Source organism: Dasypus novemcinctus, chromosome 1 (genome assembly GCF_030445035.2).
Source record: "Dasypus novemcinctus isolate mDasNov1 chromosome 1, mDasNov1.1.hap2, whole genome shotgun sequence".
Classification (NCBI taxonomy): Eukaryota; Metazoa; Chordata; class Mammalia; order Cingulata; family Dasypodidae; genus Dasypus; species Dasypus novemcinctus.
In genome coordinates, this window is record NC_080673.1 from 143,352,693 (window position 1) to 143,424,781 (window position 72,089).

The window sequence follows — 72,089 nt, forward strand, 5'->3', positions numbered from 1 at the left end:
GAGAATACCTTTAACCTTTAATCTGTCTTCTGAATTTTCCTAAAGCATCTTTCATTGGTAAAATCACAATTGTAATTTTGCTCAGAAAATTCTTCACATGTGTGATTCCTAGGTCTTACTCTTTCTCTAAAGGGGAGAAAATAAAAATAAAAATTCCTTAGTTGATAAAAAATATTATGATATAGTATATCCTTTTATTGGCATCCATGAACTCCCTTCTACTCATATTTAACTTCTAATCTATGGCAATAAACCAAAGTATATGCCTATCGAATTTTAACTAACCTTCCTATACAAAAGAACATATGGCCACCATTTTCCCAAAAAGGTGAGATTAAAAGCCCTAGTGATCACTCTGTGTATCATGAGTGATACACCAATTCTAGTCCAAATACAATCTCTTTTGAGTCTATATTTTAAATGCTAATTATAAGCTTGACAACCTCCAATACCTCTTACTTCTTATCTAAAATAGCAATTAGAAAGATTAATGTGAGAAAAAATTAATACAAAGAAATATATATATATGTGTATATACATATATATATGTGTGTGTGTAAAGAAGCAAGGAGGAAAGGAAAAGGAAAGGCATAGTTTATACAGTTAATTTTTCTGAAACTACACATACAACCATATGTGGTATTTATACTTTGCTATCTTTACCACCTATTTCATGTTCCTTTTGTACTCTGTCACCAACTCTGTACCATATTTATTTAAATTTTTGTGATGACCCAAGGCTACATTTCTAAAATTTCTTTGCTATTAGAAGTGATATCTTCACCGATTAATATAGTCTTCATTTTAATGTTACAAGTGGACATAAAAATAATAAGAAGCATCCTATATAGCCCCACTAGACATATTCTTCCCTGTCCTGATTTTGTATAAACACAGCATTTCTCCTTAATAATCAGGATCAGTCAAAAACCTGTTTAGCTATCTTATTTCCATGACCACAGCTGCCTGCAACATAAAATGTGTGGTTCTTAAGAACTGTCTGGAAGTTACCACAACTTTGTGTGAGCTAAGTGCCCACACTTTTACATACAGAAGAATAATGGCTTCTCTTCCTCCTCTGTATTATAAGTCTTGCATAAGTGACTCTCATTATCTGAATCAGTCTGCATAAGAGCAAGGAAAATGTAGTTCTCAGCTTTTTCTGGAAATACAACCAAAATTGTAGAAAAATGGCTGAAGTTTTAGTTTTGATAACAGACTCATCAAGCACAGGTTGAAAACAACACTAGCAAAATGGTCCAGACTTTACTCAGTTTTGATAACTACTCCAAGAAAAGAATTTCCCTTCTAATTTAATGCCATTAATTTACACCAATTTTGTGGGTAATTGCTATTAAAACAGAGTAAGAAACTGTGGTGGTTTGAGTGTGTAGATAACATCAGAAAAATGTGTTTTTTAAAAAATTTAATCCATTCTTGTGGGTTTGAACCCATTGCATATAGTACTTTTAGATGAGGTTACTTCAGTTAAGATGTGCATGACCCAGCCCAATCAGGATGGCTATTAAGCCTATTACTGTAATATTTTATAAATGGAATGAATTCATGCAGAGAGGAAGCCACAGAGGAAATAGCCAGAATTTGTTTATCCATTTGTGTATTGGAAGTTGATAAATTGTTTCATAAGGTTCAGAGGTCTGTAGGAGATGGGGCTTTGCCCCAAGGCAAACTGTATTTCTATAAATTGATTGTGATATGATTTAATATTTGCATTGTAACTGATTTAAGGCTTATTTTTTGAATATTGTAATGTCTTTTTGGAATTCACAGGGTGGAGTGTAACAGTTTGATATTATTGAAGAATTCCAAAAAGAAATATTGGATTGTGTTTGTAAAATGATCTTTTCCTCTGGGAATATTAGATTACACTGGACTCATAGGTTTGCTTGATTAATTATGTAAACCTCTTGTGCCAGTAGGGCATTGAGTCCCCACCCTTTGGTGGGTGGGGATTCACAGATAAAAGACAAGTCAAAGAACAGAGTTGGGGGTTTTTGATGCTGGAGTTTTGATGTTGGAGTTTGATGCTGAAGCCTTAAGCTCGATCCCCAGGAAGTAAGCTCACAAAGGAAAGAGAAGCAAGCCCTGGGAAGGAAGGAACCCAGGAAGCATGAACCCTCACAGATGTTGAAAGCCATCTTGCTTCAACACATGAAAATAGACTTTGGTGAGGGAATTAACTTATGCTTTATGGCCTCACCAAAGCTCCTATCCCAAATAAATACCCTTTATAAAAACCAACCAATTTCTGGTATTTTGAAATCAGCACCCCTTTGGCTGACTAATACACCTGCCAATTTTGCATTCTTTACATTGTCAAATTAATACCATATTTATTTGTTGATATCAACATAAAAGCTTGAACCATATTTGTTTAAGGTAACCACAAGGATGTAAGTTCTAGCAGAGGATCAATTCTGTTTACCTATACTTTCAGAATTTCTCATGTAGGCCAGGCCAGTGATAACCACTCAGAAACATTTATATCATCCAAGTCATGTTCTATTTTGATGATATGTCCTTTTTCTATTTTACTTTTTAAATTTAATTGCTTTTTTAAAGACACATAGATCACAAAAATGTTACATTAAGAAATATTTTTTAATTTGTTTATTTAATTGCATTTTTAATTTTTTTAATTTTTTAATTTTTTATTTCCCTCTTGTGGCTTTTGCATGCTGTCTACTCTCTCTGTGTCCATTCATTGTGCATTCTTCTGTGTCTGTATTTATTTATTTTTCCCCTCTCCTCTTGCAGCTTGCTTGCTGTCTGCCCTCTGTGTCCATTTGCTGCATGCTTCTGTGTTTTTGTTTGTCTCCCTTTTTGTTGTTGTTATTGTATCACCTTTGCTGAGTGGGTGCTCTCTGGAGTCTGTAGGCTGGGTGGTGCCCTGCAGTGGCTGCTTGCAGGCTGGATGGCTCTCCACAGCATGTGGGCAAGCCTGCCTTCATAAGGAGGCCCTGGGACATGAACCTAGGACCTCCCCTATGGTAGACAGGAGCCCAACTAACTAAGCCACAGCCACTTCACTAATTGCCTTTTCTAAAAAAGATACATAGATCACAAAAAACATCACATTAAGAAATATAAGAGGTTCCCATATACCCCACACCCCACCCTACCTCACTCTTCCCACATCAACAACCTCTTTCATCATTGTGGCAATTTAATTGCATTTGGTGAATACATTTTGGAGCTCTGCTGCACTGCGTGGATTATAGTTTACATTGTAGTTTACCTTATCCCTCAGTACATTCAGTGTGGTTATGAAAGGATATATAATGTCCAGCATCTGTCCCTGCAATATCATTTAGAACAACTCCAAGTCTCGAAAATGCCTCCATATCACATCTCTTCTTCCTTCTCCCATGCCTTCAGCAACTACCATGGCCACTTTCTCCACATCAAGGCTACAACTTTTTCCATTGTTAGTCACAGTTGTTCTATCATAGAATGCCCGTAAGTCCACTCTAATCTAAATTTTATTCCTCTATCCTGTGGACCCTCGAATGGTGATATCCACTCCACCTCTAAATCGAGAGGGAGCTTAGATCCCACATGGTTCTTTTAATTTCACATATATTCAAGTCCCAATCCCTGGGGATGCAATGAAAGACAAAGATGATTGTCCTCCTTGAAACTCACAGTCCATTGGAAGACATAGCCATACACGAATAATCACACAAATGATTATATCACTAGAAATTCTAACTACTATGAAGGGGAAAAATAAGTATAATATTAACATATGTAAAGAGAACTAATTTAGGTAAGTGCCAAATAAGCCTTCCCTGAGGGAGCATTATTATTGAATCCTTAAGAGTGAGCAGTATTTAGTGAAGGGTAAAATTCAGGAGAAAAGAGATTTGTTCTAGGCTGAAAAAAGAATAAGAATGAATATTTTCACGTAGGAAAGTGCTTGACATATTTCATGAATTTAGTGCAGCTATTTGCCTGGTGCATGGAAGAGAGAGGTGATAGTAAAACAAATCAGACTGAAGTGGTTGGCAATAGCCAGCACTCACATTGTGCAGTCCACTTTCCTCCATCTTAGGGAGTTTGGATTTCATGTCTTACAATTTTGTATGGAAAGTAATTGAAAGATGTTATACAGGGAAATGGCATAAGATCTATATTTTTAAAATATTGGTCTGCTAGTAATATGAGTTATGAAATAGCAGGAGGCTTGTATTATACTTATTGGAATAACCTCATACCTTACTCATTGCTTCACAAGTGATTCACATAATATTTGTTATGGGGAACCCCTGTTCCATAACCACATTTGTAAGTAAATTCCAGCAAAGTGAAATCAGCATGAGGAATACTTAAAAATCTTTCAGAATCACAGTTTATATTATGTTTTACATTTTGGACCATATATACTCTTTTATAAATTTTTATGAAATTTAACATGACTTGTATCCATCATTGCAAGTACATGTAGAATGGAAGAGCTTTTAACATTGGTGTTGAGGCAGTGGCCACTGGAGGTTCTAAGGGGAGGGAGATTGTAATATGAGGGCATGTTTGGGACATTGGAATTATCCTGAATGACATTGCAGTAACAGATATAGGTCATTATGTATCTTGTTGTAACTTACAAAATTGTGTGGGAGAGAGTATAAACTATAATGTAAACTATAATCCACACTTAGTGGCAGTGTTCCAATATATGCTCATCAATTATAACAAATGTACTACACCAATGAAGGATGTTGTTAATGTGGGCAAGTGTGGGAGGGATAGGGAGTGGGGCATATGGGAATCCCCTACATTTTTTATGTAACATTTATGTAATCTAAGTATCTTTCAAAAAAATAAAAAAGTACATTAAACAAAGAAATCTCTTTAGAAAAAAGTAGTCACTTTACAGAATATGACTTTAAGAGAAGATTATCATAGTATTTCTTCTAGTGACTGACTTTTTAAAAACTATGTATTCTATTACATTCTTTTGAACATTTTTGCAGACCCTAAAGGAAACATTTTAAATGGCAATTTCAAACATCTAAATTCAAAATACTTGTAAGCTCTTGTTAGTCTAGGCTGTCTGAGGTAATTCTAAAAAAGTTTATAGCCCTTATAATTTAACTTAAGAGAGCATTATATGCTGTATAGCTAACACATAATTTCACTTGCACTATTAATTTACCTTCCAACTATGCTCTCATTAAAGAGAGTCAAACTTTCAACAAAAATCAAACCTTTTTGAGTTTAAGTTCAGTATTAGACATTTATTATTAATATCCTCTTAATATTGTCTCACTGCCTTTCTAGAGAAGCAATGAAAAAGCTAACCATTTACCACCTCCTTTTAGAAGTAGAAAATAATTAGAAGTATATGTTAATATAGTACAATTTTGAGGCCATAAAGTCTTCACAGGATTCTCATGAAAAAAAAATCAGTGTCAAATGATAAACAAGCAATTTTATTTATTTAGTGATATATATTACCAGAATAGAGCCAATTACAGTACACCAATGTAAAATAAGACTGGAATATCACAGTAATTAATGAGTAAAAATGTTTAGATTGACTTTACCAGGAAAATAATAATGTATTTTACAAGTTTTAGGTTTCAGTGTATCCCTGAAAAATACTTTTTAAAAATACTAGATTTGTTTCAGGGGAATTTTAGATTTACAGAAAAATTACACAAAATGCACAAAGAGTTCCCATTTACTCCCTCTACCTCAGCTTCCATAGATATTTTTAATTGTTTTCCCAGTGATTAGTTTCAGGAATTTATTTGAGTAGATATCATGATTTTAAATAAATTATTTTAAATTCATTATTTAAATTGTGTATAGTTATTAGTGTATATTCAAGAATAATGAGTATGAAGTTATAAGTGTATTTCTTTTGAGACACTGAAATAACTAATTTGCCCCTGAATGTGAAGAAGACAGGAAGGTTTTATATACTTACAAACTAAATTATGTAAATATTATTGGTTGTAAAGGTGTGATTGAAATATGTCAATGGGATTTTATTTAAGACCCAAATATAGCTGTTTTTTCCTTAAACAGTGACATATCATTGAATGCCATAGAGACCTTTAAAATAAAAGAGGGAAATAAAAAACAAACTCTTGATCCCCTAGTAAAGCTGAATTTTATTTTCCAGGCTTGTGTTCTGACAATATACTCGTATTTTTGAAGTTCAGCCTTTGAGTATCATACTCTCTTAATCCGTGTCTAAAGATTATAAGGCGGCCAGCATCTGAATCCTTCATTCCCTTAGAAAGGCTAAAATTTGTGATGTTATTCTGTGCTATGCTGAAAGTCTGCACAACACTTTTATGAGTTTAGAACTAAGGGTTACTGGGTACCAAAAGCAAGAGTATGGACTTCTTATTATAAATTGCAAAATTAGCACATGCTTCATTTCCTTTTTCTTTTGAATCTCACTTGAAATAATGAAGAGAAAAGAGGGACACAGTAACTAGTAGGAGACATCAACACATTTTTAGAAGGTTGAAATTAGAAAGTAGAATACCTAGAAGAGTAGAAAATACTGAATCCTATCACACATACTAGCCACAGGTATGCACTGAAATCATGATAATTCTCTGAGAAGAACTCCAAACAGTTTCAGGAATTAGAGAATTGAGGTACCTATGCAGTAGGGTGAAGTCTGGAGCTGAAATAAGTAATTCTGCATAAAAGTAAACTAAAATTAAAAGTTTCCCTAATGAAGCAGCATACCCAGCACAAGGTAGTTACTAGGCCACTGAAGGAAACTTAAATATCTTTTCACTGGATTTGGGGATATTGAACATATAAGCATAAAATAAGACCACCATAATTTGCTAAACAAAAATTCCAAAAGAAAGAGTAGGCTATTCAGTTCATGGATCCCTTAAACTCATTTATCAGTCATGCAAGTTGCATATTAATTTATAAAATTATTTTGTATTCCTGAGATTTTCAAAAATAATTTTCTCTTTCTCTTGCCTTGTCCTTTTAGAAGAAAGGACAATTTAACCTAAGAGTAAAATAGAATAGCACCCCAAGTTTAAGTATTTTTCATACAAATTCATGAGGGAGAGTCAGGGAATAAAATGTCTTTTGTTTTTTATTTGAGATAATAGAAATATGATTTATTTGAGATATATGAAAACTGAATTATATAAAGTAAAACTTTTTTTACTCAATATGGTATCTTTTAAAAGTTTTCATCCAAATGACAGTTTTATAAAATGGCTTTAAAAATAACACATTAAGACAGCAAAACTCCCAAAACATCAGAGTCTGTCAAATTAAAAGAAACTGTGCCATTCAGTAGAATGACAGATCATAAGCATACACACCCAGAACAGCAAAAGTTGAACAGTTTGGCTCATCAGGTCCATATTCCCGTTCTTCCCGCAACAGATGCTACCAATAGTCACTCAGGTAAACACAAAACACAACTGACAAAAAATAGTATTGATGATGATTTGAATGACAAAAGTACATACATGTGCAAAATGTATTAATATATTTCACTTTCATTTAAGGTGAGGTGACAGGACATTCTGGGGAAGAAATATATGGTTTCATTTTCACATGCAAATATTCTAGAAGCAACATGAGTATTCCCTTCTTCAATTTTGCTTCCACAGAGGACTTTTTTCTCCTCTCTACTGATTTTTTTTAAAGTTTAATCTTATATTTGAATAATTCTTCCATCAAGGGTATTACAATTCTGCCAGTCTGACTCAAGTTTATAATTTTGTACTAAAATCTATATTTGCATTGCATATTCTTACATGGTGTATTAGTCAGTTAAAGGAGTGCTGATGCAAAATACCAGATATTGGTTGGTTTTTATAAAGGGTATTTACTTGGGTAAGAGCTTACAGATACCAGGCCATAAAGCATAAGTTACTTCCCTCATCAAAGTCTATTTTCATGTGTTGGAGTGAGATGACTGCCAACATCTGTGAGGGTTCAGGCTTCCTGGGTTCCTCCCTTCCAAGGTCTTGCTTCTCTCTGAGCTTAGCATTCCTTTCTTCCTGCGACTTGCTTCTCTTTCCATGTGAGCTTACTTCCCAGGGCTCCAACTTAAGGCTTCAGCATCAAACTCCAGCATCAAAACTCTACATTGAACCCCTCCTACTCTGACCTTTGCCATGCCTTTTATCTGTGAGTCCCCACCCACCAAGGAGTGGGGACTTAACACTCTAATGACATGGCCCAATAGAAGCCCTAATCAATACTTAATCATGCCCAGGTTCAGACCAATTTATAAACATAATCCAATATCTAGTTCAGGAATTCATAACCATATCAAACTGCTACACATGGTATCTATAATCTTTCTGTGTTATTAACTAAACCATTTGGAGAAATCTTTGTTGTAGAATAATTTATTTAGTTTGGGCTTTTTACATAAAAAATGAGTTTCTGAAAAAGTAATATGAACTATTTGAAATGCATTGAGGCAGATGCATTATTAATGGCTATATTACTAACATCAAAGAATTTATGATTTCATTCATTACTGTATCTAATGAAATAGAAAATTACAGAGCTGGTTCAAATGAGGAGTGTTTGCATAGATAATGGTTTAAAGGATATTATATTGGAATTTTTAATTATAGGTGGGAAATAGTTAACAAATTAAAATAAATAATTTAGCCAAAAAGAGCTGCTTAGTTAAAATCATTTGTAACTTTTTATTAGCTTCATATAGCTAAAACATAATGATAATTATTTCTTAAGTTTTACATTGCCATAAAGTGGAAATTTGGAGCCATGTAATTCATGGTTCCACCACTTATTTGCTTTGTGAGCTTGGGTAAATTATTTAACTGTTTGTTCCTCAATTTCCTCCTCTGAATAACAGGGATAACTCTATCTGACATGATTTTTTAAGATTAATAAAGATTTTGAAAGTATATAGCAAGTTATAAATACATAGACGTGCCTGTTCTTCTTGTTACTGTGGCTTATGACTAAATAATAAGAAAGAAAAATTATCTTTTGCTAGTCTTATATGTCCTCAGTCCTCAAATTTTTATCATAGCACTATAATATGGATTTGAAACACATTTCTATTTTCTGTTATGGTTTTTAAACTGCTGTACTAATTACCTGAATTCTCTAGAAAAGGTCAAACATTTTCCAAAGTAGTGGCAATATTTTATAGTTCCACTAAGGATGATTACATTTTGGTTCTTTCAAATCCTTGAAAATGACTGATATTCTCAGATTTTTAAAGTTAAATCTAAGAGAGTTAAAGGAAAATATTATTAGTTATTTGATTTTTTCATTTGGCTAATTTCTAATGATGATAAGCCTCTTTTCATATGTCTATTAACCATTCAAGCTTCCTCTTGGATACATTATTGATCTAGGATTCTTTCTTAGTTTCTTTAAATAAGGGTTGTTAGCTTTTTCTTATTTTTTTTGTAAGACATCCTAATTATTTTATGGAAAATATTCCTTTTTTAATTGTATGTTTCCCAGTTTTAGGTTGTCTTTTTCTTCCATTCCAAGACTTCTGTTTGGAGGAGGAAATATGTTAGATTTTAATGTACTCTATGAGTAATATTTTTTGTGATAATTCAGAGTGAATTTAAAGGTGGACTGTGATAATTTTATCTGTCTATGAGTATGCCTGAATAACTTGCTTTGACTCTTTGCTAAGATAAAGGTCTCAGGGCATTATGATAGGCATTTTTAAAAGAAGATTTATTTTATTTATTTATCCCCCTCCCCTCATTGTTTACGCTTGCTGTCTGCTCTCTGTGTCTGTTCACTGGGTGTTCCTCTTCTTTTTATGAGGCTCTGGGAACCGAACATGAGACCTGGCACCATGGAATCTTAAGAGGAGAGGAAGATTGAATCCTCACAGAACCAGGCAGCCCTCTTACTCCAACACTTGGCAACGGGCTTTGGTGAAGGAAGTGACTTACTCTTTATGGCCTTGTGACTCTAAGCTTCCCCCCAAATAAATATCCTTTATAAAACCCAATAGATTGCTGGTACTTTGCATAAGCATGTCTTTGGCCGACTAATACAGGAGGCATTGTATTAGGACATCACAGAATGAGTTTTCTTTTCTTTTACATTTTTTTTGTTTGTTTGGAGCAATGTAAATGTCATAGAATGAGTGTTTATTTTATGATGAATAAAGAGAAAAGACACCTCTTTAAGTGGAATATTATGAGAGCAGCCATGGACTCACACTTGCTCTGAAATGCAGTGATTATTCTGTTTGGGGCTGCCACATAGGGTATATAACATTGAAATGACAAAAATGGCTAAATTTGGAAAAGGCTTCTGGGATAAAAATACAAAGTTCATCCACTAGGACATTAGAGAATAGTGATGAGAAGTGGCTACATGAAATTGTTTCTGGTGGCACATTGAGGATGTTTTATATAAGAAAGAGACAATTGGAGAGTAAGTAAAGAATGGTGACAATGATATTGATGACAGTATGAATAATAAAAATAATAATGTTAAGTACTACTAAACAATGAAAAAAGATGAGGACTGAAAAATGACATTTGTGTTTGCAATTAGGAGGTTATTGGTAACCCTGACAAAAGTAATTTGTGGAGTCATGAGGATGAAATTCTGATCATATTAATTGGAGACAAAATGGGTGGTAAGAAAGTAGGAACAGGGAATTTAATTATCCGAATTTTAATTTATGATATTGAAAGACTGGACTTGAACATCTCATCCAAATAAGACTAGCAGCAAAAGTGCATTAGTTGCTACCAATATTTCTCTTACATTTATTTTAAATGAACAATTGTCTCCTGCCCCATATTAATTTCTGTCCTAAAACTGCATTTATAAAGTCCACTTCAGGTAACACTAATTTAGAAGGTTGTGGATGCATAGAGAAAAAAGAGAACCAGTAAACTGATAGAAATTTACTGATTTATTTAAAAATGCAGTATGCCATTATTTGGGCATTTTGCTGGAAGGCATGGAAATAAGAAATGTCACAAAACTTTTGTAAATTATAGGCTCTATAAATATGATCTATTCAGCAAGTGTATTTTTTTTATTCTCAGCTTTTGCTTTGACTTTTGAGAAGAGTTATTTTCAGATATTTCATGTTGTATTGCAGCCTGTTAAGTAATAAGCCACTCATGCTGCATTACAAAAGCAGTTAGTTTTTCTTAAAGCTGGAATTATAATGCATTGTTATTTTAGGACATGATGTAGCAACAAAATCTTTACAGGACTTTTTTTAATTGTTGCTATTGTTAGTGACTTATGAGAGGCTTTCTCCTCTGCCACTGCATTCGCATGTGGAAAAGAACGAAAACTGGTTTGTGGTGAAAAATAGCAAAAAGAAAGCTTTAAGACATCATATTGATTGAAGTAAAAGGACACAAAAGGTCAAATATAGTAGGATCCCACTGATACAAAATAATTAGAATAAGCAAATTTGTAAAGTCTGAAACTAGAGTACAGGCTACAAGGGGCCAGGGTGGGCATAGGGAATGGGGAGTTTATTTTATGCAAATAAAGAAGTATAGTGCTTCTTTTTGGGGTGATAGAATAGATTTGATAATGGATGGTGATGATGGTAGCAAACGATTTTAAATGTAATTAAGAGAGGTGAATTAAATATTTGAAGGTGATTAAAAGGGGAAATTTTAGGTTGTATATATGTTACTAGAATATTTTAAAAATAGGACTGTGCAACACAAAGAACAAACTCTAAATCATGGGCTGTAGTTTAGAGTATAATTATAATGATATTCATTTATAATGTATTAATATAGGGAACATGGTGTGAGAGGGAATATATGGGAAATTTGTATTTTCTGCATGATTTTTCTGTAAGCCTACAATTTCTCTAATAAAAAAAAATTAAGTGTCTGGGAGTCAGAAATTCCTTGCTATTGAAAATATGTAAAATATTAAATTCTGGCTTCATCTTCATTTGTCAAGAATTTATAGGGCATTTAAGATTAAAAAAAAGAATGAAAATAGATACATTTCTTCTTTTTTCTTTTTCTGACATAAAACTTGAATTTGTCATTTCAGGTATTAGGAAAAAAATCTCTGGGCCAAGAAAACTTGATGGTGTATGTATGAAGTCCTTGCCCGGAGAAATCATGCTGAAGCTTAAAGTACTAAGTACTTAAGCTTAACTATCTTTGGGCGGATCAATAATTTTTAAAAAGTTGAGGAAAGCTGTTCACTGAACCTGTCATTTCTAACTCATGGTATTATTAAAACCTTGTATTAATAATATGTATCAATTTTATGTACTATTCAAAAGAATGAGATATTTTTACATGCATCACTGCAGAAATCCCACAGTACATCATGCTACAAGGAAAAAGAAGTGGCAAACCAGGATGAACAACCAGATTCCTTTCTGTGAATATATTTTAATAGCAAATATTTTTACTACCTTTTTATTAAAGATACATAGACTGAACAAAATGTTACATTAAAAAATATAAGAGGTTCCCATATACCCCACTCCCCATTCTCCAGTAAAAATATTTTAATAATAAATGTATGCTTTTTAATTTTTGCCTGTAGGCAAAAGTTAGGAAAATATATAGTGATATTTTGTAAATCAGGGATTTAAATATGCTTTGATGTTCTATTATACATATATTCATATATACATACTTAGGAATATAAATGTTTAAATAATAATTGTAATAAAAACAATGTAAGAAATATCACAATATGATACCTAAAATTTTTAGGGTATATTTAAATTTTGTTATTATATCCTTCTTTTTCCCTTTTTATTTATCAAAATGTTAAATTTCTGACCTTATGGATACACAGTCTATTTTGAGAGAAATTTTGGGAAATTTCTCAGAATTTTTGGCAATGCAACAATAAGGTATGTGACAGTCTTTCTATGAATTCTCAAAACTGAATGATTATTTTTGAACTAATCCATTCCTGTGGATATGGGATCATTTTGTTTGGACTACTCAGTGAGGCAAGACTCAGGTTGTGTTCACTCTCTTGCTGGGTCTGATAACAACGGAGATACAGAGAGAGACACACACAGGAAAAAGGAGCTCTGCATATTTGACTTTGCAATGTGAAAGGAAGGTTCAAGGATTGTGAGCAGCCAAAGCTTAAGCACAAGGTTCCCAAGAGGCTGAGCCCATAGACAAGCTCATGGTGGAAGAGACTAGCCCAGAATAAAGCATGTGCCATATGCCGGATACCTCACAGCTGAACTTGTGGAGAAAATAGAGCTTCCAAGACTGAGAGAGGAGGCCTGTAAGAGACAAGTTCTTTGTCTAGTTGTCCACACCTGAAAGATGGTAGATTCTGGAGCAGATGGCAGAGATCTGCAGTCATCTTTGCCACATGACAGAACCCCAGAATCAAAAGTATCTAACTTAGGTGAGAAAACATCTCTGATGATGCCCTGATTTGGACATTTCATGATCTCAGTACTATAAGCTTTTACCTTAATAAATATCCCATTATAAAAGCTAACCCATTCCTGGTATTTTGCATCAGCACCCCTGTGATATACTAAGACTATGTATTATTCATTGGATTTATATTTCAGGTTACATTAAGATGAACTCACGTAAAATAATGATTACACAGGCAAGCCATACTTGAAAGGAAACTTCACTGATTTACACCTAAAATTGCAAAGCAGAAGTCATTTAAATTCATTGTTACATCATTAGGAAAAGATTCATTTGATATGTTTTTAAGCATATTTGTTTGCTTCACCTGAGAATCTATTTCTTTTTCCTATAATGACCATTTCCAAGCAGTCAAAACATCTACAATGCAACACTGAGGGCTTTACCTATGATAGCTTATTTAATTATTCCATCTACCTGAGAAGGTCAGGACTACTACCTGAAATTTGCAGGTGAGTATAGAGAGATCAATTAAGAGGTGCACCAAGAGTCAAGTGCAGCTCTGTCATTTCTAACCCTTTTTAAACTTATCATCTCTACTGCTTTGAGTTTTGTATTGTTATCAAAAGTGATAAATGAACATAAGTTAGACCAAGCTAGATTTAAATGAATTATTATATCTGTGTCTGAATAAATGAAATATTTTTAAAATATTTCAACATTTAAAAATGTAAATTGTTGTTTCTTTGATACAATAAAAATAAATTCCATGTATTTTTAGTTTAAAATTATTATTGAACCCAATTATTTCCTGACAAGCATTCTTGCTGCAGGCTTCTCTATAAAAGTGTGACTGCAGCTTCTTTAACTAAAGTGGAATTTGAATGTATCTAAAGGAATTTTTTGGAATATATCCCAAGATTGAGCTTGAAAGATACAGAGATGTAGCATAACCAGAGATATTGTGTTTACCAAAGTTGTCTTTTTTGTGTGTTTTATATACTTTAAGAAAAACAACTACAAAAACAATTAGTTTCATCTGTTAATTTTTCATACTTAGTGATATCACCCATCTTATAATAGGAAAATTAAAGTTCTATGAGATAATATGTATTTATAACAATGTCTAGCATATTGAATGTCCAATTAATGTAAGGATTATTATTACTGATGTTGATATATCTCTCAGAAAGTGTTGGTCAGGAGAGTAGTAAAATGTTTTTTTCTTTTTGCAGAGATTAACACAGAAATTGAATCAGGACTTTTTTTTATAAGTCAGAGAACTTTAAAAGTTAATTGGCAACTGTTTCAATTAAAAGAGTTAAATTTTAGGAGGCAGTTTCTTAAAATAAATATGTTTACTTTTTCAAAATTAAGATTTTTTTTTTTCAATCAGAGTTTTGCATAGATCAGGGGTTCTTAACTTTTTGTTCCATGGACCGCTTTGCCAGTATGTTGAAATGAATACTACTGTAATTTATTTATTGCATACATTCATAAGTGAAAGAAATGCTACATTTCACTTAATAGTCAGAGAAAATAAAGACAATAAGTAGATTTTTTTTTCAATTCAACCTCACAGATCTCCTGAAATCTTTTCACAGACCGCTTAGCCGTCCATGGACCCCTGGTTAAGAACCCCTGGTATAGAGAGATCTCACTACCTGCCCATTTGCCATTTATATTCTTGGAAGAGATATGGGTTTATTTTAACATTTGTAATTCCAAGTGGCATCTAAACTACATAATACAAATTCCAGATGTTAATTTCATTTCAGATATATATATATATATATATATATATATATATATATATATAATGTAATTTCAAAAGTAATTTTTAAGTTTAAAATACTTTTATGTACAATGGAAGAATTAGATTTAAAAGATTAATTATAAACACATTGTACAAAAAAATGCCATCTTGGATCTCTTAACTCATTTCAGTGATACTACCTTCATATCATGCTTTATTATCTTTTGGAATTAATAATTAATTTATCTATAATCTATACTGTCCCAATTTGTAGCAACTCGCCCCTCAGGCAGGTTGAATCAGATATGCTGTAAATGCAAAATACTGTTTAAATTTGCTAATTGCAGACATGGTAATATACCAGAAATGGGCTGGCTTTTACATGGGGCTGTATTAAGTTGCAAGCTTACAGTTCTGAGGCTGTGAGAGTGTCTAAATCAAGGCATCATCAGGCAATGTCTTTTTCCTGAAGACTGGCACATGGTGATGTCTGCCTTCCCCTCTGGTATCACCGTTTCACTTCTTGCTTCCTCTTTTCCTGGTCTCATTGGTTTCTGCTTGCTCTTCAGCATCCTCTCACCTCATGTGGATTTTCCTCTGTCTCTACAGCTTTTATTCTTTGTATAGTCATTTCATTCATAAATGATTCAAGTAAGAGAATTAAGACCGATTCTGAGCTAAATTTACTGAAGTAATATAGTCAAATGACCCTTAACTGAAGTATTCTGATCAAACAGACCCACTCACAATATTTTCATACTTACAAGAATGGATTAATTTAAGAACATAATTTTCTGGGATCCAAAAAAGACTCAAACTACCACAAATACATAGAATATTTTGAGGATGTAGTACAAAGAGAAATAAAAATATACATTAATAATATTTAATTGAATACATGCTAGAACAGTAATATTTTTGGATAGATTAGTTTTCAAAAATAATTGTTTGAAATAGTGCTTGGAGAACTGGATATCCCTATCCAAAAGAATGAGAGAGTAACACCTTTACACACCTTATACAAAATTCAAATCGATGGATCAAAGATCTAAATGTAAGCCCAAGACCATAAAAACCTTGAAAGATAATGTAGGGAAGCACCTGAAGGACTTTGTTATAGAAAGTGGCTTCATGAATTTCACACCCAAAGCACCAGCAGTGAAAGAAAAACACAGATAAATGATACCTCCTCAAGATTAAAACCTTTTGCACCTCAAATGAATGTGTCAAGAAAGTGAAAAGAGAGCCTACCCAATGGGAGAAAACATTTGGTAACCATATACCTGATAGGAGTCTAATATCTAGCATATATAATGAAATCCTATATCTTGAAAATAAAGACAAAGAACACATTTAAAATATGGGCAACTAATTTGAGTAGACACTTCTCCAAAGAAGAAATAAAATGGCTAATAAACTCATGAAAGGATGCTCAGTATCACTAGCTTTTAGGGAAATGCAAGTCAAAATTACAATGAGATACTACCATACAACCCATTAGATTCTTGTCCATTTAAAAAACAGAGGATTACAGGTGTTGGAGAGGATGTGGAGAAATGGGAAACCTCATCCACTGCTGATGGGAATATAGAATTGCCTAGCCATTGTGGAGGACAGTTGGGCGGTTCTTCAAAAAGGCATTGATGGACAAATAGTACCTGATATTTTGATTTAAGCAAATTGAGCAGAATCAGAGAGTGAAAGTTTGGAAGATAGGTTTACAGGAAATAGAAAGGGAGGAGAAGGTAGTGAGCCATTGCCCATGATGGTGAAATCTAAGTTAAGGTGGAAGTGGATAGTTAGGCAGTGAAGGTATATTACTGGAGTGTAGTGATGCTGTTGGGTGGTGCAGGTGGTACGGGGGGGGGGGGGGGTAGAGTGGGGAGTGTGGTTTGGGCAGTCCATGGAACTGGAAAAGGTTGGAGGAGGGAACAGATGAACACTGGGGATTGGCAGGTATGTGGTTGAAACTACAATGTTGAGAAAGCTCCTTTGGCAATATGACAAGGAAGGGTTACTGGTTTATGGGGTTGGATGGAGGGCATTCGGGACAAGGCACTCCTAGGGCAGTCTTCTAGAGAATGTGCGAGTGATCATTTTGGCACAGTGGGTTGTATTAGCCGGGGGAGACCCATATAATGAGCAGGAAGGAATTGGACTCCCATTCTGGGGAGATCTGATATGTTTGAAGCAGAAGGGAGGGTTTCTCTCAAGAGCATGGGTGGTTCCTTATAGGGGAGGACAGATTAGTGTGTCAGGTCCACAGTATCATTGCAAGTATCTATGAATCTTGCCATTCAAGGAATGAAGCCTGGTGGTCACTGTGGGCCCTGAGAGTGGAGAGGAACAGATAGATGGAAGAGGGAATATTTAGTGAGCAATAGAAGTGTTCTGCATGATTTTGCAATAATGGATACAGACCATGTTAAATTTCATCAAAAATTTATAAAAGTGTATGGTCTAAAATATAAACCATAATGTAAACCATTGACCATGGTTAGCTCTGTATCAAAATTTGTACATCAGTTGTAACAAATGTGCCATCCACATGTAAAAAGGCTACTAATATAGGAAGGGGGAAAAGGGGGAAGTTGTTGGGTAAAGGGAGTCCCCTATATTCTGTAATCTAAAACTTCTTTAAAAACAAACGGAAAAAAGGAAGACACTGGGAAAGAAATGCAAGAAAATGTCACTGTACATAAAGGACGCTAGATATTACATTGATGAAAGACAAAAAAAATTAAAATTTTCATTTTTAATGTCCCAATTCTATTTTATTTAGTTTTTGCTTTTCTAAATTATTATGTATCTTATTTCTTATATTTAAACCTATCATTACTACCTCATTTTCCTATTAATTGCATTTGTAAATATTGTTGACTTCAGTTTTGAAGAAGTTTTGGGTCACAGAAGGGTTACAATTATGGCAAGGGAGGATCATTGGTGTGGGGTGTCAGTGATGGGGAATACATGAGAGGAGATCACCTGAGTATACGTATAAGGTATAAAAACATGTTCAAATGTTCATAGAGCATTGCCACAATGGGGAGAGATTCACACAACAACTGAAAGAATGTTGAGTTCCTATCCTGGATTGCTCTGTCACATTCTCAAATGGAACAGCAATAATCCCCCAAGTACAGGGGCAAAGACTAATGAAGAAAGATGGTTCACTGATGGGCCCTTGGTATTGATGACTAGGCTTATGAACATTTGCTTTTGAAATTGCAACTAAGGCTAGTGTTGTAAGGTGCTTAAGAGTTACTGCCTGAGAATCTCCATACTGCTTAAATGTGGTCTCTTGCTAAGCCAAACTCAGCATATAAATGCATTACCTTCCCCCCAGCATGGGATATGATTCCCAGGAATGAGCCTCCCTGGCACCAATGGATTATTACAAAGCACTGGTTGATGATGCAACTGGAAAAAGACCTTGAATAAAAGTAGGAAAAGGTAATGAGAAATGAGTTTATATGGCTAAGAGTCTACAAAGTGAGTAAGGAATTCATTAGAGAGGTAACACTTATGCTCATCTCACTAGGATCTCATAGACTGCCAAGGAAGATACTACCCCAATTAGTTCCTGGAGGCTCTGGAGGCACCCAGGTCCTATGGTCATGATAGATAGCTCCAAAGCTTGGTGCCTTGCCAGTGGGACCTACTTTGGAGTTTGTGCTCCTGTGACAGAGTTGGGCTCATTTGTGATATTTCTGTACATGCTTCTTCTGTCCCTTTTATATGATCTTATAGTTGGTGCTGGAGTTGGTAGGTCTACATCAAAGAGACTTGAATTCTGTGCTGTCCATTTGCCAGTTGTGCCATGAGCCTCAGCACAGTTGCAATGCCTACTCTCCAGTTGGTTGGACTCACCCAGGACAACTAACAAGGAGGTGAGGATGGACAACCACCATACCAAGGAACTGAGAGAGTCCAAAACATCAAGCAAGAGAGTCCCATCCAACAGCAATATAGGTTCAAAGTTGCCTCTCACTTAAAGGTGGATTGGGCATCATTATCCCAGAATCCTCAGGATTGGAGGATACAATATGGACTAGAGTGGACTTACTGGTATTCTACTATAGACTTATTGTGATTCTAGCAATGGAAGAAATTATATCATTGATGTGGTGAGAGTAGCCACTGGAAGTTGAAGTCAGGGGAAGGGTAGAAAAGGTGTAATATGGCGGCATATTCAGGACTTGGAATTGTCCTGAATGACATTTCAATGGTGTATACAGGCCACTATAAATCCTTCCATAATCTTCATAATTGAGTGGGAGAGAGTGTAAACTCAATGTAATTTATAATCTATGATTATTGGCAGTGCTCCAAAATGTGTTCATCAATTGCAATGAATGTACCACATAATGAAAGAAGTTATTAATGTGGGGAAAATTAGAAGGTGTTGGGAGTGTGGCATGTGGAAATCCCTTATATATTTTAAGAAATTTTTTATGTAAACTATAAAAAAAGTAAAAATATAATAAAGAATTATGTGGGGGAACTTCCAGGAAGATGGTTTTGAAGTAGTTAAGCATAGCTCAACTCTCTCTCTACAGACACACACACACACAAAGGACAAAGAGCAAAAATCTACCTGAGGGCACTGCTTTGGGGATCTATAGAATAGGAAAGTACCACACATCATCCAGAAGGAAGAAAGACAGGTAAAGAAGTCAAAGGAAAACTATGAGTTACTTGCCATTATGGCTGGAAATGGCACAAATACCCCATTCTCAAGGCAAATAGCTCAGTAAAACCCCTGGCTCACTGATGGCAACTGAGTGGGAGGGAGTGTTCCCTGGGAGGAAGAGGGTCTGTCAGAAAGCTCCCTGGGAGGAAGAGATGTTTAGTAGAGGGTGGAGAGTGGTTTCTTTTCAGTGAGTTTGACCAGCTGAGCCATCTTTGAGTTTCAGAAAATACCCCAACCCCTACTGAAGGGCAGCCAGGGAGAGAGGAAGGGTTATCTGATCAGGTAGGTTGTCATACCCAGGCACCCTGAGAGAGAGATGAACTAGGTCAATGAGGGGACAGGGACAGGCACCTAACCAGCCCTACTCCTGCAAACTGTTAGAAGCCCAACTCACCTGAGGGAATGAGGGTGGCTAGAAGTAGATAAGTTTTCAGAAGTCTATTTAACTTCTGCTACTGGTGTAGCTTATTAGAGGAATTCTTGCCTTGCATATGTAATGTCCGTGGTTCAATTCATGGCCCCTCCTAATAGAAGGGATTCAGAAAGTGGCCCACTGGCTTATCATGCACCTAGCTGGTACCTTATGACAGGGAACTTTTAGACAGACTTTTTTTTTCTGTTTTAGGTGTTAATGGAGCTGTTATTTTTTTTTAATTGGTTCCTCCCCCCCGCCCTTTATTTTATTCACTAAAACCAGGTACATTGCCTGTGGAGGACAGGCTGCAGGGTGGTTGATGAGTACCAGCAGCCTGAGAAGCTCCTTACAGGCCTGAGGGAAGGCTATTTTTCCTGGGGTGTTTTTGTTGTTCTTATTGTTGTTTAGTTTCTTATTTGTTGTCTTTTCCCTTTTTTGTTTCCTTTTTTCTTTTACTTATTTTTTCTACCTATTTTAATTTTTTCCCTTCATTTTTCTATATTCTGTCTTCTGCTATTTTTCTTCCATTTCACCTTTTCTTTTTGGCCTCTAATTTTTCCCCTCCCTTTTCTTTTTCTTTCTTTCTTTTCTTCTTTTCTTCTCTTCTCATCTTTAAGACCTCTTAATTCATTCTAGTTTTTCCTCTATTTTGTTTCTTGTTTCATTTTTTCCATTCCACCATTTTATTCTTACTCATTTGTATTTTATGAGTTTTTACTCAATTACTTATTTATTTTCCTAATTCATATGTGTTTTTTCTCTTTTTATCTCTTTCCTTTTATCTTTATTTTTTCAAGAGAACATAGACAACTGCAAGGATAGAATAAGAGAAACCAAGTGTCAAAAATGAACCTTACCAGTCACACAAAAACAACAAAGTAAAACTCTAGAGTAGAAAGAGAAGCTAATCAACTGACTAATCCCATCAAGTTAAACAGATGTTTAGACACCAGCAAAACTTACAAGCCATACTAAGAAACAGAAAAACATTGTTCAGTCTAGTGAACAAACTATAAAATCAGAGGATTTGTAAAACATGGAACAGCTGATCAAGAATGTCCAAACAAATATTATGAATCAACTAATGAATTGAAGGAAGAGATAAAGAACATTAACAAGACACTGGGGGAACATACTGAAGAAATTGTAAAAATATATTAAAAGATAATAGAGCTGATGGTGATGAATGGCACAATACAAGAAATAAAAAAAAAAAAAACAAGAGTACATAACAACAGATTTGAACAGGCAGACAAAGAATCAGTGATGTCAAAGATAGTACATCTGAAAGCAGGCAGATAGTAGATAAAAAGATAGAAAAAATCAAACAGGGACTTAGAGATTTTAATGACAATAAGAAACACACAAACATACACATTATAAGCATGCCAGAGAGAGAAGAGAAGGGAAAGTGGGCAGAAAGTGAGTTGGAAGAAATAATGATTATAAATTTCCCAACACTTTTGAGGGACCTGGATGTACATGTCCAGGAAGCACAGCAAACCCCAAACAGTATAACTACTAATAGGCCTATCCAAATTGTCCAATTCTTAGGACAAACAGAGAATACTGAAAGCAGCAAGAAGAAGAAGAAGAAAAAAAGAGATCAGTCACATACTAGGGAAGCTTGATAAGACTAAGTGCTGATTTCTTATCTAAAACTATGGAGAGAAGACAGCAGTATGACATAGTTAAGGTGCTAAAGAAAAAAACCTGACAGCCAAGAATTCTGTGCCAGCAAAACTGACATTCAAAAATGAGGGAGAGTTCAGTATATTCATAGATAAAGAGAAATTAAGAGAGTTTGTCAACAAGAAACCTGCTCTTCAAGAAATATTAAAGTGAGTTCTGCAGGTTGAAAGGAAGAAAACAAGAGAGAGAGGGTTGGAGGAAAGTGTAGGAAGGAAGATTATTGATAAGAACAACTAAAAAGATAAAAAGATAAATTTAAACAAATATATGACATATGTACACCTAAAGAAAATATGGCTAATGTAAGTAATGCCTTCACAGTAATAATACTGAATATTAATGGATTGAACTTTCCAATCAAGAAACACAGATTCACAGAATAGATAAGGAAATATGATCACCTGTATGCTGACTACAAGAAACTCATCTTAAGCCCAGGGACATAAGCAGGTTGAAAGTGAAGGGATGGAAAACAATTTTACATACAAACAATAACCATAAAAGGGCAGGAGTATCTATACTAATATCCGACAAAATAGACTTTAAATGCAAAGCCATTAAAAAAGACAAAGAAAAACACTATATATTAATAAAAGGGGTAAATTATCAAGAAGAAAGAACAATCATAAACATTTTTGCACCTAGCCATATGTTAGAGGATCTAGACATAATAGATATATATGGAATATTACACCCAAATACAGCAGGATATACATTCTTCTCTAGCACACATGGATCATTCTCCATCATAAGCCACATTCTAGGCCACAGAACTCTCAACAAATTTAGAAAGATTGAAATTATGCAAAGTAATTTTCCTGACTACAACAGAATGAAGCTTGAAATCAGTAAGGTCCAGAGATCCAGACTAGGCACAAAGATTTGGAATATATATAACACACTTTTCAACAATCAGTGGGTCAAGGAGGAAATTGCAAAAGAAATCAGTAACTACCTTGAAATGAATGGAAATGACAACACAGCATATCAAAATCTATGGGGTGCAGCAAAAGCAATGGTGAGTGGGAAATTTATAGCCATAAATGCCATATTTAAAAAGAAGAAAGAGCTAAAATAAAAGACCTATCTACACCTAGTAGAATTAGAAACTGCAAACTAATACCAAAGCAAATTGAAAGATGGAAATTACATAGATTATAGCAGAGGTAAATGAAATTGAAAATATAAAAGAACTAGAATAAATGAACAAAACCCAAAGGTGGTTCTTTGAGATTAATAAAATTGACAAACCCTTAGGTAAACTAACAAAGAAAAAAAAGAAAGAAGAGTCAAATACATAAAATAAGAAATGAGAAAGGGATATCACCACTGAAACCACATATATTTCATAAAGGGATACTTTGAAAAAAATGTATGTTGACAAGAATTATAAATTAGATGAAATAGACAAATTTCAAGAAACACATAAGCAGCCTACATTGATGAAAGAAGAAATTAATGAACTCAGTAGACCAATCACGAGCAATGAGATTTAATTATTCATTTAAAACCTCCCAACTAAGACAAGCCCAGGACCAGATCGCTTCACAGGTGAATTCTACCTATCATTCCAGAAAGAAGTAACACCAATTCTGCTTAAACTCTTCCAAAAAATAAAAGTGGAGGGAGGAATGTTGTCTATCTCATTCTATGTTGCCAATATTACCCTATTACCAGAGGAACACAGATGCCACTGGAAGTGAAAACCAATCTCTCTAACAAGGCTAGCTGCTAAAATCCTCAACAAAATATTTGCCAATCACATTCATCAACACATCAAATTATGACTTATGATCAAGTGGGTTTCATGCCTGGCATGCAAGGATGGTTCAACATAAGAAAATCAATCAATATAGTACACCACATTTACAGATATTTAAAGTAATCACATTATCATCTCTATTGATGCAAATAAAGCATTTGACAAAATACAACATCTTTCCTAATAAAAAACACTTCAAAAGATAAGAATAGAAGGTGAAGCAGTTAATATGGTTTGTGAATTCCAAAAATAGATATTGGGTTATATTTGTAAAGTGGCCTGGACCTGGGCTTGATTAAATTAGATTAGGGCTTTGACTGAGTCACATCAGTAGGACTTGGAGGGCAGGGACTCACAGGTAAAACTATGTGAAAAAGCAGAGGCATTAGTTGGAGTTTTGGTGCTGGAGTTTTGACCTAGATCCCAGGAAGTGAACACTCAGGAGAGAAACACAGAGGAATAGAGTTGGCCCCATAGACATGGCAGAAGCCCTGGGGAGAGCGACAGAACCATTTGCCTGATAGTCTACAGCTGGCCTTGTGGAGAGAACAAAGCAGCTAAGCCTGGAGAAAAACAGAAACCCAGGATGAAAGAAACCCAAGAAGCCTGACTTCTTGGCATACATAAGCAACCTTTTTGTCAAAACATGTGGCAATAGACTTTGGCGAAGAAAGTAACTTATGCTTTATGGCCTGATCACTAAGCTTCTATATCAGATAAATACCCTTTCTAAAAGCCATCAGATTTCAGGGATTTTGCATCAGCATCCCTTTGGCTGACTAATACAGAACTTGGTTCCAGAGAATAAGGAAGTGCTTTTGCAACTACCAAAATTTTGGAATCATTTTCTAAATAGGTCAGGGGTATTTTTTAGGAGGAATTTTGAAACACTTGATAAAAAAGTCCTAGTTTGCTTTGAGAAGACTGATGTTAGTAATATGGATGCTGAAGAGACTTTTTAGATTGTCTTAGAAGTAAATGATGAAACTATTATTGGAAACTGGAGGAAAGGCAATCCATGTTTGAAAGTTGCAGAGAAGTTAGCAAGATTAACTCCTGGTGTTTTATGGAAGGCAGAAATTGAAAATGGCCGGCCTGGGCATTTAGCTGAAGAGCTTTTCAAACTAAACTCAGATAACGTGTCTTGACTTTTCCTGGCAGCTTATAGCAAAATGTTAGAAGAGCAAGACAAACTGAGAACTGAACTGTTGGTTACAACATAAACAGAAACTGATTCTGGAACTTCCAATCTCTAGAAATCAAGCCCCAAGATGAAAATGCCCCATTTGAGAACTTACCTAAAATTGGAACTTTTAAAGCAAGAGTGAAGATGAAGTTATCTCAGGAAGAGTTGTGGAAAGTCTTACAGTCTGAGGCTTGGACCCCTACTTCTTTTATACTAAACCAACAATCTTTTTTAGAGAGCTGTATGAACAAAACCACTGCCAACTTGGAGAAAAAAAGGCCATCAGTGGGAGACATGGAACGGGAAACAACTTTAAGAGGAAAACAATGGAAGCTGAGATCTGGAATTAAGACATTTCCTTGAGCAAGAGAGGAAACCCACTCATGTGTACAGAGAGGGTGAGTTTGCCCTGGCAGTTGAAGAGGGTGGATGTTCCCACCCAATATTCAGAGAGAGTTTTGCCTCCCCAGACACAAGTAGGGTGGGGCACATTCCTCAAGGATTAGTGTGGTTAAGGTCACTGCTGCACAGGTCTGAGAGGGGTGGCCCTGTCCCTCATGGACTAGGGAAGATCAACTCATTGCTCTGATAGGCTTGAGCTTGTATGCCAAATGTTAAGGGGAATGTTGTCTTCACATCACTGTACTAGGGGGTTAGGACTGTAACCCAAAGATTAGGTGAAGTGTACCAATCACCTCAATGCTCTTGGAGGGTGAAGTCTGGGGCTTGATCACCGACCTAGATGCTTGATGAGGATAGAACCAAGAAAACAGTCATTGGGAAAGCCTGTGGAAAGGGTGGGTTCCCATAAGGCCCCAGGAAGAAAAAGCATAATCTTAAGAATGACTCTTTGATGTTAACATCTAAAGAAGTATGACCTGCAAGTTTACTGAACTGTAGAGGATCCATGAATCATGTTTCCCTCCCAATTTCTCCTTATAATAAAGAAAATGTTTATCATTTGTCTATCCAATTGTGTATTGGAAGCAGATAAATTGTTTTGTAAGTTTCAGAGGTCTATAGCAGATGGGATTTTGCCCCAAGACAAACTGTTTCTTTAAACCCCTTGCAATGTGATTCTATACTTAGCATTGCTACTGATTTAGTTTTTTTTTATTTTTTTAATATCGTAATGTCTTTTTGGAATTCAGATGATGGTGTGTAGCAGTTTGATATGGTTTATGAATTCCAAAAATAGATATTGGATTATGTTTGTAAACTGGTCTGGACCTGGGCATGATTAAATTATGATTAGGGCTTTGATTGGGCCACGTCAGTAGGACATTGGGTTTGGGAACTCACAGATAATACTATATGGCAGAACAGAGGAGTTAATTGGAGTTTTTGTGTTGGAGGTTTTTTTTCAAGTATCACAATATTTATTGATTGATACAAGTATATAAAATCAGGGCATGAACATGACTTGATAAATTAAGTAGACTTAATTTCAATACTATAATAAGAGGGACCAATTCAAATTCTCACCATTTGTTTCACACCCACAAAACTACTCCAAGGACATTAGCAATCTCTCAAAACTGATCAGTTTTTTGCAAGTAAACCATGTTTCTTTTAAAAAGACTTGTGTACTTGCCCAGGCTCAAGGATATTAAAATCTAGCACATAAAGCCCATTACTAGAGGTAGAAATACAGGCAATATACTATTATGGCAAAACCATCTATTGCAATTAAGAATTTTTCTGTAACAACCAAATGGATAATCAAATATTGCAGCAACTCAAGCATTACTGAGCAAAGTGCATTTCTACAGTATTCAATCTTGCTATTCAATTTTCTAACTTAAAACAGCTTATGATAACGGGTAGCAATGAAGATCCTTGCAATAGACTGTCTCTGCTCGAGAACTAGAACTTATGATGTAATTATTGCATGCTGCTAATATATTATCTAAACATTAAAGATACTCCTAAAATATTTGATGGTAAACTATGACTAAGACATTACACTACAAAAATACCTTATGCAGAAGGATATCCTACTGATGTGCTTCTGCTTTAAATATTGTGAAAACATTACAGCAGAATGAATTTTCACACTGGTTAGCTCAAATGCAGTTATATCATAGCAACAGTATGTTCTTCACAATGTAAGGCTTTGGCTGGTTCTTTAGTCGACTCCTTCCTCCAATTCTTCTTCAGTAGTTTCTAGCCGGGTTAGCCACTGATTCACCTGGAACAAAGTCTTGCCTTTCCCTGGAAACTCTTGGGTTATATCTTCTTTCCAAGCCAAGAAAGCTTCTTCTTCAATAATCTCCATGTCACAGAAGGAAACATAAAAGTGAAGTCACATACCTTTTGGGAAGTTGCTATTGTAGCAGTGCACCTGAAGAGTACAGAGAGCACTGACTTGTAGATCAACATGATCATGAAGGGATTTCTGCATTACTGGCTTGAAAGAAAGTAGCAACTGTTTTTCCTGCTCTAACTGTTCTTTGGAAGGAGCAATGGAAGAATCTGTTTCATCACTGGATGAAACACTAGAAATATACCATATTCACTAGAAATATACCATAAGATGTATTTGTGAACTTCAAGATATTCACCAATCTTTTACCTACATGAAGTTTGGGAGAGATGTTATCTTTAATTCATTTACATATGATTTGAGGGATGGATCCAACTTAATTTGCTTCAACAGTTCCTTCTATAGTTTTTGGAGTGGGAATAAGAAACTCACCCCCTTTTCTTCCAAAATTTCCAACATGTGGTTCTTATTCTGATTAATTTCTGGGAGCATTTTCTGCATATTGACCTTGCTTTGTTGAAAAAGTTCTGTTAACCATCCCGATCTTGTAATTTAGCTAACTGCTGGAGACAAAGTAAGAAGACAAGAAAATGGGTGCCACTTTCCAGTGGTTGAGCTGGTTCTGAAATTCTCACCAGCTCTGAAATGATGGTACAAGCTGCCAACTGTGCTAAATATTATTTCACCAAGGTGATGTCAACCCCAGTTTGGGACACTTGTCCAATACATTCAGGAGAAAGCATGCATGAAGTTGTTATTAGTGGCTATACTTTCATGTTTGAGTAAACTCATCAAAGAACTTGATTTTTCTTTATCTTCATTTCTATCTAGTGAAAGGATAATTACTTTGCTCAACATCTCAGGAAGAAAATGTTTAGAGCCATCATTTTTCTTATGCTATTGATTGCCTCATTTGCATTTCCACTATTTATATACTCTATTACAACAGTTTCAGTTAATTTAAGTAGTTATTCCTTTGATGGTGGTGGTTTTTTGCTGGTCTTGGCAGGTTTTTCCTGGATGAGTGGTGGATTAGTTTTGAGACCAGGCTGAGGTGTCTGTCCCAAAGGTGGTGTTTGAGTGCATCGTGGTTGTGCACTAGGAGGGATCATAGTTATCTGGGGCTGAAGCTTTGGCACTTTATTTTTATTCATTAGGAAAGACTGAGCAGGTCTCAGGCTAATCTCATCTACATTAAACTTTCTAAGAAAACTGAAGTGGCCTATCCTTTGACTGACTTTGCAGCTGGGATAAGAATTCCTGACTCTGGTTATGGTAGAGGTGGCTTAGTCCCTGGCTTTTCATAAACTTGCCTTCCATCTCCCAACACTGCAATTGTGTGGAAGGCATTGAAGAGTTGATTTGAATGATGATGCCCCACGGTGGATGAAAATCTATCCTGGATAACTCCTGGACCAGTACCAATTCTGCTACCTGGCTTTGTCCAAACATATCAGCAAGTTCCCCAATGGGTCCCTATCCATTTTCATCCTTGGTGGTATGAACAGTCCCTCCAGAAAGAAGTCACTTCTCATCCCTTGACCAAAGGAGCAAGAATAAACACTCGTAGATCTTTTACTGCATCTCGGTGGATTTGTCTTTGGCCCACTGTCAAGAAAAGCTTTGGGCGGAATGCAATGGTGTTCTTGCAAATCTACTGTATACTGCAGCAGGAATCGAATCCTCACTGGCAATTCTTTACTTAACATCAAGGAGCACATTTGGGCAAAGTACTTATCCATTAAGGACTTAGCTTATTCATGGTCTAATCTAAGTCCTACTGTCCTCATTATCTGACAGAGGTACTACAAATCCTCCCCAAAATCCTTAAGTTGGACTCTCTTCTTCTTTTCCAAAAGTGTTTTCATGCACTTACGAAGGATAGATTCATGAATAAGATCAACCTTGCCAAGTTTTCCAGTGAATTTGATATTCCCCAACATCTTGATCTTAGCAATGGGTCTCTGTTCCTCCTCCTCTGGGAGTAGGGGATTTTCACGCTTATCACAGACATCAACATTTTTGGTTCTGGTTTTCAAATTCTCTTTTAATTTTGAAATTAGGAGACATCTGAATGTTGTGTTTTGCTGGTTGACCCTCTGCTGCTGGTCCATCAAAGCTTGGTGCATCTTCTGCCAATCGCAGACATAGCTGAGCTTACTATGAACTATACTTTGGCTCTTCTAGTACTTTGACCACAATCAGCAGTATGACCCCTTTAAGGATGAGTTTAGACTCTACATCTACACTGAGGAGCTCAAGAAATAGCTTGTCAAAATTTTTCAGGGGTAAGCTTATTTAGTATGCCCCTTACTTTCCTGAAGATTACATCATATTGTTCTTTTTCTTTTGCGGAGTTGTTTGCTGCGGAGTTGTCATCTCGTCTGGTGCTTTGTGGAGGAATCCATTTCTGAGCGTTTTTGCCCTGGGGTTTCCCCAGGAATTAGCTGTTGCCAGCAGTCTTGGGATAGGGCTGAGATGCATCCCTACTTTCTCTTCCTCCAGAAGAAGCACTGAAAGGAAAAGCACCTTCTTCTGCAATCGCACTCTCCACCTTTGCAGCTTGACAACAAAGGATCTTCAAAACACTAATATTAATGGATGGGGTGGGGAGGGTAGGGGAGAGGAGGGGAAGGGAGAAATGAGAAACCTTCACCGAGAACTCAGCAGCTGCTACCGCATCTGCCTCCTCAGGATTGGTAGTCCAGAACAGGGTAAGGCGGGGGAAGGGGAACAGAAAACAAAAACTGGTGGGGGAAGGGGGAGGAAGGAGTTGGGACTGCTTGAAGCTCTCAGCTCAGAGGAGTACCTGCTGAAGCCACCACCCGGTCCCAACCACCACCACCATAGATCTCTGGATTACAGCTTGCACTGAGGCCTGTCTGAAGCCAAATTTATCACTCTGGGGCTGATGTTAGAGTTTTAATGCTGGAGTTTTGTGCTGAGCCCAGGTAGTCAACACTCAGGAGAAGAACACAGAGGAACAGAGTTGGCTCCTTAGACATGGCAAAACTCCTGGGTAGAATGACAGAGCCATTCACCTGATAGTCTACAGCTGTCCTTATGAAGAGAGCATAGCAGCTGAGCCCAGAGAGAAACAAAACTCTGGGAAGGGAGGAACCCAAGAAACCTGAACTCTTGGCAGATGTCGACAGCCAACTTGCCCCAACACATGGAAATAGATTTTGGTGAGGAAAGTAACTTATACTTTATGGCCTGGTAAATGTAAACTTCTACTTCAAATAAACACCCTTTTTAAAGCCAACAGATTTCTGGTATAGTGCATCAGCTCCCCTTTGGCTGACTAACACAGAAAGAATCTTCCTCAGTATGATAAAGAGTATATATGAAAAATCCACAACCAATATATTCAACCATGAAATGCTAAAAGCATTCTCTCTAAGTTCTGGAACAAGACATGCATGCCCACTGTCACACTCTTATTTAACATTGTGTTAGAAGTACTAGCTTGAGGAATGTGATAGAGCTCCCCTGGCTAGGAACGCAACACTCCCTTATTTGTCATTTTTAGCTGTAACTACTATCAAAATATCCAAACATTTTTATGTACCCTATGTACATGCCCTGGAGAACTCCTCCCAACCATGTACCCCCCTCAATAACATCCCACACCAGTGTACCTCCCCCATCATAGGGGACCTCTCTGTGGTCCAAAATTTCTTCAAAAACAAAGCCTAATACATTAACAAGTTCCATTAATAGTAAAATGTAATATAGTGATGGGTTTAAAGGTTAGATACAGAATACATACTAATTTAGAAAAATTAAATAAAAAATAAATTGGATATCAAAAAAATGACAAAGCTTTGTTTTTGATGTTTTGCCTCTCATCACTGCAATATGTACAGTGGCAAGGCAATTTCTTTCATTTCTTCCTCAGTGTCTACATTCTTTCTTTTTTTTATTTTCTAATTATTAAGTTTGTCTTCACAAAAGTTTTAGATCACAGTAATTCACATATACAATATAGGGTACTTCCACATATCCAACATCAAACACTTTATCCCTTCCCCAGCAATGATCCTTTTACATGTTCATATTATATTTGCTGCACCTGATATACAGATATTGAAACATAGCTTTCAAATATGGTTCCATTTTGGTTTATATATGGTTTATATTTTAGACTATACAATTTTCTAAATTTTTGGTTATGTTTTATAATATGGTTTACATTTTAGTTTATAGACTTTTATACATTTTTGGTGTAATTTAACATGTCCTATATCCATCATTGCATGATCTTATGGAACACTTCCACTGTCCCACAGTTACACTGATTCCATCTATTCAATACCTATCTCCCCCTCCCCTCAAGTCCCAGAGTTACAATCAACTGTCATTGCTTAAAGGACCATATCGACAGATACTTGCAATAATGTTGAGGTCTTAACATACTCGACTGCCCTAACCCTTTGGGAGCCACCAATTACCTTGAGAGATACAATTCCCTCTGTTGAAGAACATCAGTCCTCCCCAGGATGTGGGTATGCTTAATTCTCACTTTATGGGTCTCCACCCAATGATATAACCCACTATGACAAAATGAGCACTCACATACTCCCTAGAAGTCTGCCCTGTGTCAGATGCCCCCCTTAAGTATCTTAAAGAAGTAACCTTCCTTATTATATTTTCTAAAGAGTTTTCTCAACACTATACTTTCAAACACAAACCGGACAATCTCCTATGTTCAAAAGTTCCCCCCACTCTCCCCTCAATTTCTTGGGCCATCTGACCCATCCTACCATCCCTAGCCCTGTCAAGCCTGCCCAAAGCCCCACCCAAAGTTATCCCTAAGACACTTTCCTGTATAAATACTGACCTCCAGCTTACCATAGATTTCACCTATGTAGGTGTCAGCTCACAACAATCCCCCAAGTGCAATGGCAAAGACCAATAAAGAAGGATGATCCAACAATGAGCCCTTGATACTGATGACTATATTTATGAGCCTGTATGCCTGAAATATGAACTAGGTCTAGAGCTGCAGAGTGGCTAAGATTTACCCCCTGAGAGCCTCCATGTTGCTCAAATGTGGCCTCTATCTAAGCCAAACTCAGCCTATAAATACATTATCTTCCCCCCAGTATGGGACATGACTCCTGGGGATGAGCTTCCTTGGCACTGAGGGATTACTACTAAGCACAGTTGATGTAATTAGAAAAAGACCTTGAATAAAAGGGTTAACTTAGACCAGCAGAATATTTTAGCCTACATGTAATATCAGGTGTTAAAAGCTGCTTTTTGAACTTGAATAAAAGGGGGAAATGGAAAAGACAAATGAGTTTATATGGCTATGAGTCTCCAAAAAGGAGTTAGGAGGTCATCAGAGGGGTCATGCTTACACATAACTCATCAGGCTCCCAGAGACAATCAAAGTAGAAACCCAGGTACTGGTTCTCCTGAGAACTACAGAGACCCACAGGTTCTAAGGTCATGGCAGATGGCTCTGGAGTTTCATGCCATGTCAGTTGGTCTTACTTTGGAGTTTGTGTTCCTGAGTGTGATGGAGTTGAACTCAGATGTGACCTTTCTACACATTCCTCCTCTGTCACTTTTATGGACCCATGGTTGGGGCTGGAGTTGGTGTATACTCAGGAGACCTGAACCTCTGGACTGTCCATGTGACAGCCAGGCCCTGGGCCTCAGCAGATTTGCAACTCCTACCCTCTGGATTATTGGACTTACCCCAGCCAGCTAACAGGGAGGTGAAGAAGGTCAACCACCACACCAGGGAGCCAAGAGTGCCTACAACTGCAAGCAGAATTGCATCCATCATCCATGTGGAATCTAAGCCCCCTCTCCATATAGAGGTGGAGGGGACATAACCATTCCAGGATCCACAAGATGGAAGAATGGAGTATGGATTAGAGAGGATTTACTGTTATTCTACTATGGAACTATTATGACTGGTAATGGAAGAAATTGTGGCATTGATGTGGAGAAAGTGGCCATGGTAGCTGCTGTGGGTAGGGAGAGAGAAGAAGAGATATAATGTGGGGGTATTTTCAGGACTTGGAGTTGTCCTGGGTGGTACTGCAGGGACAGATGCTGGACATTGTATGTCCTGCCATGGCCCACTGGGTGGACTGGGGGAGAGTTTAAACTACAATGTAAACCATTATACATGTGGTGCAGCAGTGATACAAACTGTATTCACAAAATGCAATGAATGTCCCTCGATGAAGAAAGAGGTTGTTGATGTGGGAGGGGTGGGGTAAGGGGGTGGGGGCTATATAGGGACCTCTTATATTTTTAATGTAACATTTAAAAATAAAGAGAGAAAAAAAGAAGTACTAGCTTGAGCATTTAGGCAAGAAAAAGATATAAATGACATCCGAATTGAAAGGAAGAAGTAAAAATATCAATATTGGCAGATGGCATGATACTATACATAGAAACCCCTGTGAAATCTATAACAAAGCTCCTAGAGCTGATAAATGATTTCAATAAAGTGTCAGGAGATAAGTCAACACCAGGAAAAATCAGAGATGCAAAAACCAGCATTTCTATATACCAATAATGAACAATCTGAGGAGGAAATCAGGAAAAAAAATTCCATTTGCAATAGCAACTAAAAGAATCAAATACCTAGGAATAAACTTAACATAAGATGTAAAGGAGTTGTGTGCAGAAAACTGCATAACATTGTTAAAGGAAACCAAAGAACACCTAAATAAATGGAAGAATATTTCCTATTCATGAATATGAAAACTAAACTTCATTAAGATATGTATCTTCCCCAAACTGATTTGCAGATTTAACACAATCCCAATGAAAATTACAACAGCATTTTTAGTGAATTTTAAAAGTTAACTATGAAATTTATTTGGAAGGGCAAGAGACTCCAAATAGCTGAAGACATATTTAAAAATAAAAATGAAATTGGAGGAATCACATTACCTGACTTTAAATCATGCTACAAAGCAACAGTGGTCAAAACTACATTGTATTGGCACAAGGATAGATATACTGAACAATGGAACAGAACTAAGAGTTCTGACATATATCCTCACATACTTGGTCAACTGATATTTTACAAGGTCATCAAGCCCACTGAATTGGGAGAGAATCATCTCTTCAACAAATGGTGCTTGGAGAACTGGATACCCATATTCAAAAGAATGAGAGAGGACCACTGTCTCATGCCCTATATAAAAATTAACTCAAGATGGATCAAAAATCTAAATATAAGAGCCAAGACCATAAAGTTTCTGGAATATAATATAGGAAAGCATCTATGACAACATGTAGTAGGAAATGGCTTCATAAACTACATGCAAAGCACAAGGATTGAAAGAAAAATTAGATAAATGGGATCTCTTCAAAATTAAAAAAACTTTTGTGCATCAAAGGAGTTTGTCAAGAGAGTGAAAAGGCAGCCTACTCAGTGGGAAAAAATTTTGGTAACCATCTATGCAATAGGAGCCTAATACTTAGAACTTTTTTTTTTTTTTGTAAATCCTACATTTCAAAAAGAAAAAGAAAAAGAACCCATTTAAAAACTGGGGAAGTGATTTGAATAGACACTTCTCCAAAGAAATAAAATGGCTCAAAAGCACATGAAAAGATGACCAACATCACTATATATATAATGCAATATACTCAGCTTAAAGGAGGAATGTAGTATTAACACATGGGATAACATGGATGAACCTTGAAGACATTATTTTGAGTGAAATAAGCCAGTCATTGAAGGACAAACATTACATGATGACATCATTGATATTAAGCAAATTGAGAAGACACACAGACCTAGTGTCTGGAAGATAGGTCTACAGGAGACAGAAAGGTATTAGAGGGTGGTAATTTCTCAAAAATTTGGATTTCTGAACTTTGCAGATTCACAAATGTATCCTCAAGTCATGATAAAAAATTTAAATATTTTAAATTTAGATTTTTATTTCAATGATAATTTAAAGTATATATTATAAAATACATTTGAATGATATTAATAATATTAAAAATACTCTTCTCAATTATAATTTTGTAGAAAAGGCCAGCACATGTTTTTATATGTTGGTTTAAATGGAGGATTTATTTACTGCCAAGTACAAAGCTAAGATAACAGAACTTAACAGTAATGGTATCTATGGCTTCCCTACTTTGGCATCTCCTAATGTACAATGACATCAATTATCTCTTTCATACAAACTCCATCAACACAGAGATTTTGCCTTTATTTTTTGTCTTCTTTTGTTTTCCCTCTGACATATTTAATCACCTAGAACAATATCTTACATTCATGAAACACTCAGTATCTCTTTTATTTGAATTATCATCATAGATTATACTCATAAATAAGGACAGTTTTAGTTTGCACTGATACATTGTAATTAAAATTTATTTTTATAGGTTATAATGTGTATTTCTTAGAATATTTAAAATAATTAATTTAAATATTAAATATTTAATGTGTCATCAATAAATAGTGCAGTAATTCATATTTTGTTTAATTATCTTATGAGATAATAAATGGTGACAAGTACAAATAATTTGAGTGCTTGCTCTGGCAGCACAGGTACTGGCATTGGAATGACACAGAGAAGATTAGCATGGCCCCTGCACAGATACAAGAAACCTCCCATTTTTAAAAAATAATAATTAACTTGAATCAAATATACTGTATGAGAAAATGACTGAAATAGTTCAAAAGGAGAATTGTGTTCAGATGATTGAATAATGCAGCACACAGTCTGAAAGATATTACAACATATCATGGTGAATATATTATGAAATAATGCTACTGTTAGTACACCTAGTACTAAGACAGTTGTAAATATGCTATGAAGAATTCCTTTGTAAAAGTTGATTACTTTTTCAATACTATATTTGGGGGTATTCTCTAAAACTGATTAGACCATACACACAATGGAGCCTTTTGGTTTTTCAATGTGATGTCATCTTTTCCATAAAATTAATGTCAATTTTAATTTTAAGAAGTTTTTATTACATAATCTGTGATTTTTATATTAAATTAAGTATTGTAATAGTTTATACTTTGCTTTACTTTTGTATACAATATAGTAGTTGCTATTAAAATAATTTTCCACCTTTGGGAACTTTACTTTCCCTTAGCAAAAGATTTGCAAATGATTTAAATTTAGGCTTAGAGTCAAACAGACAAGTTCACATTACATTACTAAAATTAACTGGTTGAAATTGAGAAAGTTGTTTAACCTCTAGGTAATTCTGTTTTTTTCAACTATATAATATTGATACATAACTCAGAGAACTGTTTTGGAAGGTAAATGGTATAAGGTATGCAAAACACTGGAATCAGATTAGGATTCCTTAAATGCTGGTCCTTTTATCAGTCATTTGATTATGATGAGACTATCTTCTTCATGAGTCAGTAGTAAACTGTAGGAGGCTAGCAGCACAGACTGGAGACAATGCCTTGGTTGAAATGCTTGTGTAGCCATTTGCTTTCTGAGCCAGGATTAAGTTATACAATTTCCCTGCCTTTTCTCAATTCTTTCATCTTTTCTGAAAATTCATAAGTAGTGCTGAGAATAAGCATGCATTAAAAAATATATATGATTAAGTTAAAATTACCTTTAAAGACAAAATAGTTGAAAAATAATTAAATTTCCATGTTTTTTTCTTCACTTTGTCAGCCACAGTAATAATATAAATAACATCATAATAGTTATATTATTACATATATTCAGGTTTGGGAACTCATATTGAGCAAGATATAAAGGCCAGGATTTATAAATTATCATGAAGCAGTTTCTAAAGATCTAATTCTTCAAATTGTAGAGAGTCTCATATTATTTCTCCCAAGTCTGGTCAAAAAGAAGAGGTGTCTCCTTTTATATATTACTTTTGGCAATCTTTCTTTACATGTTAAATTGTTATATATTGTTGTGGGAAATTAGCCTACCTATTTGTTGCTTCCTATTATTATACAAGATGTTCTAAGTTGCTTCCTATTATTGTAAATTACCTTATTGTAGATGTTGCAAGTTGCTTCCTATAGCCCACAGCTGCTCTTTAAGCTTTCAAATAAATACAATAGGGAAACTAGGGTTGAGGCTCTCAGTTTCAAAAGCTGTGAAGCCCCCTGGACCCATCTTTGTTTTCTCTGTGTCTTTCTTTCTGTCCTTTTATTTCTTCAGTTCTGTGTTTCCTTCCTTTTGTGCAGACCTATTGCTGGGCTGGTCTCAGCAATATACAGTTAGCAATTGATTAAGTTTCCTATATGTCATAGTTAGAAGACACAAAGATAGAAAGTACATGGTCCTAATTTGGCCAGTAAAAAGCGCGTGTGGTACACTTTAATAAATATATAAGCATAAAAATAATGTTTACCAAAGAGCACACCCTAAATAAGATCTTAGTGCAAGTGACTTATTACAGAAGATTTCTCAGGAGAACCCAGAAAGAGAGTAGGGGAAGCAAAATGGAAAAGGGAAAGATGCTTCACAAGGGTGATTTGACTGAAGTTCCAGACTCACACTTATCTGAGGAAAAACTCTAAAGTGCAAATTACAACTCTACAGTTCACCCACCTGGAGGCAAAAGAGGGGGACTTTTGTAGTCCTGGTACTAGTAATAGGTCATTGGCCACTGGGGTGTGGGTGAGTGAGCAGAGGGGCAGGGGGACAAAGAGAGCTAGACATTTCCAACTGTGTTGAGAGTGGAGAGGCTGTGCTAAAACAAAGGGCAATGCTCTGGATATTGTAGCTCATAGCTAGGATAGGTGGGCTTTGCACACTTCTAGCAGAATGATCTTGATTTGGGTAGGTACCATCCAAGTGCGCAAGATTCTAACAGAATCTTTTGAGGGGTATCACGTCAACCTTGAGGGTGTAAAGAAATCATTTCTAGAAGAACCTATTTTATTGAGTCTTAAGGGATATGTATGTGTTTGCCAGTTGAACATCAAAACTCTTATATGTCATATTGTATGTGCTTACTTGCATTTTACTTTCTAGTTAATATTATATTTCTTAGCTATTGTACATGTGTTTGATTTAGTGCCCTTCATAGTATCCAGCACAGTACACACAAATGTATGGTAATGGATTAATGGTAAGCCTTTTTCTTATTATCAGATTTATCCTTTATTACTTTCTGTATTTCTCACTTGCTCTTCTAAAGCAATTTTATTTTAAACCTATACTAATATATTTGCATCTTCAGAAAGGTGTTTTTAACAACCTACTTCTGTTACACTGCCACAATGTCATAAAAAATCGCAATTTTATCAAAACAGATATTCTAGAAATGATATTGATATAATTAATTTATAATACATTTATATATATATATACATATATATATATATATGCCCCAGCCCGCGGGACGGCAACGGAGACCCGAAACCTGCCGAGAAAGAATGGTGGGACAAGAGACACAAAGAATGACAGCAAGACAGGGTTCTGATCAAACTGCAACTTTATTAAAGGGGGCAAAGTATATATACCCTTGGGTGGGGGAGGAGCGGGGAGTGAGGTAGTAGAGGCTAAGGATTGGTTGTTGCTGTCGCCGGGGGTGGGAGGCAGCCCTTAGTTTTGCGCCTTGCGCCTGCGCACTATCTTATCAGCCTGGGCAGTGGTGGGAAGACGGAGAACAGAGGAGCAGGGAGGGAGAAGAACAAGGAAGTGGGCTCTGCTCTGGTGGCCATGTTGCCGGCATTGCTGAACTCAGTGTATACTCGTATTGACCGCTCCCAACATATATATATATACACACACACAAAAAAAAACATTGATCATAAATTTTAGGGGAAGCAGACCTGGCCCAGTGGTTAGGGCGTCCATCCACCACATGGGAGGTCCGTGGTTCAAAGCCTGGGCCTCCTTGACCCGTGTGGAGCTGGCCCATGTGCAGAGCTAATGCGTGCAAGGAGTGCCGTGACATGCAGGAGTGTCCCCACGTAGGGGAGCCCCACCCACAAGGAGTGCATCCCATAAGGAGAGTTGCCCAGAGTGAAAGAAAGTGCAGCCTGCCCAAGAATGGCGCTGCACACACGGAGAGCCGACACAACAAGATGAGCAACAAAAAGAAACACAGGTTCCGTGCCACTGACAACAACAGAAGCAGACAAAGAAGAAGACACAGCAAATAGACACAGAGAGCAGACAACCAGGGCAGTGTGGGGGAGGGGAGAGAAATAAATAAATAAATAAGGCTTTAAAAATAAATAAAAAAATTTTAGAAGATAATTCATTGAAAAAGAGAGCTTACACTTCTATCTCAAATTCAATGTGAATAATATATGTTATCAATGAACAGGAACAAGGAAATATGATTTAATCTAAACATTCTTTTTAATTAACTCAAATAAATTAGTGGTAAAAATAATATGAAATATTGAAAACTACAAAACATATTAAATGATGGAATATAAATACTGCATGTGAAGAGTTCATTTGTAAAGTTCTTTATAAAAATCCAATTTTTATTAAAAGAAAAACTGTTTCATTAACTTTCTGGTTACCTGCAAGCTTTCCTATAAAAGCCTGTTAAGAGCAAATATGTAACACAAGAAAATCAGTCCATGGGAGAACAGTTAAATTGTATAAAACCATTCTCACACTTGTACAGCATAGGTAAAATTTTGTGTTTTTTTCTTCTATATTTTCAACAATTTTTATAAGATCTGAATTATATTAAATTAATATGAATATAATGTAAAACATCTTAGACATCAATATATCCAGTAGCATATGAACAGAATTGTTCGGACAAGTGATATTAAAATGTTGAATTTTCATGACATATTTCTCCTCTCTTTGTATTCTGTATTCAGTGTAGTTCTTACCATCTTGAAGGACTTTAAGGGTAAGAGACAATATCTAGGGAAACAATGAAAGTAGAAACATAGGACCAACTTTTATAAAGACAGTCTATAAGATGCAAACATTTGTAGTTGCTGCTTTACATTCCAAGTTTCATTGAAAATGGTGAAAAATGTGCAGTTTAAGATAAAAAATAAACCCACTCTATAAAAATTATATTTACAGAAAAGTTTTGAATACATTTTTTCTACTTATCCATTATTAAATCCTAGGCACTAGAAGCATCTGTGGCAATACCACAACAGATGCAAATATATCTACTAGTGTACATGTTTTCTAAAACTAAAACCAACTCAAATCATTTTCTCTTCATACCTCTTGTCATATATAAAATATTAGCTGACAAGTTGTATAGAAGCCATGTGTTAATTATTTCACCAAAGTGGTTTGCTTTCATAAGAGTATCAAAGGCCAGATACTAGATAATTCCACTTCAATTGTGGGAGTAATTTGCTTGATTTTGACATAAAATTTTATAGTACAGTTTATTAACTCATTTCAATAGAATAAAAAGGATTAGATCACCAGCATAAATGCTTGTGGATACCTTGCAAAATTACAGGCATAAGTTGTTACCTAGTTTTGTACCAAGAAACTTAAAGGAAAAGTAAAAATCTAAGTTATTGCCTTAACCACCTAATAAAATTTACTGTTCTCTCCTTTCATGGGTTTTATATATGCTTACCTGGGATATATTGGAAATGAAATAACAGTCTAGCAATATGACCTAAGAATTCCTAGACCCCAGTACGGAAACTCTCAACTAATGTAAATTTGGAACTCAAAATATTCTTTCATCATTTATTTAATTATGGAATTTTTAATCAAAATATTTATTGGCAACTAATCTTTCCTGGGTATTTTACTGGGTCTTGGGGATACAATGTGGAAAAAGGATAGCCTCTACTTTCAAAAAGCTTGATGAAAAGTATAATGGTTTCAGGTAAATGCAATATTGATTGATAAATGTTTTGATAAGACTGTGAACAAAACACCTGGAAACACATTAGGAAAGCCATTTAGCCAGCCTTCTGATTCCCTAAAGAGGATGTTCACATGCTGTGATTGCTGAGTGGGAGACATGAATTAAGTGGGAAAAGCAAATGTATATGTTTTCAAAGGAGCTAAATGGTGGAGAAAATCTCAGACAGAGAAGTATAAAGTAAAAGAGTGAATGAGTATATGACTTACAGGGAAAAAAGCAAGTGCTCCAGTATGAAGAGAATTCAAGAAAACGTATGACTCAGAAATGAAGGTCTATAAGGGATTGATAACAAAGATGGACTTTTGTTCCTGAGTGGTTTGATGTTATCTAAGATTTTAGTGGTTGAACAGTGGAAGTAGTAACTGATAGACACTTCATAGTGTTAAAGAGGATAATTGCTTAATTTTCAGTGAGTGGGGGAAGAAAAATAGTTAGGGTCTGATTTTTCAATGGGAGGGATAAACATCATTCTGCTTTGTTTGTCAAGTAAATTTTTTTGATATTTTAAATAATGGTTTATTTTGACCAAATATTAACTTAATTGTTTCTTCATATTTTTATTATATAGTAAGTTTCAATGAACAAGGTATTTTTGTATGGTACAATACCGAACACCATACATAGATATGTGTATATTTATCTTTACAGTGCTTTGGGTTTTTTTTTTAATCATGAGGAGAATAATATAGGACAGTTTTATCAATTCTATTCTGAATCCCAGTTATTCCTTCTTATGAATCTTACAAATATTTTTCATTCAAGTTCATACAAAGATAAATACCTCCAATCCATGTACTTCTGATTGAATATAAGCCATGTTTATTAATAAAGTATTTAGATTAACATTTGTGTGATTTACTAAAAAAATGATGGATTAGTTTCAGTTCAATATGCTGAGATAAGCATATTAAGTACCTTAGCTATCAGCAAATAATATCCAGAGCACTGCTAAGCTGACTGTTCCCTTCCAATTCCAAAATTGAAAACATATAAAATCATTTTATTTCAGGTAAATTTGTATTTTTAAATTCTATAATAAAAGATTAAAGTAAAATGGATGAATATACTGCTCTTTTATGCACAAAGAATGTAATTTTATATTTTAATTTCAGGTAAAAATACATCTTTTAAAATAGTGCCTTATGGAAGTGATAGAATTTCTAAAACACTTTATCAAATAAACTATGTGTAGTAACTACGAAGTGAGGTACCTCTGTGCTTTATAATGAGCACACAGTTTTAAGTCTTCTAAGCCTTTCTGCAAATTAATGAACAGATGTGACCTCCCAGTGCGCCCTAAGAAGTCTCTTGCTTCCTCTGCAAATTGCATTTGCCACTAGATGACTTCTCTTTAAATACTTTTATTGTGGTAATCATTTTTTACTTTGTATGGAATGGGTTATGATTTTGCAGTATATAAATCTTAAATGAATATTTTAACAGAGGGCATAGATTATTTTTCCTTTCAATACCAGTGCTTTACATCCAACCTGTTTATGCCTTCTACCTAAAATTTGTGGCAGAAATCATTTGTCATATTTTTGCTGAAGAAAGAATATATGTATCCATCTAAAATAGCAAAATCACCATAAACAAGTTCAAAGTACGTTATCTGCCCTTAGAGAAAATATATGTAAGTAAATTAAATTGTAATACAGATATTTGTAATAAGACAAGTTCTACATTAAAATTATAAGAAAAAGTTTTTTTCTTATTCATTTTTCATAACATAACTTGCCAATACTGAAAGTTTTAGAATATGAAGATTGAATTAACAATATCAGATATATAAAAATGGATTTTTAGAGAAAAACCATATATTACCAATGGAAAAGGCATTTGTTTTCCTCTGTTTCCTATAATTTCTTAAATTCTTTCATGTCAGTTTTAATATTCAGTCATAAAATGATATATTGGATATTATGACAAGTTGCATTATGAAAAAAAACAAACTTAAATTTGCTTTTATCTGTCAAAAAGATTAACAATCATAAATACTTCTCTTTTCCACATTGCTAGCAATCCCATAACAGTTTTACTTACATGTGTAGATGCATTCTCAATGATATATTGGTAATATATTGCCTATAACTACCCAAGTAAGTTAAATTCTACAGAATTTATTAACATTCTTTTATCTTCATATTCAATTTCCAAACCCAGTATATTACTCAAAATCTAGCTCAACTATTGGCTTTGGAAGAATCTAAGGCAAAAGTTCTCACTACATGTTTTATGTTTCTCTAGTTTTATAATCAAGCCATGTTATCTTACTGGTTAGGCCAATTAAAACCCATTAGTAAACACACTTGCTCTTGGTGTCACAAGGGGCATTTCAAACTTTCATATCTTATCCTATCCTACCCTACCCTACCCTACCCTACCCTACCCTACCCTACCCTACCCTAACCTATCCTATCCTATCCTATCCTATCCTATCCTATCCTATCCTATCCTATCCATCCTTTCATTTCATTTCATTCCATTTCATTTCACATCATAAAATATTCACAAAGTACTTATTTTAGCCAAGAGTCAAAGCCAGATATCAAGGCATCCTAAGAATTAAGGCTAGAATTATTCTAGTCTAGGGGTAAATTTACTTTAACCTACATAGTTTTAAATTTTGTTTTGCCCCCTCCCAAAAAAAGTGCCCTCGAATCAATTAATTATTGCTAATCTTCCATCCTAGTCTCTTTGATTAAACACCAGGGTTAATACTAAGGTGAGGTACCTAAGGTCTCAACTTTAAGGAAGTACTTAATCCCAGGTTTTGTAATATTAATAAATGATTTTACAGAAAACCATAATAACTCTAGAGGCATATTACAATCTGTGTTTTTCTCATGCCATAGATAGTTCAAGTAATACATGTCCAAAGTCCAACAATTAATATGTTCAACAGTTGAAAATTTAAGCCACAAAGCTTGTTTCCACAGTGCACTATATTGTTTCTCCTAAATATGTGTTCATAAATATGTGTTTATAGCCTGTATAGTATTTCCATCAACTGTGTCCTATTCATTACTTAACCATTTCCTTATTTTGACTTTAAGTCTTATCACATTTGGGCTACTTAGAAAATAACAATCAAACAAAATAGATAATTACTTGTACCTACATAAATATTGAAAATGGTTATAGATTTTCATATACATGTTAGTATACTGTTATAATTCATTGTTTTAGAGATTCTGACATTGAAAATGGCATATGCAGTAATTAATTTATTGTTAATGTTCTACTTATTTCATGATAATAATCTCACAATAACCTATCATTTCTCGATTTTAGTTTGTGGGAAAACCTGGTAATATGGTTCATGGTTTTCTGTGGGGCGATTATGTGGGCTGATATAGAATACTCTATTTAAAAGTTGTTAATGACAATTGAGTATTATTTGCACAATATTCATTATTTCTCTGAAAATTATATACTGACCTTATTTATTAGTTGAAGAAGAAAAACAGTACCTTGATCTACATATTTTCTGATATACTGTTTCAATATAAAAATGTATTATTCATTTTAATCTTGTTCTAAATTATATTTTAGTTTTAATATGCTCTGTGCAAGTTAATTCCTAAATAATACTGAAAATTTTCCAAAAGTATGATTGAATCAAAGTGATAAAGAGCATCTGATGAAGTTTATAGTGTTTTAAAAATATGTATTTCTATGTAGAGGAACTTAAAGAGTATTGAATGTAGTGAGTTTTCTTTCATTTCAAATTTATGTTAATAGCAAATGACATCTCTTTTACTGAGATGTTATATTTATTGTCCCCCTCATTGTTTGTGTAGTAAAATTGCTTGCATGTACAAGAATTTTTTTCCCTCTCTGTGGTAATTAAAGGCCATTCACCCTCGGTTTTTGTCAGTCTACTCTTCTTTCAATCTCTCTTATCTTACTGTTAGCTTGAGTGGCTACTCTTCCTGGCAGACTATCAATAGTTTTTAAGTGTAAGGGGAGGAAATTTACCTCATGTACTGAGATTCCCTTGACATTTTTGCTGACTATGCCAAAAAAGCAAATCTCTGACTCTTCTTTTTTTTTTTTTTTAAGATGTATTTATTTATTTAATTCCCCCCTCCCCTGGTTGTCTGTTCTCTGTGTCTATTTGCTGCGTCGTTTCTTTGTCCGCTTCTGTTGTTGTCAGTGGCTGGCAAAGTGTGGGCGACACCATTCCTGGGCAGGTTGCACTTTCTTTTGTGCTGGGAGGCTCTCCTCACGGGCGCACTCCTTGTGTGTGGGGCTCCCCTACGCGGGGGACGCCCCTGGGTTGCAGGGCACTCCTTGCACTCCTTGCACGCATCAGCACTGTTCACGGGCCAGCTCCACACGGGTTGAGGAGGTCCAGGGTTTGAACCGCAGACCTCCCATGTGGTAGACAGACTCCCTAACCACTGGGCCAAGTCCGCCACCTCTGACTCTTCTTTACCATGGACATTTCTCAAGGTTGTGTTTGCAACAAACAGCCTTGAAGAAGAGGTAAAATGCCCCTCTTCTCAGAGAAGAGTCTTGCTTCCACTCACTTTAATCACAGAAAATTCTTAAAGGGCAGTGTTACTTTCCTGTAATATAACACACTGCATATTCAGGCATCTTTCTTGGACTCTTTTGAATAGTTTCTATGGAACTTGGAAGACACAGGAAACTCACAAATAGGAAATTCTGGTTATTGCCTTCACCTCAAGTAATAAAGTCATTTGATTCAGTCCCAGGGACTGTCTGTCTTCTGCTACCTTCCATGATGTAATAATAAGTACTTATTAGCTTGTAGCTAGAATAAAATCTGAGAAGGTTCACAATTCTTGGTATTAAGGAGTTTCAAGATATGATTCTGCTTTTACTAAATTGGTGAACAAAGCAAAGAATTAGAAATGGATGTAATAGATTTTATAGGAAAGTACTTTTGCTACCCTTACAATGCCTGAATCTTGTCTACATATTTGTAATTTCTAACCACTTTTCTTTTTTTTAGTATTTTTAAATTTAAAAAAGATATTTAGATTACATAAATGTTACATAAAATAAGGAATTCCCATATGCTCCGCTCACTGTACCTCCCACGTTTTCCCACATTAACGACAGCCTTCATTAGTGCATTAGTGTGGCACATTTGTTATAATTGATGAAAACATTCTGGAGCACTGCCACTAAGCATAGATTATAGTTTACATTGTAGTTTACACTCTTTCCCACACATTTTTGTAGGTTATGGCAAGATACATAATGGTCTGTATCTGTTATTGCAATGTCATCCAGGACAATTCCAAAGTCCTGAAAATGCCCCCATATTTCACCTATTTTTCCCTCTCCCTCCCTCTAGAACCTCCAGTGGCCATTGTCTCCACACCAATGATATAATTTCTTCCATTGCTAGAATCACAATAAATCTACAGAATACCAGTAAGTCAACTTAGTCCATAGTTCATTCCCCAATCCCAAGGATTCTAGGATGGTGATGCCCATTCTACCTCTAATTGAGAGGAGGCTTTGATGCAATGGGGCAGATGGATGGGACTCTCTTGCTTGTAGTTGTAAACTCTCTCAATTCCTAGGGATGATCATTGTCCATCATCATATCCTTGTTAGTAGTCTCCTGGACAGAGTTGGACTCAGTTGTGATTTCCCTAAACATGGTTCTTTTGACCCATTTATTTTAACCATTTATTTTAACCCATTTATTTTAATAGGATTGATAGGTATATGTCCAAGAGACTAAATGTTTGGGCTGTTCATGTGCCAGCTGGACCCTGAATCTCAATAGAGTTGCAACACCTACTCTTCAGTTCACTGGACTCACCCAGGACTACTTTTCATTTTTGTTTACTGATCTTTCTGGATACAGAGCCTTCTGGGGGAAAACCAGGACACTGACTAAAGACTTGTTTTTTTGTCATATGACTTTCATTGCTTTTCCTCAATCTTCTTCATTATACCAATCACCTTTACCTTACATAAAACTGACTTCACCAATTAAAAAACAAAAGCAAAAAAACATACCTGTATTAGACCCAATTTTTCTTTCTCTTCCATAGATTGGAAATCAGTAACACATTCATGAATCGGAAACACTAAAATTTTGAAACTTGTGGATATTATGTATTATATTATTTTTCCATTAAGAAGGTATGAGAGGATTATTTGTATCATTTACATTGTTTTCTTCTATTTCCTCTAGACTCATATTCTCAGCATGGTAAATAATAAATATCATTCATTATCCTTGAACTAGCAAGAAGAATTTCCCAAATACATCCTTGTAATCTCCTCTGAACAATATGATGAAATTTATGCAATACCTCTTTAATATGTGAAGCTAAATTTTTGTCATTAAACAATATTTTCTGAGTCTCCAACTCCTTTACTTTATTAAAATAAAACTGGTTTATTATTATTATTATTGAGAAGGTTTTAATGAGTCTTTTGATGGAAACCAGAATGTCTTTTCAGAAGTGACATGTAAGTAGAAAAAACATAGGTAAGGGAGAGGTGGAGGGAAAGCAGAAGATTATTCTAGTAAAGGAAAGAGTATGTATAAAGATCAAGCATGACAATAAAGTATGTTATATTCTTTAAGTAATCTAGTGTTGTAAAAATATGTACTGCATTTCTGTATATCTATACGCCATTAGGTTTTGACAGACACATTGAAGTAACCACCTACCTTTCCACATTTTAGTTATTGCTTTAAGCGACAAAGGTCCTACAGTTACCACAGAAGGTAATATTAGCCAACAAGTAATGAAAACTCATTATGTGACCAAAATGCTCTCTCAATAGAGAGTAATGCTACTATAATAAAGAGAATATTAGTTTAAAGAGAGATTATTTGAGTCACATAGTAAGCCGTCATTAATCAATTAATATATAAACTTACTCAAATTAATCATAATGTTTAAAAGTCTAATAATGATATTATGAGATTATATTCATTTTGAAGAAGATGAAATTATGTCAAGAAAAGAAAAATAACTTTTCTGTAATGAACTTGGTATCTTTGACCACTTTTCTTCTGTTATGTGTGGTTTACAGTGGCTGCTGGAGTGCACTGTTTGTTGTACATCTGCAGTTGGAGTTCCTGATTGATACCAGTGAATATGTTGGGACACATAACAAGAATCACAGAGAGCAAATCAATTAGTATGCAAGAGAGGTTCTGTCTTTATTATAATTTGAAACTCCTATAGTGAGGTAGTTCAAACCAATTTGTGTTCTATTATTTTACCACATACTAACTCACTCATTAAAACACAGGCACACATACAACTTGTAGCTCATCAATTATGTGCTCTAGTAGAAAGTTAAAAATTATAAAATGTTTTATGTTAGATTTAGTAAAGATCGTAAACATACTTTTCTAAAGCCATATTAATGCTGCTGTATTTCTAAGTCAGGGATAGTTTGAAAGGATGAATGGTATCCTTTACATATCTTCCCTTAATTATTCATTGAATTTTTTCCTTGACATGTCAACATTCATTTCAGTTTTAATAATCCATACTGTTGCTTGAAAACTCATATTGTGTTCTTTTTATTCCATAAGATGGAAACAATTATGTAATTGCTTTTCCTCAAAAACTAGCATAATGGAGAAGCAATATTTGTTGTAGTTCATGAAAAGAGAAATTGAAGAGAAGTTTTAGTGGAGCAAGGATTTGAATCCAGATCTTTCTGTAGTTCATGCTATGTTTCTTAGATGATAAACCAAAATGTTAGGTTAAATTAGTTATGTTATAAAATAAATCTTGTATAGTGTATAGTGATGGCCTTGTGGTTTCTGTTCAAATACCTTTTAAGTAGCAAATCAAATCTAAGACACTAGTGGAAAATTAGTGTGCAATTTGTTTGTGTCAGAGTCTAAGGTGAGAGAGGATCTTTCAAAATAAAGGCAAGATAATTCTTAGTAATATCATCTATGCAAATTAAAGGAACAAAAGTAAAAGTAATGTTTGAAACATCTTATTAGATAAGCAATTCATAGAATAAATGATAAGGAAGATTATAAAAGAAAGATATTCTTTACAATTTTTAAAAATTAGATAATAGAGAAAAGAAAAGGCTTGTCTTGATATCGCAAATTTAAGAAAGAACTAAGGTAGAACCACTGAAAAAAGAGCAAGTCGTAAATTTGATGCAAAGGAAATAAAGCAGTTTTGAGAAATACATGATTATAAAAAAATATTTTGTAATATATAATATATTTAACACTAATTATTATTTATTATTGATATTTAACATTTAAGAATTTCTTTTATGCTATGGAATATATATACTTTATATATAATATAAAATTATTATAAAAGAGATTTTAGATTATGGAAAAGTTACATCAAAAGTATAAAGTATTCCCATATTCCTTAACCCCATCCCCTCCTATATCTTTCCCTATTGATAACATCTTACAATAGTGTGGTACATTTGTTACAGTTGAGGAATAAATATTGAAGTATTTCTATAACCAAGGTCTACCACTATATATTTAATACTAAATATGGTATTTTATAACATTTAAGAATTCCTTAAATTTTAATGCCATGTAGCCAAATAAATATTTTTTTATTGGCTGAAACTGCGTACTACATTAGCTAAAAATATATCTTTAATAACTTTACTCATTTAAACCTATATTGGGAAATAAATGCATTTGGCTTAGTTTTAAGATTATTTTTCCAACTAAAATTATATCTTGCTAAATATATTTTAGCAACACTCATTTAGTGTACACCAAGTATGGGTATTGTTTTAAGATTATTTTTTAAAGATTTATTTTTTTAATTTATTTCTCTCTCCTTCCCCCCACCTGTTGTCTAAGATTTTAACAATTAAGTCAGCTATGTTTCATAAAATTTCTACTGAATACCATTATTTCCCTACTTTACAAATTAGGGAAATTCACTCATAAAGATGATGAGTAACCTCCCCAAAGTTCAATATTTAATACTGACCAAGATGAAATTTTAACAGAGGTATTCTGGACTTTAAGAAATTATTGATAATCCAAGAATTATCAAAAATATATAGAAATTATGTATGTATAGATAATTTATTGCCACAAACTAAATTCTATAGCAATGCTCCAATGTTAGTAGTTGTGGCATCTTGAATAACTATTTCCTCTTAGTAAAATATGTAGAAAAGTGCCTGACACTAAGGAAACACTACTTAGAAGGCAATGATAGAATTCTGAATAAACTGGTTGTGTTATCGAAACCAGCCTTTTTTTGAAATGCTAAAATGTTTCTGCAATATAGGGAAAAAAATGTACTACCATCTAAGTCTATGGAAAAATAAAATACAAATTTGTAGTTTTGACATGGCTTTTATATGACAGATAAAAGTCTCATATTTATTTATTTAAGAAATATACCTACAGAAATAAAATTTGTGAAATAAAAGGAACAATGAAGATGTTAAGTATGTCTTCATTAGTCACTGTTGCTATGTTAACAAGCAGTCCCCACAGAGAACAACTAAAATTGGTGATGGAGTGAAATTAAGAAGTATTTGACACCATTAGACAGTTACTAAGGCAAGCTGGATGCTAGTAGCCTGGACCCAGGGAAAAGGAGAAAGGATATGAAGAAAGGAGCCTATTTCTGCTGCTATTGTCTGGATGTATTTACGAATCTCAGGGTGTGAGGAAGAGCCTGATGTCTTGGCCTGATTAAATGTTGTACATCCTAGTATTGAAAGAGATGGTTCAAGTAGTGATCATTTTCTAGATATAACGTCATGTATGAAAGTTTAATATCCATGAAAACTGCCAAATTTTCAGTCAAAATTGTTTAATTAAAAATCTCATAGCGGGGGGGTAGGGGGGATGTATGTATTTGATTAATCCCAAACAAAACCATGAAGGAAAAAACAAGGGATCAGACCAGGTTGGGTGAAGAGAAAATCAGTATTAGATGATGGCTATAATAACAAAACTTTGCATAATTACAGAAAATCTAAACATGTTAAAGTTTCCTATTTAAAGACTAAGATTGATGAACTAGAATTTTAAAAAATGATAATTTCAGTGGTGTATCACAATTAAAATATATTAGTACAATTGTGAAAATTGAAATGATGGATAAAAAGCATACATGAAACTGCTAACAAAATAGACCGACTGTTTTACTCATAGAAATAATAAATAAAAAGGACTTTAATGCAAGAAGCATTTTTAAAGAGATAGTCATTATTTATAACATAGTCAATCCACCAAGAAGATAAAAATTCTGAACCAATGTAGTCAGTATTATAATTCCATAATATATAAAGCAAAACTTGAGAAAACTAAAAGAAAAATATACAACAATAAGTCACAGAACACAGTAAAATATCTTTCTCAATAGTTTAAAGGAGCATAGGAAAAATCAGTAGGGACGTGTGTTATTTCAGGCACCCAAATAACAAACACAACTTAAATGACAGAGAAAGTCCATTATTTTCATGTGGATATGAAACTTTTATCAAACTGGCCACATGCTGGTTATTAAAAAAAAAAAAAAAAAAAAACCTCAACAAATTTCAAAGAATTGAAATCAAAATGTCATTAATAGTTTTTAGTATAAATATGTCAAAATAAAATATCATCTGTTTTAGATAATACATGCTTGCAAATTATTTCATCCACTAATGAAAAAAGTTGTGCTTTGGGGAAACAATTATTGTTTTAAATGGAAAAATACAGGGCTAAGTAATTTAAAAGGCTTTAGATAAAACCTCTAATTTAGGACTGTGTCACTTTCAAAAGCTGGGTACTTCTCCCCATTGAATGCAAGCTGATGACCTTTCTCACCACCTGATTTTCTGCAATGATGCTATAATAATGTTGTAGAAGTCAAGAGAAGTTCAATCATTTGCATATAGAAAGGCCAGGACTCAGGAATAATTTAGGGAAGGAAAAAGTAATTTATTTATGGCCAGCTGGACTTGAGAGCTTTCTGTTCAAAACCCAAACCTTGAACAAGATTTTCAAGTTTTTTTTTATACAGAGGAAGGGCCAAACAGTTCTTTGTTTCAGTGCTCAATAAGCTTAAATGAACATATATCTTCCACATCGTAGGTAAGCTTTTGGCATGGACTTCATACAGTCCATGGGAAGCTTTTAACATATTTTGTTTGTATTCTCCCTGAATATTTAAAGTTTATAGAATTTGCATTGCTAAACTGTTTTTCCAGGACTGGAGTTGTTGTCATGGTTACCAAGGGCAGGGCTGCAGTTCTCACTGTCCCATATGCATAGCACAGGAGACATACAGCTCAGGTTATCTGCAAAGAGATGAACAGCACCCCTACCCATAGCCTACATCATTTCCCCCCTTTATGCCAGTTTATCTTACTAAATTTTGGGATAATTATTGTTGGAATAATGAGGTGGGTGATTGTTCATTGTTTTGCTTGATTATCTCACTTATCAATTTCCCAGTGAGGTCCCAAAGACAAAGTTCCTGGGTAACATCCAGGGTTTATCTTGCTTTCAGAAGAAGTTCTCATTCTGGACAGTAGAATCCTGGGGGCGGGCTCCCCAGCAGTCATCCTGGGGGCTATTGGTGCTTATGTGGAATTCCTGCTAAGCTCCAGATCCATTTATTAATTTTATTTTACCCTTAGAGAGTTTACATCTTTAATCTTAAAGGGGTGCTGAAGGGAGATGATCTCTTTTCTGTTACTACTTCATGCTGGCCATGGGTGTAATCCATATACAACAAAGTGTAAAAACTTTGTTATTTTATTTTGACTGGAGGAAGATGGATCTGGCATTCTGTACAAAGCTGGATGAAGTTTTCATATGGTTAATAAGATGTTCATTCTGAAAGAAACAAACTTAAATAAAATTTTGGAATACCTGTGTTTTTTTGGTTTTTGTTTTTGTTTTTTTAAAAGAAGACATTGGATTATAGAGGTAGATAAGGTTAGGTGTCTATAAAGATGGCACCCTTCATAAAAGTTGGTGGAGAACAGTATATATACATAAATATATTTATTTATATGTATATTTTAAGTTATTTATTTTCAGAGAGAAATTATAATAGATGACAGTATTAGGTACTTAACTTTGTTCTGAACATGCATTTCAGGCTGTTAATGATTGGCATTCGTGTGCTCCATCAGGTGCTTCTGGTGAACTGGCAACTTTTGGGCAGTTGGTTTCATTCAGGATTAGTGCACCAAGTTGGAAATTCTCTTAGGTTTTTTTAGCTGTGGGAGTGATCAGAACTACAGAATAAAGTTTTTTTTTTTTACATTTTGGTTTTAATTGAATAATTTCTGATAATTTTGACTGTTCAATAGATGACCCATTACTAGCAAGCAAGCTACATTTTGCTACACAGTAGAGTTTAATAGAGTAGTAGGGTGGCTGAGCCTGGCACCAATTAAGTAGCAACCTGCAATCCATTGGTAGCCCCACTGTTTTCAGCTAAGACCACCACCTTATTTTATAGACATTTATTAACTATTTAGAAAATGAAGTTACCAGGAATTTAACAGGTCTAATGTACTTTTGTACGTTATCCAGAATAGAAAAGGTAATGTTATAATTATTAGGCATATATTTACAACAGATAAAAAGTACAGCTTAATGTACTTTATTACTTAATGCATAAGGATTCTGAGTTGCAATTAATAGTTTTTAGCTTGAGATTTGTAATACTTTGCATGTTATTGCTCCATGGGAACAGGCCATAATGCCAATTGTGTTTAAGTTTTACTTACAGTATCCTGGTAATCATGGCTCCACTTAGCATGTTCTTCACACAGTGAGCAAATTACAGCATTGTTGATCCTAGAAAGAGTTTCCAGTATTTTACTGGCCTAGTGCACAGTGCTCTCTGGTACTATGGAACAGTGCCAGTCTGGAGGCAATATCCATTGTACACTTGGCTGTACATTTTTATTTGAGAGGTCAGTGACCAGCCTAAACAATATCTCACATGGAGAGGCAACCTGCAATGTATTCAAGGTCTGGTTTGAATGCATGAGAGTTTGACAATGTTAAAGTGTATCGCTTGTTTTCATATATTTTTAAATATATAAAAAAATATAAAAATATTTATGCAACCCATTATATACTAAATGACTTTGTTTACTTTTTACAGTTTTACCATGAAGATATTAGCAGGCATTTTACCTTAGTTGTAGAAGAAAAAACTATTTTCATTGTTAAAATGAAAACAGAAGATTCCTAATGGAATCAAGATAACTTTCCATTACCATTTACTTAAATATGCACCTTGCAGTGACTTTCAGACAGGTTTTATTACCACAATTTTACTTTTTGCCATTAATACCAATTCAAGTTTTAGTTAATAAAGACTTTTAGAACTAGAAACATTTAAATGTTTCAGTTTAGAAGATGTTTTCACAAACTTTTTACAATTGACCACAATTATAGACTGAAATTTACTTCAGATTACAATTAGCAACCAATGGAATCTACCCCTTGAATCTAAGAGAGAAAGGGAGCAGTTTTACACTTTTAATATAATTTCATGAAACACAAGTTTACAGTTTCCATTATTTTAAAAAGATTCAACACATACAATGCTAACTTACCAACCTGATATTTTATAAACTTAAGAGATGATACTTAAGCCAAACAGGTTGAAATTGTTATTGTTTAAATAAAGAATGTTGTTTTCCTTTTTACAGGAGTGTAAAACCTTTTATTTTTGATAATTTTAAAACTGAATAATTTCAAAAGCATATCCACTTTTGGGTTCTAAAATATAAAGCAATTATTTAACTTGTTTTTATTATAATTTAATGAGGATTTCATAGCCTTTTAACAGTTCTGTATATTTAGATTTTACATGACCTTTTATACCATTAGTTTAATTTGGGTTTTAGAAATATATATATATATATCTTATATAACTGCGTATTTAATTTTAATAAATTGAGGAAATAGGCAGATATGAATAGTTTGATACAGAAACACCAATTTGTTATTTAAAACCTCCCTTTTTACTTCTCTGTTTATAATTAAAGAATTACAAACATAGAGTAATATATATATATATATATTTATGTATATGATCAAGGGCTATAACATTTTATATCTGAAGTCTCACCACTGGTGCACACAGCCATACACCCTCTAATATGGCAGGTAGCATTACATTAGTATAGAAGTCATACATATGCACACATACACACATATGAATCAGTTAAAACAACAATTAGAGGAAATGCTTTATAGTAAATTCCCTGAGAGGTTTTAAACACATCAATTTATTTACTGAGCACTTATTATGTACCAGGTACTAATGCAGGCAATGGGGTTAGGAGTCGGCTGGATATGGTGGCAAAGCCTGACAAAAATTGCTATTTGGAGGGAACCTGGCAAGCATTTGGGCTTCTGTTTAGACTGGAAAGAAACTGGGTAGCTTTTACTCATTTTTTCTCTGAGACAGCCTGAACAATGAGGGGTTGCTTAGGAAGGCCTGGTACCCTAGGAAGAATATTGTTTATTTTGGAAAACCTGACAACAGTTATTTCTGATTTCTGATGGCTAATCAGGATTAATTAATATTATTTTAAAGGTCAAGGAAAAAGTCAGTTTTCCTTTAAAAGGGTAAAGAGGAAATGAGAAGAGCAAAAAAAATGATTTAGAATGGCACAAAAGTGATATGCATGAACCCCCTCCCCCTTTTTTTTTCTAATTTAACTATAAGATTTTAAAGTTTAATTGTTAAGCTGAATTGTTAAGGGGTGGGTCAGATTTCCAGGAATCACAAATAAATGCAGACTACAATTACCACCACAATAGCTGAAATCCAGGCTACATCATTTACTCCATTGCAATAGCCCCAGCTACTAACATACACACACACACACACACACACAAGGGTACTTATATAGTGATTTTAATTCTTAGCTATAGTTCTTAGTATGTTTTACTTTAAAATGAATTAGATACATTAATTAAATTACAAGAACCTTATTAGTAATAATCCTCCATAGTTCTCCTATCTTTTTTCAGTATCGTATGACACTTACTGCTGATTGCTCCCAGCCAAACCATTAAAAGGGCTACCAAGTGATTAGAGGCTTATTGTTTTCAAGCTATAGTCTCTTTCTTTTAGACCAACGTATTTTACCAGTTTACAGTTTTAAACATTTCAAAGCATTTCTACATAGACTTACAAAAGAGACTACAAAGACTTACCTCCCTCCTTCCAGGTAGATCAGTGATTTGATAGGAATGTGGTTTATGAATAGAAGGCATGGATTCACTGGAATGTGGAAAGCCACTCCCCCTTCCCAGCTCTCTGCTTTTGTTATGCATCTTCCTAAAGGGAGGAGGGGAGATAAGGTGATGGTAGCAAGTTATAGGCTACTAAAATGGCTTGAAAGAACTTTTCAAATTAGGTGCCTTTCCTGGGGAACCCCTGTCCTGGCAGGGCTATAATTCAAGTCACTGGCTCCACCAGCCACCCTGACTGGGCCAGTTCCATAAAACTTGGGCGTGTGGTGCAGATATGGACACAGACAATCCCTGAGTTCTGGCAAATGGAACAGATCCAGAGAGACAAGACAGCAGAACATGCACACTCACATTCATGCCACGGTTTTTGCTTTATAAACTACAATCAATTAACTCTTTTGTCAGCTTAACCAAATTTTACCACTTTACATAATATACAATTCTAACACTAGTATTGAGCTGGCATAGACAGAAGCACAAAATTTATTATTCTGACTTACAAGTTCTATAAAAATTTTCTTTGGCATGGCTGCGCCTGCAGCCATTACAAACTTTAGAAAGAGAGAACTCTTAACATTAACATCTGAACAGGATTTCCTGCTTATGCCTGCTGTTCATAAAGCAAATTCACCATAACAAAAGATTCCAGCTAGACCTTTTCACTGATTAACTTTACACCCAGACCAAGCTTTGCTAGAAAGCCAATTCATTTTCCTGTAAACAAGTTTTTCAAAATCCAGACAAATTTCCAGGACATTAGGACTCAAACCTATAAACTTCCTTCTTATTATAATCAAGCCTTCACTATCTCTGTGGAGACAAGACCAAAACCAGATACTAACATGCAGTTTGACAAACCCAAAACACCAGGCTTTTCCCCTTTTTTCCCCCTTTCCTTTCAGACCTGAAGGAGACAGCTTCTTCCCATATTCTCAGGAGTACTGGGGCCTCCTCCCTTAGAAAGTGGATCAGGCTACCTCCTAATTTTAGAATTAGGCTTTTCCTGCACTATGACCCTGGGGATCATTTTATCATTTTCCTTGTTTGGAGCCTTTTTCATTCCCAGAATTTTTTTCAGACCTTCCATTGACCTCAATTTTCATCAGGAAGATTCTAGTGGAGCCCACATCTTTTCTAGATTAAATGCAATCCAGGGGCACCCAGGGTGGGGTTCACCTGAGTCCTCCCAGCTTCCTTGGGGATCCAGAAGGGGTAGCCTTCATTTGCAAATCCCAGGAGAGCCCCCCAAAATGTTGTAGAAGTTGAGAGAAGTTCAATTATTTGCATATAGAAAGGCAAGAATACAGGAATAATTTGAGGAAGGAAAAAGTAATTTATTTACAGCTGACCAGACTCAGGAGCTTTCTGTTCAAAACCCGAGTCCTGAACAAGATTTTGAGGTTTTTTGTTTTGTTTTTTTTTTTAATACAGAGGAAGAGCCAAATGTTTCTTTGTTTCAATGCTCAATAAGCTTGACTTAACATCTATCTTCCACATCCTAAGTAAGCTTTTAGCATGGACTTCATACAGTCCATGGAAGCTTTTAACACATTTGATTTGTATTCTCCCTGAATATTTAAAGTTTATAGAGTTTGCATTGCTAAACTGTTTTTCCAGGACTGGAGTTGTTGTCATGGTTACCAAGGGCAGGGCTGCAGTTCTCACTGTCCCATATGCATAGCTCAAGACTCATACAGCTCAGGTTATCTGCAAAGAGATGAACAGCTCCCCCACAAATAATCTATATCAATAAAAGAAGAGTTCTGACAGAAATGTCTGCAAAAAATACTGAGTTTGCAACCTTTCTTCTCTATCCCATCATGTCCCTCCCAGAGGACCATGAAAGAAAATTTGCATCATTTTGTCTTTAAACCAGATAATATTTCCTCATGGAATTGAAATAAGATTCCTAAATTTTTCCTGAGTAGTGTTTGTTAGATTTACAAAAATCCCTAAGCTATTTAATGTACATTCACAGAATGAAATACCAACAGCTTTAGAGCATAGTTCTCCCAAAATTTGTATCATAATTTTACATGCAACATTAAGAAAACATGCTCAATTTTATTAGGTAAATAATATTTATTTTTATCATATAAAAACGTTTACTCTTTTTCATGAAGTTATTCATATCTCAAAAAATGATAGATATTTAAGCCTGTTTTTCAGATTACCTATCTAGTTGGATATTATTTTTCTGTAATTTATTCTATTTCTTTTAAATTCCTTGGTAGTTTCATCCTAGCTTTTAAATATCTCTTCTATGTAGATGATTCTCAAATTTATATTCATAGTATATATCTCTTCTCAGAACCAAAATCACACATATTTTTATGCCTCTTTGACATCTATATAATAATGTCCAAAAGGCTTCTCAATATTATTCTGAGTTAAAAGAAATACCTGTTTTCCCCAACATCACTCCTAATTCAGGTTCTCCTACAATTTTGACCATACCAATATATTGCAAACCAAATTTTCCAAGTTTCATGAAAAAAGTTGCAAGTCATCCTTAATGACTTTTATTCTCTCGACATAATTCCAACCAAACAGGCAATCTTATTTTCAGTTATATTTTTTTTCAATTTTATTGATACATATTAACAAAGCATAAATCCACTCAAAGACTAAAATAATGGTATTAGGTATAATCATGTTTGTGCATTATTACCTCAATCAACCCTAGAACACATTCATTTTTAAAACCTCATCAACTCTCAATCTTTCTATGCCTCACATGCCATACATAGCTACTTTTCTTTTTTATTCGTTCTAGTACATTGCATTAATATTTTGCAAAAACAGTCTTACATAGCCATGTCACCCATATTCATGTTTTTCATGAGGTTTCACTATCTTATACAATCCCACATTGTAGCTTTTAGCTTTCCTTATATAACATATATGACCTTAGACCTTCCTTTTCAACCAATGTCATACCCATACAATAATACTGCTAGTTACAAACACCATGATGTGTTTTAAACATATCTATTCATTTCCAAACATTTACAAACAACCTTATAAACAATTCTATACAGATTAACTCTCAGCTTTCCATATTCAACCCTCTTTCAATTTTCTGATGACCTATATTCTAATTATAAACTCCATGAATTTACACAGTATATTTAGTTCATGATAGTGCAATTGTACAGTATTTGTCCTCTTGTGTCTGGCTTGCTTCACTCAACATAATGTCCTCTAGTTTCATCCATATTGTCGTAAACTTAAAGACGTCATTTCTTATGCATAATAGTCTATCATGTATATACACCATATATTATTCAGGGTTCTCTAGGGAAACAGGATCAACAGGAGATATCTGTAAATAAGATGATATTTTATAAAATTCCCCCATGTGACCATGGGCATACACAAGTCCAGATTCTGCAGGGAAGCTGCAAAGCAGGGGCTTTGATGAAAGTCTAGTGCAAGTACTTGATGAGTTTCTGGGAGACATTTTTTGGTACAAAGATGAACTGGGAAATTATCTTTGAATGCTGAAATCACTTCCCCTTTTAAGGCATTCAATTGATTGGATAAGATGTCACTCATTGTTGACAGCAGTGTCCCTGGTTGATCATAGGTGCAATCAACCATCTATGCAGTAAACTCACTGATGACTAAAGTCCATAAATGATCTTGTATTACAATTACCCAGTGCTTGATTGACCAAATAACTGGATACAATTATCTGGCCTAGTTGATACATTAGCTTAACCATCACAGTCCACCCCTTGTCAACCTGGCAAATGTATACAATACCTTAAACCATACTTAATAAGTAAAAATAATAACAGACATGCATATATATATATATATATATATATATATATACACACACACACACATTTCCACCTAACAATGTTCAACTCGCCTGCACATTGGAAAGTGGACTAGTGCTTTTGCCAATTCCAAAATGCTGGAACGGTATTATAAATGGGTAAGGAATATTTTTTGAAGGAATTATGAAATGCTTGATAGATAAAGCCTAGAATGCTTGAAATTGTTGGTAGGAATATGGATACTAAAATAACATTTTATGAGGCCTTAGAAATAAATGATAAAGTTATTATTGGAAAATGGAAGAAAGGCAATCCATGTTTTAAGTTTCAGAGAACTTACTAAGAGTATAAGGAAGGCAGAATTAGAAAATTGTAAGCCTGGAGAGCTAGCTAAAGAATTTTCAAAAGTAAACTTGGTGAATGTAGCTTGACTTCCCCTTGTAGCTTATAGTAAAATGTTCGATGAGAGAGATAAGCTGAAAACCAAGTTTTTGGTCACAATGAACTAGAAAGTAATTCTGGAAATTCCATTCCTCTTTGGAAATCAAGCCATCACACAATAGTGCCCCATATGAGGACTTAACTAAACTTGAAACTCGTAAATAAGGATTGAAAATGAAAGACTTGTGGGAAGTCTTACTCTCTGAAGGTTTGGACCCCTGCTTCTTGTATCCTAAACATACAAGTTTTTTGAGAGAGCTGTATAAACAAAACCACTGTCAGCTTGAACTAAAAGGGACATATAGGGGAAAGATGGGAAGGGAAACAGCTTAAGAGGAAAACCATGGAAGCTGGGATCTGGAATTAAGACATCTTCTCAGACCAAGAGAGGAACCCTACCCATCTGTACAGAGAGGGTGAATATACCCCAGCAGTTGAAGAGGGTAGATATTTCCTCCTACTCTTCTGGAAGAGTTTTTCTACCCCAGGGTACAGGGAAGGTGGAGCACATCACCCTAAATTTAGGGAGTGTAAGGTCAACATCCCATAGGTCTGAGAGAAATTGGGCTCTCCCTGGCCCCATGGATTAGAGAAGGCCAAGTTGCCGACTCTTTGCTCTGAGAGGGTTGGACCTGCACACCAGAGTTTAGGGAGGAGTTTGCCTTCACTTCACTGTACAATGAGAGTTAAGACTCTAACCCAAAATTGGGTAAAGTGCGGCAATGACCCCTCCACACACACTCTTGGAGGGAGAGGAGAGGTCTGGGCTCATTTGCCACCCAGAAGCTTGATGATGGTAGAGCCAACAAAATGGCCATTGGGCAAGTCTGTGGATAAGGTGGGACCCCATGAGGATGCAGGAAGAAAAGAAAAACATCAATTTAAGAATTCTTAGACTTTAAATTCTAATGAAATATGCCTTTCTGGTTTTCAGAACTGTTGTAGAGCCATGGCTCATGTTTCCCTCTCAATTTATCCTTATTGTATCACAAATATTTATCCTTTGTCTGTCCATTTGTATATGGGAAGTAGGTAAGTTGTTTTGTACATTTCAGAGGTCTACAGCCAGATGGGATTTTGCCCCAAGAAAAACTGTATTTTTTAAAACTGATTGTGATAGGATTTTCTACTTAGCATTGTACTAAGGATTTTTGTTTCTCTTGTTTTTAATATTGCAATCTCTCTTAGAATTCAGAGGGTGGAATGGGGCAGTTTGGCATTGTTTATGAATTCCAAAAATAGATATTGGATTGTATTTGTTAGCTGGGTTGTTCCTCTCAGTGTATTACATTGTGTTGGAATCAGAGGTTTCACTTTTACTTGATTAAATTATGATTAAGATTTTGTTTTAGCCACCTCAGTAGGATGGTGAGAAAATGACAAGGGAGAGGAGAAAGTTGGAGTTTTGATGTTGGAGCCCCAGGAAGCAAACACACAGAAGAGTATGGGAGAATAGAGATGGCTCTATAAATACGGCAGAAGCCCTGGGAAGAGAGAGAGCATGTTAGTCTCCAACTGACCTTGTGGGAGAGAATAGAGTAGCTGAACCTAGAATTACTTGAACCCGAGGGAGAAAGACAAAGCCTTATGCCAGTCTATAGCTGAGATCTGAAGGAGCTGGGACCATGGAGCCTTAAGAGAAAGGAAGACTTAACTCTTTCAGAGACTGGCAGTCATCTTGCTCCAATACTTGACAACAGACTTTGGTGAAGGAAGTAACTTAGGCTTTATGGCCGTGTGACTAAGCTTCTACCCCAAATAAATACCCTTTATAAAAGCCAACAGATTTCAAGTATTTTGCATCAGCATCCCTTCAGCTGGCTAATACATGCCATAATTGGTTTATCCATTCATCAGTTGATAGTCACCAAGATTGTCTCCAAATTTGGCAATTGTGAATAACATCGCTATGAACATTTGTGTGCAGATATCTGTTTGTGTCTTTATCTCAGTTTTTTCTGGGTTTGTATCTAGTACTGGTATTGATGGGTCACATGACAAGTGTATATTTTACTTCTTTTGGAACGGCCAAACAGTCCTCCACAGTGGCTATACCATTCAACATTCTCACCAACAGATAATAAGCATTCTTTTTTTTTTTAATTTTTTTATTTTTTATTGACTTTGTAATAATATTACATTAAAAATATATATGTGAGGTCCCATTCAACCCCACCCCCCACCCCCCCCTCTCCCCCCCCCAACAACACTCGTTCCCATCATCATGACACATCCATTGGATTTGGTAAGTACATCTTTGGGCACCTCTGTACCTCATATACATTGGTTCACATCATGGCCCATACTCTCCTCTATTCCATCAAGTGGGCCCTGTGAGGATTTACAATGTCCGGTGATTACCTCTGAAGCACCATCCAGGGCAGCTCCATGTCCCAAAGACGCCTCCACCTCTCATCTCTTCCTGCCTTTCCCCATACCCTTTGTCCATTATGTCCACTTTTCCCAATCCAATGCCACCTCTTCTATGTGGACATTGGATTGGTTGTGTCCATTGCACCTCTATGTCAAGAGGAGGCTCAGATTTCACCTGGATGCTGGATGCAATCCTCCCATTTTCAGTTGTAATCACTCTAGGCTCCATGGTGTGGTGGTTGTCCTTCTTCAACTCCATCTTAGCTGAGTGTGGTAAGTCCAATAAATCAGATTGTAGGTGCTGGAGTCTGTTGAGGCTCAGGATCTGGCTATCACATTGTCAGTCCAGAGATTCAAATCCCCTAAATATATCTTAAACCCCAACATTAACTGCACCTCCAGGACATTAGCATGAAAGTCTTATGAAGGGAGATCCCATCTGAGTCCAGATTCATCACACATAAACACCATTTCCAAAGAGGGGCCCTCTGCCCTGGTAGTTAACCCCATCGGCCATGACCATAACTCCCATGGGTCTCTTTAGCCCTCAAAGGAACCAATATCTGGGGGTTGTATCTGCTTTATCTGTCTCTCTGACTCTGCTCAGTTGTGCATGAGGGCAAACCTTCTGCCAGCCTCCAGACTCTTTTTTAGAAACTCGTAGCCATATAAACTCATTTCTCCTTTCCATTTCCCCCTTACTTTAGGTCAAACAGCATTTTAAAGTCATGGTATTTTATGTAGACATGGATATTCTGCTGATCCGCATTGAACCTTCCGTATAAGGTCATTTTCCAGTTGCATCATCAGTTGGTAGTTGATAGTGGTCCCTCGTTGCCAGGGAGGCTCATCCCCGGGTGTCATGTCCCGCGCTGGGGGGAAGGCATTGCATTTACATGCTGAGTTTGGCTTCGAGACTGGCCACATTTGAGTAACATGAAGGCTGACAGAAGGAAATTCCCAGGCACAAAGTTGCTCTAGGCCTTGTTCTTATTTTGGGTTCATCAGCTCACAAGCATAGTCATTAGCATCTGGGGCTCACTGTTGAACCCTCACTCCCTCCCGGTCCCCACCACTGTACCTGGGAGACTGTCGCTGCTCCCCTAGGGACCACGACAGAGCACCACTGGCCAGGAACCCAGTACCCCCCCTACTGTGGTTTTTAATTGTTGCCACTATGAGTATATCCAAACATTACCATGCACCCTGGACATATGTTCTGTACAGCTCCCTGTCAGTCATATATCACCTGTCATTGGTATCCCATACCAGTATCCCTCCATTGCCATTGTTGAAACACTCTGTGATCCAGAACTCCCCGAAATTTGAAGCCCAATATAATGTCATGGTCCCTTACTAGGGAATGGCATATAGCGATGAGTTTAAAGGATAGATAAAGAGCTTGAATAAAGTTAGATAAAGAACTTAGATAAAGAATGTTGACTTGAAAAAATTCCACATCCTATTTTTTCTTTTTTCTTTTTTTTTCCCCCCCCCCAAATTATTCAGCTTTTCTTCACAGGAGTCCTAGACCACAGCAATGTATATATATAATATACAGCACTCCCACACATCCACCAGAAAACCTTTTCCCTTCCACAGTGATACTCTTACGCCCTATTCATATCATATTTACTTAAAGTGATGTACAGAGTCTGAGACATTAGCTTTCTAACAAGGTGACATCTGTGCTTACATTATGGTGCATACTTTAGGATACACAGTTCTTTACATTTTTAGTTATCCTATGTTTTACATTATGGTTTACATTATCAGTCTGTCATCTCCTATATGTTATGGTGTAATATTACATGTTTTATATCCATCTTTGTGTACTCTCAAGAAACTCCTCTCTTACCCCCCATTTACTTTGGTTCCACACATTTAACGTCCATTTTCCCTTCCACCTTGGTGCCCTCAGTGATAGCCAACCTCCGTTTCCTGAGGAGCCACTTCCAGAGATAGATGGAATAGTGTTCAGGGCCTAACTTGCTCAACTGCCCCAATGCCCTGGGAGCCACCCTTTCTCTCGAGGGATACAGTTCCCTCTATTGGATGGCATTAGTCCTCCCCAGGATGTGGGTCCACCCCCACTCTCACTACTTGGGTTTCTACCCCATGGTGTCACCCACTCTGGCAGAATGAGCATTTAGACATTCCCCAGGAGCCCGTCCTGCATCAGACCCTCCCCTCCGAGCATTCTAAACAGGTAACCCTCTTTATTATATTTTGATATGATTTTCTCAGCATTTTACTCTCCACCAACACCTGACCCTCTCCTGGTTCGTATGCTACCCCTCCCTCCCCCCACTTTTGGGCAACGTTACCCACCCGTCCCTCCCCAGCCACCCTCAAACCCGCAAAGTCCCAAGCAAAGGCAACCCCTTGCCCCCCTTTTATCTCTTCTTTGTGTTCATACTTACCACCATCTCGTCTTAAATTCCACCCCTGCAGACATCGGCTCATATCCTTCCTCCACCCTCCGATTTCCTGCAAGCCTATCGTTCAGTCTCTTGCTATCTAGGGCAGCTTGTTTATTTCATATCATTGAGGTCATGTAGTATTTGTCCTTCAATGTCTGGGTTGCTTCACTCAACATAAGGTTCTCAAGATTCATCCATGTTATCACATGTGTTTGTAGTGTGTTTGTTCTTACAGCCGAGTAGTATTCCATTGTGTGTATATACCACATTTTATTGATCCACTCGTCTGTTGATGGGCATTTGGGTTGATTCCAACTTTTGGCAATAGTGAACAATGCTGCTATGAACATTGGTGTACATATATTGGTTTGTGTTCTTGTTTTCAGTTCTGCTGGGTATATTCCCAGCAGTGGAATTGCTGGGTCATATGGCAAATCTATGGCTAGTTTTTTGAGAAACCGCCATACTGTTCTCCAGAATGGTTGGATCCTTCTGCATTCCCACCAGTAGTGGATGAGTGTTCCCCTTCCTTCACATCCTCTCCAGCACTTGTATTCTTCTGTTTTTTTCATAGCTGCCAATCTTATGGGTGTAAGATGGTATCTCATTGTGGTTTTGATTTGCATTTCCCTGATAGCTAGAGATTTGGAACATTTTTTCATGTGCTTTCTTGCCATTTGTATTTCTTCTTCGGAGAAGTGTTTGTTTAAGTCTTTTTCCCATTTTTTAAATGGGTTGTTTATCTTTTTATTTTCAAGATATAGGAGTTCTTTATATATGCAAGTTATAAGTTTCTTATCAGATATATGATTGCCAAATATTTTCTCCCACTGTGTGGGCTCCCTTTTTACTTTCTTGACAAACTCCTTTGAGGTGCAGAAGGCTTTAATTTTGAGGAAGTCCCATTTATCTATTAGTTCTTTTGCTGCTCGTGCTTTTGGTGAGATATTCATAAATCCATTACCTATTACAAGGTCCTGTAGATGTTTCCCTACACTGCTTTCTAAGGTTTTTATGGTCTTGGCTCTTATATTTAGGTCTTTGATCCATCTTGAGTTGATCTTTGTATAAGGTGTGAGATGGTAATCCTCTTTCATTCTTCTACATATGGCTATCCAGTTCTCCAGACACCATTTGTTGAATAGGCCACTCTCTCCCAGTTGAGAGGGTTTGGTGGCTTTATCAAATATTATGTGGTTGTATATGTGAGGTTCTATATCAGAGCTTTCAATTCGATTCCATTGGTCTATATGTCTCTCCTTATGCCAATACCATGCTGTTTTCACCACCGTAGCTTTATAGTATGTTTTGAAGTCAGGTAGTGTGATTCCTCCAATTTCGTTTTTCTTTTTCAGTATGTCTTTGGCTATTCGGGGTCTCTTTCCTTTCCAAATAAATTTCATAGTTAGTTTTTCTAGTTCCTTAAAGAAGGCTGCATTGATTTTTATTGGGATTGCATTGAATGTGTAGATCAATTTTGGTAGGATAGACATCTTAATAATGTTCAGTCTTCCTATCCATGAACAAGGAATAGTCTTCCATTTATTTAGGTCTTCTTTGATTTCCTTGAACAATCTTGTATAGTTCTCAGTGTATAAGTTCTTTACCTCTTTAGTTAAATTTATTCCTAAGTATTTGATTTTTTTATTTACTATTGTGAATGGTATTTGTTTCTTGATTTCCTCCTGATCTTGCTCATTATTGGTGTACAGAAATGCTACTGATTTTTGCGCATTGATCTTATAACCTGCGACTTTACTAAACTCATTTATGAGTTCTAGAATCTTCGTTGTAGATCTCTCAGGGTTTTCTATGTATAGGATCATGTCATCTGCAAATAATGAAATTTTGACTTCGTCCTTTCCAATTTGAATGCCTTTTATTTCTGGTTCTTGCCTCAGTGCTCGAGCAAGTACTTCTAAGACAATGTTAAATAGGAGCGGCGACAGTGGGCATCCTTGTCTTGTTCCTGAGTTTAGAGGGAAGGAGTCTAGGATTTCTCCATTGTAAACAATGATAATAAGCATTCTTATCTCTTCATATCCACTCTAACATTTATATTTTTCTAACTTTTTAATTGCAGCCAGTCTAATAGGAGGTAATGATATCTCATTGTAGTTTTGATTTGCATTTCCCTAATCACTAGTGATGTTGAACATTTTTTCATGTTTTCTTCACCACTTGAATTTCTTCTTTCAACAAATATCTTTTCAAACATTTTGCCAAAATTTTAACTGGGTAGATAGCCTTCTTATTATTGAGTTGCGTGATCTCTTTGTATATCACAGATATTAAACCTCATCACATATGTGATTGCCAAATATTTTCTTCCATTGAGTTGGCTGCTTTTTCTCCCTTTCGACAAAGTTCTTAGAGGTGAAAACATGTTTAATTTTGAGGAGGTTCCATTTCTCTATTTTTTTTTTCTTTTTTGGCCATGCTTTTGATTTAAGGTTTAAGGAACTACTTCCTGCCACAAGATCTTGAGTATGTTTCCTACATTTTCTTCTAGAAGTTTTATGGTTATCATTCTTATATTAGGTCCTTGATCCATTTTGAGTTAATTTGTGTATTATGTGTGGGATAGGAGTCTTTTTTCTTTCTTTTGGTTATGGACATACAGTTCTCTCAGCACCATTTGATGTATAGACTATTCTGGTTCAGCTGGGAGGGCTCAATCACCTTGTCAAAAATTGACTGTAATTGTGAGTTTATTCCTGAGTTCTTGATTTGGTTCCACTGGTCAATATGTCTCTCTTTATGCCAGTACCATGCCATTTTACCACTGTAGATAGGTAATATGTTTTAAAGTCTGGAAGTGAGTGTTCTCAAACTTTATTTTCCTTTTTAAATATATTTTTTGCTATTAGTGGTCCTTACACTTCCAAATAAATTAGCTAATTGGTTTTTTCACTTCTGAAGAAAAGTCTGTTATGATTTTATTTGGGTTGCATTGAATCTGTCAATCAGTTTGGGTAGAATTGACGTCTTAATGATATTTAGTCTTCCAATTTATGAACATGGAATGTCCTTCAATTTATTTAAGTCTTCTGTAGTCTATTTCAACAATATTTTGTGGTTCTCTGAATACAGATCCTTTATGACCTTGGTTAAATTTTTGCTAAATATTTGATTTAGTTGCTATTATGATTTTTTTTTCTGATTTCCTCTCAGATTGCACATTAGTAGTATATAGAAACACTATTGATTTTTTCATATTAATTTATCCTGCCACTTTGCTGAAATCATCTATTAGTTCTGGTAGCTTTGTTGTGGATTTTTCAGGAGATTCTGTTTATAGGATCATATAATCACTGAATAGTGAAAGTGTTACTTATTCCATTCTTATTTGTATGTCTTTTATTTATTTATCTACACTAAGTTCCCTAGCTAAAACCTCTAGCACAATATTGAATAACAATGGCAACAGTGGACATCGTTGTCTTGACTGTTGATCCTAATCTCAGCAAGAAAGCTTTCAGTCTTTTACCATTGAGCACCATGCTAGCTATAGGTTTTTCATGTATTCACTTTACCATATTGAGAAAGCTTACTTCTAGTCCTATCTTTGGAGTTGTTTTTTTTTTTCTTTCTTTCTTTTTTAATCAAGGACAGATGCTGTATTTTGACAAGTACCTTTTCTGTATCAAATGATAAGATTATGTGACTTTTCATCTTCAATTTATCACTGTGGCTTATTAAACTAATTGATTTTCTTGTGTTGAACCACCCTGGCATGCTGGGGATAAAACCTACTTGACTGTGAGGTATAATTCTTTTAATGTGCTTTTGGATTTTGTTTACAAGTATTTTGTTGAGGACTGCTGCATCATTATTCATTAGAGATATTGGTTGGTAATTTTCTTTTTTTGCATGGTATTTTTACCTGGTTTTGGTATTAGCATGATGTTGGATTCATAGATGAGTTTGGTAACATTCTTTCCTGTTCAATTTTTTTGAAGCAAGATTAGTATTAGATATGGGGTTGTTAATAAGGAGTCCATGAGCATGATTTTACATTTAATAAATCATTTTTCTTGTGGATACATTTAGGTGTGATTGTGATATATCTATTCAATAATACACAGTAGAGTGTGGAATTAGTAAGAGGTCCATTGTTTTCACCTGACAGGCAAACGGGTCTGTGGAACAAAAATGGTTAAGAACCCCTGTATTAGATCATTATTATTAAAATTCACTTGTGAAACTATCTTGGTTCCTGTCTTTTCATCTTTGGGATGATTTTAATGACTGTTTCAATCTCTTCACTTGTGATTAGTTTGTTGAGGTCTTCTATTCCTTCTAGGGTCAGTGCAGGTGGTTTGTGTGTTTCTAGGAATTTGCCCACCCTCTATATTGTCTAGTTTTTTGCCATACATTTGTCCATGGTATTCTTTTATGATCTCCCTTATTTCTGCAGAGTCAGTGATAAAGTCTTACCTCCCATTTTTAATTTTATCTATTTGAGTCTGCTGTCTTTTTTTCTTTGTCAGTTCTGCTTATATTAGAGTTGGTTGATTTTATTGATCTTCTCAAAGAAACAACACTCAGTTTTATCAGTTTTATCTATTGTTTTTTGTTCATTTATTTCTGCTCTGATTGTTACTATTTTTTCATTTCTCTTGGTTTGGGATTAGTTTGTTGTTCTTTTTCTACTTCATCTAGGTGTGCAGTTAGATCTTCAATTTTAGGTTTTTCTTCTTTTTTAAGTACACATAGAGAGCTATATATTTCCCTCTCAGCAATGCCCTTTCTGTATACCATAGGTTTTGATATGCTGTGTTCTCATTTTCAGTTATCTCAGGATATTTGCTAAATTATTTTGCAATTTCTTCTTTGACCCACTGATTATTTAAGTTTGTTGCTTAATATCCATATGTTTATGAATTTTCCCTTTTCCCATACATTACTGAATTCCAGCTTAATTCTATTATGATCAGAGAAAGAGTTTTGTATAATATCAATCTTTTTAAATTTATTGAGACTTTTTTTGTGATCCAACATATGGTCTACCTTGGAGAAGGATCCATGAGAACTTGAAAAGAAAGTACATCCTTCTGATTTAGAGTGCAGTGCTATATAGATGTCTGTTAGAGCTAATACACATATATTATTCAAGTTCTCTGTTTCTTTATTTATCCTAAGCCCAGATATTCTATCCAATATTGAGAGTAGTGTATTGATGTCTCTAACTATTCTTGTAGAAACATTTATTTCTCCCTCCAGTTTTGTCACTGTGTGCCTAATGTATCATGGGACAATCTGATTAATTGCAAAAACACAGCTATTTCCTGTTAGTGAATAGCCTCTTTTGCTAAGATGTAATGACCTTGTTCATCCTTTCTAACAGTTTTGACTTTGAAATATATCTTTTTCCAATATTAGTATCCCTACTCCAGCTCTTTTTGGTTACTACTTGAATGGAATACCTTTTTTTACTACCTTTCACTTTTAACCTGGTTGTGTGCTTACATCTGAGCTTGGTCTCTTGTAGACAACAAATAGATGGCTTACGTTTTTTCTCCATTCTATCAGTCTATGTATTTTGATTGGGGAATTCAAGCCATTAACATTCAATGTTATTACTGGAAAGGTATTCCTTAATTCATCTACTTTTTTCCTTCAGCTCTCTGTTGTCATATCATTCTATTATCTGTTTTCTTATCTTTTAGTTTATCCTTCCTAATATTCTTCATTTCTAAACTCTTCTCCAAATCTCCTGCCCTTATTTCTCTTTTCCTTTCTGTCTACAGCACTCCCTTTAGTATCTCTTAAAATTCTGGTCTTTTGGTAACATATTCTACAAGTTTCTGTTTGTCTGTGAAGACCTTGAACTCACCCTCATTTTGTAAAAGACATTTTTGCTGGATATAGGATTCTTGGCTGGCAGTTTTCTTTTTCAGTTCCCTAAATGCATCATACCAATTTCTTCTCCATGGTTTCTGATGAGAAGTCAGCACTTAATCTTAGCATGTTTCCCTTATATGTGATGCTTTGCTTTTCTCTTGCTGCCTTCAGAATCCTCTCTTTATCTCTGATATTTGTCATTCTGAATAGAAGGTATTTGGGGTTAGGTCTATTTAGAGTTATTCTGTTTGGCATGCATTATATTTCTTGGAATTTGGTATGTCTTTCAGTGCTGGTTGGGAAGTTTGTGGTCATTATTTCCTCAAATATTATTTCTACCCCTTTTCCATTTTCTTTTCCTTCTGTGACATGGGTAATGTGAATGTTTGTGTCTTTCAAGTGTCATTCAATTTCCTGAGACTCTGTTCCATTTTTTCCATTCTCTTCTCTTTTTGTTTTCTTGTGTTTTCCAGTTCTGATGTTCTGTCTTCAAAATCACTATTTCTTTAAGCAATTCATAACTGCTCTTATGTGCCTCTAATATATTTTAAATCTCATTCATCATATTTTTCATTCCCATAATTACTATTACTTTTCTTTGCAGGCTTTCAAATTATTCTTTATGCTAATCCAGTGTCTTCTTAATATCCTTTATTTCTTTATTTATATTTTGTTTAAATTCTTTAAACTTGTTTAGTAAAGATGTGTAATAATCATTGATGAATTGTCTTAAATCCTGTATCTCTTTAGGCTATTTGGTTAGGTCTATTTCTGAGTGATCTCTTCCTGTTTCCTAGTGTGGATTGTAATATAATGCTGATGTCTAAGTGTCTGAATCTGTTTGTGAATTTACTCCAGTGGCCAATTTCTCTCTCTTGCCTATTGTTTATTTTTTCACAGCTCTTCTTCAATATTTGGTTCACCTTTATCAGTTTTTAAAATTATCAAAATCAGGCCAGGAACTTACTAGTAGGGCACAGATTTTCTTTCAAGCCAGAACAGTTTTAATCCATGCAATTTCCAGACTGGCCAGCAGATAGTGCTCATTAGTGCACCTTTCCAGGGATGTGTT

The 72,089-nt window shown here is 35.2% G+C and overlaps 2 pseudogenes; one reads left to right on the top strand and one right to left on the bottom strand.

Moving 5' to 3' along the window:
- Positions 1-26,981: 26,981 nt before the first annotated feature.
- LOC101445586 (eukaryotic translation initiation factor 4 gamma 2 pseudogene) lies at positions 26,982-32,578 on the bottom strand (annotated as a pseudogene).
- A 3,062-nt stretch (positions 32,579-35,640) lies between these two features.
- On the top strand, positions 35,641-35,734 carry LOC111763747 (U6 spliceosomal RNA; annotated as a pseudogene).
- The last annotated feature ends 36,355 nt before the right edge of the window (positions 35,735-72,089 follow it).